The sequence below is a fragment of the Theobroma cacao genome, chromosome 2 (genome assembly GCF_053813885.1).
Source record: "Theobroma cacao isolate CCN51 chromosome 2, ASM5381388v1, whole genome shotgun sequence".
Taxonomy (NCBI): domain Eukaryota; kingdom Viridiplantae; phylum Streptophyta; class Magnoliopsida; order Malvales; family Malvaceae; genus Theobroma; species Theobroma cacao.
Genome location: NC_142640.1, coordinates 17,840,633 through 17,901,580, shown reverse-complemented (window position 1 = coordinate 17,901,580; position 60,948 = coordinate 17,840,633). Strand labels below are relative to the sequence as shown.

Here is a 60,948-nt window from a genome sequence, read left to right as displayed (position 1 = left end):
TAAAACCACAAATAAAGAATCTGCTCTGATACCAGTTGTTGGGAAAAGGTATAGATATAGTGAAAGCAACAATACAGAATAAAGCTTTTTTTACTTGAAAAAATCAGTGATGAGCAAATATTCAACCGACAAAAATATCCTAAACAATAGATATAATTATGAATGCACAAAATAAAATTATAAGAAAACACACGATTTTTAACATGAAAAACTCCTCAATATGAGAGGTAAAAACCATGAGACTGAATCCAAAAAATTAATTCACTATAAAAAATCAATGAATATAGCAAAGAATCATCCAATAATTTTAGAACTCACAGCAACCTTAACTGAATATCAATAAAGTGGAAATTACCAAGTAACAATACATAAAACGCAAAATAAATGGTACCACAACCTAACAAATAAAGAAGAGAAAAATGCAATTTGACCATATAGATTGAAGCTCACAATGTCCAGAACAACACATTGAAATTTTATCAAAATCAAACCACAAATCACTTTCCAATCAATACCACAAATTAAGCCAAAAAATTTTTCACTATTCTTCTTTATCAGTACTTTTTCTTCTCATTTTAAAAAATAAATCTCTAATCCTAAAATACAGAAACACCTTTTTTTATTAATTTAAGTTGTGGGCTCCACTTCAAGAGGACCTATGACAACATATTTAATCAAGTTGATTTAAGAGAAAGAAGAAAGTCATGTAAAAAAAAGAAAAAAAAACTTCTTTTATGAAAGCTAGTTACCCAATATATATAAAAGGTAGAAAAAATTATCTTTTTAACCCACAACACCATGTGTAAAATTTAAGGACTTTTTTTTAGTCTAAAAAAATAAGGTGCTTTTGAAAATAACTTTTTTTTTTTTAATTTTAACTGTTTGTAGCCAAGAGAAAAAAAAATTTTTGACAAAATTGTCTTTAATGAAACCTCCTCATATTCAAGTGCACGGGTTGAAAAAATATTGTGTGTTTTTTAGAAAAAAAAAAATCAACACCACCATTACTTAGGAATAATGATATAGAGTTGTAAAAACTAACAACTAAATATTTAAATTATAAGAAAAGAAAGATGGAAAAAGAAGAAATAAGGGCCATCATCATAATCATCCTCTCATACACATAAATGAACAAATGAGAAAAAAGAAAAAAAAAGTGTAGACAAAGCTATTTTGGTTTTCGATGAGTCTTTTTTTTTTTTTTACCTTTTAATTGGTGGGGATGCTACAGAAGAATCACAAATCCTTGATAGTTGCAGTCCTAAAGATGTACTAGTGGTATGCAGCTACTGTAAGTGCTCTAATGAAAGGACCAACCTAGAAAACTTAGCAAAAAATATTGTTACAAGCCATGTTAAAAAAAATTGTTTCACACCATGTTTAAGGTGTTTAATTCCAAGAGTTTATGTTCTAGTGAATACAAAGGTAGAGATCAAGTTACACGCCATGTTTAAAAAATAATATTGTTACACGTCATGTTCAAAAACGTATTGTTACACGTCATATTGGAAAAAAAATATTCTTACACGTCATATTTAAGGTGTTTAACTCTAAGAGTTTATGTATTAGTAAAATACAAATATAGAGACCAAATTACAAGCCATGTTGAAAAAAAAAAGTTATTACACGTGTTAAAAAAAAAGTTATTACATACCATGTTTAAGGTGTTTAACTTTAAGAATTTATATCAAAGTAAAATACAAAAATAAAGACCAAGTTATGTGTCATGTTGAAAAATAAAATTGTTACACGTTATATTTAAAGTGTTTAACTCTAACAGTTTATGTCTTAGTGAAATACAAAGATAGAGACTAAGTGACACGTCATTTTGAAAGAACAAGTTATTACACGCCATGTTGAAAAAAAAATATTACATGCCATTGTCATAATGTGTGGGTCCGGGAACCCGACCGCTAGACGTGGAGTGATTTATTGGAGTCGCCACCAATCTTTTTTTATCTAGGTGTGATTGGCCACCTAATAAATTTGTTTTATTCGACGAAATCTTAAATTAACTTAGGAATCATCGAAAGGACGATAAACCGGCCTACGTATCTTTTAGAGTTGGATTCAGGAGTACGGTTACTCACAGGGAAGGGTTAGCACCTCCGTGACACCCGTTCCACGAACGGTACCATTTAATCATATATTATCCTAACCCATTAATTTTATTTTTATGTTTCCTTAATTGTTATTTATTTATTTTTATCTTTTATTAGAATATTTTATTTCATTTTTTACGGGTTTAACATGCACATGATGCAATTGTGAAATGCGTGGCATAAAATCAGGATAATGCTAGACGAAAATCCTTTATTGAGTGTACTTTTCGAATCCGCCCATCGTACTGATGGGATCCGAAAGTATTCTCTCACCTAGGGAAATACTTTAGAAACTCGCCTTCGCAAGTTTACTTAGTAGATCCCATCATCGGGATAGTCATTTGTAAGTAAAAAACAGTGTTTTCATTAATGCAAATCCTAATACGGGTAAAAGCCTTTTATTAAAGATATTTCTCGGAACCCTCCCATCGTACTGGTGGAGTTCAGAGGTATCTTTTCACCTAAGGAGTTTACCGATGAAACTCATCTTCGCAAGCTTTCTCGAATCGAGGTTTAGACCCGTATACAGAATATACCTATATGCCATGACATTCTACAACGCAACTATGACACATGTCATGCTTATGAAATTCATTATTTTATTATTGATCCCTCATGTATCCTTTTTCATTTCCTTAAGACTTCCCTTTTCTATCATTTTTTCTTTATAAATATGTATATCATGGATTATAAATATGTTCATTTGTTATCTAAGTGTATTCTTAGTAAGACATCTTATTTCATAATTATATACAATTTTGATTCAATGTCACCCCTTTTATTATATATTTTGTTCACCTAGTGTTTATCATGAATGCACTCATTATTATGAATTTTCATTATTAAATGTCTTAATATTTAATTAGTATTATATTGTAGTTTTTTATATTTATCCTTTTGACAAGCATATGCTATTTGTTTTTTTATATTTATTATATTCATTTCTATATTTTGACTAACTTATTGTATAATAATTTTTTGCTTAAAAATTAGAAACACCGGGATTTTAGAATTAGGACCCTCCCATCGTACTAGTGGGGTCCTAATTTAATTCCCAAACCTAGGGAGAATGCCTTCCGAAATTGTAACTCCTCGTGTTCCGAAAGACAATCCCATCATCGGTATTGATCCCTAAACCAACCATTATATTTTATATGTTTATAATTTTTACTATATTATATCCTTTTATCTTCTACATGTACGTATATGTATATGAATTTGCATAATTAAGAACCTTATTGCTATCACATACTTTTTTTTATTTTTATAACTAACTGCGATTTTACTTATTTAGTTTTATTTTTCACTGCCAAATATTTATTTTATTTTATTTTCTCATATTTTTGTTTTTAACTTAGATATGCTATTATTATTTTACAAGTTAAACATTCATTATATATATATATATATATATATATATTTATACTAAATCTATTATTCTAAAATTAAATTTTTATTTATCTCTTTATTTACGATTTTACCTACTTTAAGACATCATATAATTTTTATAATATATTTTAATTTAAATCAAACAAAAATTTTAAACACTAAGTTTTTTTCTAGATTACAAGTGGGTAAGCCCCAATAAACACAATCGAACCCAACAACAAGGATAGGGCTTTACCTGATTTGGGCCTAGACTAGCCCAAAAGCGCCTTGGCTATGAAGGGCCACAGCAGCCCACCAAAGCCCCCAACGAGCTTCTTTCAAAACGCACAGCTTGGTGCTTCAAGAACCCCTCTAAACGACGTCGTTTTGATGCTTCTTCCTTCAAAATTTTTATCTATGAAACGACACCGTTTTGATGCCCCAAAACCTAGGTATTTAAACTCTTTTTCTCTCCTTTCCTCTTCACTTTCTCTCTCTAAAACCACTCTCTCTACTTTCTCTCTAAGAAACCCAAACACCCCTCTTTGTCTCTCTCCTCTATCGTCACTTCCACTGCTTCCCTTACCGCCGACCAACGAAACTTCAGCCCCTTCTCTCTCTTGAAGCCTTCTCTCCTTTTGATCAGTAGATCTAGCCCGGATCTCTCCCTTTTGTGCCGTCAGCCAACCAAAATCGGACCTTTCCTCTCTCTCCCTTTGGCGCCGCTCAGATCTGACCACCAGATCTGGGTTTGGTCGAATCAGGGCCTTTAACCCAAACCTCTCTTTTTTTTATTTTTGGTTGATTTTATTGCGGTTAGGATAGCTGGCTGCTATAACACTTAGGTTTTTTTTTTCTTTTGATTTTTGGTTGTTGCTGTTGGATTGGACCTGTTTTCTTCTTTCTGGAAAAAAAAATTTTGTTTTCGAATCGTTTTCTCTTTGGTTTTTCTCCCTGATTTTTTGGCTACCTTTTCTGGCTTTCAAAAAAAATCCATCCCCCTTTTGTTGAATCTGCCTACATTTTAAAAGATCTGGATTGTCCAAATTTTTGGACAATCTCAGGAGTGCAATCATGTGATTTCGCAAGGCTCCTAGCACAAGCAAGCCCGGGGCAAGTAACTGGAGGTGACTGGAGAGGGAAGCTGAACAAACGTTCAGTCTTTTCCATCTCTGTTCCCTTCTGTTTTTTTTTTTTAATTTTAATTTTTATTGTATTATTTGATTATTTTATTTATTTTTTGATTAATTTTTATTTTTTATTTTTTTAAAATGGGTGTTTATAGCCATGTTTAAGGTGTTTAATTCTAAGAGTTTATATCCTAATGAAATATAAAGATAAAGATCAAATTACATGCCATGTTTAAACCATGTCATATTCAATAGATTTGTTACACGTCAAGTGCATTAGAGTTGTTACATATAGGCATGGAGTGTAACAACTCTAGGCAATGTTCTAATTTACAGATTTCACTTCTATAACTTCAATCAATCAACTTTGGTGTTCTATGAATATAAATCAATAAACCCAAGAACATACATTGATATCATCTTTGCTTTTTAGTTTGTAAATCGACGACGATATGACGACAAATAGATAGAGAGATGACGATGGTTGCAAAATTAGAGAGAGCTAGACAATGGGAGAGAAAAATCAGGAGCACAGTAGACTAATGTGGGAGCAAAAAATCGATAAAATTAAAGAGAGCTGAATGGTGAGAGAAAGAAATCAAGAGCATAGTAAAAGGATGCCGGAGAGAGAAATTAGAAAATTGTAATAAATGGTTTAATTTATTTAAAATGGCTTCAAAAGAATTTTTATAAGTCATGGTGAAAATTAAATAAAAACAAATAATTTTATATTAAAGATTAAAATGTATAAGAACTAAAAAATAACACCCTAATTATTCTCGCATGCAAAACAAAAGTGAGATTGCAGCCACTTGCACTCGCTATATAAAGCTTTGCCTTGGTATTCAATCATGTAACCAGCCAAGTGCAAGTCATTACATAAAGTGTTACCATGGCAGTCTCGAGCTTGAAGTATAAGTCGCTCATTGTACACCGCCCCATTTTGGAGGTTATTTAAACAATTCTCTTTTTGTTTTTCTTCCTCTACTAGCTGTTGTTTTGGTTTATTAAAGGGCAAGTCTCCCTGTTATTAACAAAGAGTAACTAAGACTATTACTGTATTGCAGTACATCTTAGAAAAAAATGCCTATCCCAAAGAGCACGAGCAACTGAAGGAATTAAGAGAAGCCACTGCCGAGAAGTATGGAAAAAAGTATGTTCATCTTTCATTTAAAGTGGTTTTCTTCCAATCTAATTAATTACCTGCAGGCTGCAGCTCTTTTCTAACATTGCATATGTAATAAGCTTCTGTTAATTCGCCTTCTCCAATTAGAATTATAATGTGCTTTTTACAAATCTGATTTTGCTTGATCTATTGCAGAAGCATCATGAATGTGCCTGCTGATGAAGCACAGTTCCTATCTATGCTTCTAAAGGTCATGAATGCCAAGAAGACACTGGAAATCGGGGTTTTTACAGGTTATTCCCTGCTTGCTACTGCCCTTGCATTGCCTGACGATGGCCAGGTGAATTTCTGTTTTCTCAGCCACTCTATTTTTCCTCTGATAATCTGTAATTCATCATTTCAATGGCAGACTTCTGAGTGCCATATAAAATTTTCCTCTTGCTAGATAACAGCAATTGATCTGGACAAAGAAGCTTACGAGACTGGATTGCCATTCATAAAAAAAGCTGGAGTAGAGCATAAGATTAACTTCGTCCACTCAGATGCCTTTTTAGTTCTAAATGACCTTATTAATGGTGTAAGTATATCATCAACTTGATATAAATAGTGGTGAACTTGAAAGAAAAAAATTGGCACCTTGAAATTGCTTAGAAACAGGGTATACGTGTTAGGACACCCTAAAAAATTATAGGTTCAAAAAGTTAACAACTTGTTTAGCTTAAGCCAAGAGAAATGATTCATAAATTTGATACATTAAAGTATATGTTTATGCATTGTTACTCATAAATCTTAATTTGTAAGATTTTTGTAAATATTGATAAAGTAATGAGTTATAAACTGTTGAGATTAGTAACGATAAGTTCAATTGACAAACAGGAGAATGAAGAGACCCAGGATTTTATATTTGTGGATGCCGAGAAGAAGGATTATATGAAACTTCATGAGCAAGTGCTGAAATTGGTCAAGGTTGGAGGAATTATTGCTTACGATAACACCTTATGGTTTGGCTCGGTAGCATACGAGGAGGAGAAGGATGAGATGCCCGAATTTGTTTGGGGAACCAGGGAGTACGTAGTTCAATTTAATAGCTTCTTGGCAGCTGATCCTCGAATTGAATTGTCTCTTCTTTCCATTGGTGACGGTGTCACTCTCTGTAGGCGCCTCCACTAGTGAAACTTTTGCTGATATTTGCCTTCTTTAACAGTATCCAACAAGCCGTGGCCAAAAAATAAAGAACAAGAAAAACAGTATGTAACAACTAACAAGCTGAATAAAAGTACATTTCTATTGTCCTACTTCTATTTTTCTTGTTACAAACTTAGTATTACACAAGTAGAGACAAGACAATCGTTGCAGCAAAACGAAGAAAACGAGGACGAAGCTTAAATCAAAGTACAACGAGCAAAGAAAGTAAATAAAAGAGCAACTGTAGCCTAGCAACAAGCAAAAGCAATAGAAAAAAAACGTACAATTATGGGTTTGGGCACTAGTTTTGGTAACAGGACTCTACCCAGAGAATAATCATTATCAACATCTCCCTCATCATAAGACCACAAAGTTTGGCTGTTGGCTCTAACGTCACCACCAATAGCATAAAACATGAAATCTCTCTATGGGGAATATTTGCCATTGCCTCTTTTGAATTTCTTTCCTAATAGTAATTGGCAGATCCTTCAGCCATTGCTACTGAACAACTAGCCATGTGAGTAGAGAAGGCGGCTGAGGCGGAGGGCGCTTGGGGCACAGCGTGGGTGACATCCATGATTCGTGTTGGCATTTTGCCCTGCCTTTCAGGCTCACAAAAAGTCTCCTCCAAAGCTCTCTTTCATTTGGTTTGCCTTTCTCCATCCCGCCATATAGAGCCACGTGGCAGTCAGATCGAATCTCAAATTCAGAGCGCCCGTTGATAAAGACAGAGAGACAGACAGCAGAGAGTCCAGTGAGCTTAGCCAGCATACTTCCAAAGACACATAGCCTTTTTTTATCTAAGCTTTAGTCGTCAGGGTGTTTTTTTATAGCAAAATTTCATGATTAGTCCCACCTGACTCACGCGTTTTCCGGGCTCGTGAACGCACACCCTCACGAATAAACACGGATGTGTGCGGACCAGTCTCTTGAAGGAGAGTGGCGTTGGTGTAAACTCGAAAACTTATATATTGGGTTTTAGTGTTGAAAAAGTTTCGACGACTTTAATCAGTCGAGGGTCGGAAGTGCTCTGAAGACGGCCTGCCATGTGGAATGAAGCTAATAGACCGCTTTGGACTTCTTTCCACTGTCAAGGGATGCACTCTAAACTCTCTACACAGAGTTTGCATTCCTCTTTTTAAAAGTCTAAATTACCCTTACCTTTTTTCTTTCAATTATTAACTCCAGCGTGCATAATACGCCTTTATAAGTAGAAATCATCATGGGATGATGATATTTTGGATTTGTCACAAGAATAGCATGTTCGTATTTCTACCCTCTAACCAAAATGATGCTTGAGTATGTTAAAATCAATTGAGGGAAGGAAAAAGTGGTTTACCGCTCGGAAAAGTGAAGCATATTCCACAAGCAGACCAAAAAATTAGGGTAGTTTTGACTTTTGACGTTTAGGCCACTGCCTTACTTATCGTCACTCGCATAATAAGTCAGGGGCCTACAGGACCTTGGCCTTTCCCTGTTTTTCTTCTGTTCTATGCTCTTATCGTCTGAGACTGAGAGAGTGCTATAGCCAGCAGCAGGAATCGCAATAATAATAATAACATTGAGGTGATTAAAGGCGCTTCTGAGATTGGAAATGAGTGTAGTTAGGACTCAAGGAAGCTGTGTGGCGATCCGGTCTCTCTCTCCTTCCTCTTCCATCAACCGTTGCTCTCACGGTTCTGCGACTTCCGGTATTCTCTCTCTCTCAGCATCTTTCAATATCCACGTTGTTCAAGCAATTCGATGCTCATTTTGCAAATCGAAATATATATATATATATATATATATGTAGCTTTTCCTAATGCCCTGCAATGGTGTTGATTATTTAATAGTCGATTCGCTTAACATGTTCAATCAGTCTTTTTTGTTGGATTTAGGATTCTAATGACGTAGAACTGAAATTGTTTCTTTTTTTTATATACATACAAAATAAAACAAAAAAAAAAAGAAAAGAGAATGATAATGATGAATATATTTCAATCAGTGGGGACTGGGGAGAGGGGCACTATCTCGACGAATCTGGTGCTTTAATGGTGGACATATATAGATTCTGTCATTTCCACCAATCGGAACAGAACCCGTAAGTACGACTGAAACTCATTTCAAGTCCACAAATTTTAGTTTTTCTTTTCTGCCCTTATTTATCTCCATTTGGCGCGCGAGATATGGGATCGATTTCAGCATGATTCTAGCGAATTTTCATTGAAACCATTCTAGAATATCTTCCCCATTGTTCTCTCATCTCTCTGACTTTCATTATGCCGGATTTGGCGCAATTTAGGGTTTCTGTAGCGGTCCAACCATCTTCCTTGCTTCCATCTTTATCCGCCTATTTCTCCTCGGCCCCCACAAATGAACGGTCCATGATTAGACTAGACTTGTCCTCATCACAAACATTAAGATGTCACCCGCAGTTAAACACACCCGAGACCTACACAATCGACAACCCCCTACGTAATTAAAGTTTTGAGTAAACCCAACAGTATCTTTTGTTGTTGGATCCATTATTATTGTTTTTTATCAAAATATTTTAACGATTTTGCGTATTCACAAGATTGACCCTTTTCACGTACTTGATTTTGGTACGACGGTGGTGACCGTCTGATGTGAAGTTTGATTTAATCTTCTTTTTACAAATGATAGAAAAGTCTTATCTTAATAATAATGCCTTCTTTTCTTTTTTTATTTAGAAGAAATATTTCTTAGCCTTAGAATTTGCACTTTCGTCTGACGATTCTCTCACGCGTGATCGTGGAGCGTGTTGTACAGATTCCGACCACTTTGGATCGAGTGCTCACGTGGGAGGCCATTTCTGTCCACATGTGGTCGGGGAAGAGGTCCCTGGTTAACGGCTCATGCGCGTGTCCAAATTCTAAAACCACCCCATCTTTGTTATTCCTTGAGTTTGTCGGGTGAATTACGACAAAGGATGGCTTAAAATTTCCTACTAACTTTCTACACTGCCATACGCAAAATATTAATGTTGGGCTTGTCGAATAGATATATAGTTACGGAGCGCGTAGACGAGAACCTCGTCTCTCGGGTCTCGGTTAATGGTAGTAAGCCACTAGGCCAGTCATCTGATGGTGGCCCCTACCACTTATGTAGGAGTGCCACTGAGAAGAAGTGAGAACTGCTATATCCACTTTAATGGTTCGCTTCATAGTATCCAAAAATCATGGGCCAGTTCTTGCTGGCATGCAGCAAAATCAGTAGTGGAAAGAGGAAGTTTCTTGGACACCTGAACTTCTTCTCTCTTTTGTCAAGTGAAAATTTCGGAAGTTATGGTTGCTATGAAATGGTTTGGTGTAGCTCTGGGGCCAGGTTTGCTAAGCACTTGCTTCTGCTTGTTTTTTGGCATTTTTTTTCCTTCTCTTTTTTGGTTTCAGGCTGTGAGCCTGTGATTGTAAACTTGGATGGCTATGTAAAAACAAAAAAATCGCTCCAATGGTTGTATGCAGATGCTGCAACATGCGGGACGCCTGCTTGGATTGGTAAGGGCCTTACTTGTGTTTGCTTCAAGCGAAAGGGAGCTTATGAACGGATCTGCATTAACTTGACACCCCTACAGGCAAGTTCATAACGATGATGTTTTTTTCATTAACACGGGGAAAGAAAACAAACAAAAGTATATGCACTGTGAATGGTCACTTACGATTTGGACTAAAATTGAAAAGGTTATTTCTTTACTCATAATGCTCCAGAAAATATGTTTCTAGAGAGTTGGCTAGCTTGCCACCTAGTCTTGATCGTGCCTTGTTAGGTTCAAAACCGGAAACTGATCACATTGCAGGTTTAAATCGTTTTGAGAAAGATTGCAAGATGCTTAACATTAAGCTACTTTCCTTTGGAAAGTTCTTGACATTGTTACATTAGGCAACTTATTCAGGTAATTTCCCCGTATGTGATAGTTTCATTAGCAAATTGCAGGAAGAAAGATTGAAGAGATTGAAGCACCGGATGAAGGTTTACTTTGATGGCTCTAGGCCCGATCACCAGGTTTGCTTTTTACACAAATTTTATATTTGAAAGGTGCTTTACACTATAATATTGTCCATTGAGGACAGTAACTTGAATCGGAGGGCCCTTTGTTCTCTTGAGAACAACCAAATCTCCGTACAGACAAGCATACATATGCAATAGTTATGCCTAAAGATGATGTGATCTAATAATCAGTTCTATATGCATTTTCTCGTAAAATATTTTCTTTAACCCAAACTTACTGATTCAAATTTTTCATGATGACAGGAAGCCCTGAGAGCACTGTGGTCTGCTACATACCCTGGACAGGAGCTCCAAGGCTTGATATCTGATCAGTGGAAAGAAATGGGATGGCAGGGAAGGGATCCATCTACTGATTTCAGGTTGGCTTTACTTGCTTTTCTTTGGCTTATTCTTTCTTTTGTTCTGTGTCCCCTGACTTTTTTTCATGATCAAACAGAGGTGCTGGATTCATTTCTTTGGAGAACCTGTTATTCTTTGCAAAGACATTCTCGGTAAGTATATAAATTTAAGGTTTTCTAATTAGCTAGCCAAAATTCAGTTAAGCATTGTCAAGAGCATTGCTTGGATTAAGTGACAGTTCTTGGTTTCAAGTCATCTGTCCTTACCTCTGTTTGTGGCATCAGATAATACACAAAATCACTTTGCGGGAGGACCAACTATATAGTGTAGGAGCCTCAGCTGCCAATTAAATTACCACCACTATTTTGCATTGTGAAATCTGAACTTGTCACTTGTTATTGCAGACATCATTTCAACGTTTATTAAAAAAGCAGGGAGGAAAGCGAGCTGCATGGGAGTATCCATTTGCCGTTGCTGGTGTAAATATCACATTCATGATCATGCAAATGCTTGACCTTGACGCGTGTAAGTGGAAAATGAATACCTGAACTATGTTTATTTTCTACTTCTGAATATCATATCTGGTAATTAAACCTTGAAGTACGATATTTTAGTATAACTCCGTGTTCATTAGTTTATTTAACTTGAGGATGTAGCTAATGCCAGCTTATTCATTTTTGCAGCAAAACCTAGGACATTTATCAGATCAGTTTTCTTACAGATGTTATCAGGTAAGAGCTGCAACTAATCCTAGTAAACAAAGCATGAGGGTTGTTTCTGGTCTAGTATTGCCTTACCTACCGATGGTGAAATGGCTCAGATATAAACGTAGCAGTTAGCAGTCCTGCTTGGATTAAACTAATACATGCACTAATTGACTGGATTATTTCTCTGTATTTTTTCTTTTCTGCAATGAATGTTCAGAAAATGAATGGGCCTTTGACTTGCTTTACTGCGTGGCTTTCATGGTTATGGACAAGCAATGGCTGGAGAGAAATGCCACGTACATGGAGTTCAATGTGAGAATCCTAATATCCTTGCTCATAATATTACACCCATGAAAGCCCCTATTTTGCAAAAATTACTGGCATTGGCAATTCTGGCTAGTCCTCAATAATTTTACTGCCTGGTTGTAAGAGCTTGTCTGCATGTTTTTCTTCAGGATGTTTTGAAATCAACTCGGGCTCAGCTGGAGAGAGAACTTCTAATGGATGATGTCCTACGGATCGAAGACATGCCTTCTTATAGCCTTCTCTGTTAGCAATAACCAACTATAAAGTTCAAGCGGGAGTCCTCCAATACGAGTTCAGTCCCATGATATATTTATTTTAACTTTAAAAGTTGTACAATCCCTCTTCCTGTCCCTTTCTTCTGGTAATTGAATCCATAAGCTGGTCATATTGATACGGCTTAGTTCCCCTTTGATAAATTCCACCATTCCAACCGACTGTTATAAAATTGTTTGCGGTGGGTGGGAACAGGGAAAGAATCGAAATCGTTGATCTTGTTCTGAGTTTGTGAGGTTCATTCTAGACATTCAAAAGTTAGTCAAGGGTCTCTACTTAAGTTATTTGATTCTAGTGTAATTCAGATAGGGATACAAATTTCAAGTTTAGGTTTTGGAGATAGAAGAAACTTTCCTATAGGAAATTGGGAACTACAGTGCGGTAATCAGCACAAAACCTCAAAAAGCACAAACAATTTGGGTTAAGTACAATTGGATTTATAAACTTAAGAGAAAACGAGCTAAGTTCATTGTACTGCAAACATCAGTCATGGTATTAAGTTATAGAAAATATGAGCTGTTAAAAGAATTCATGGGGTGAGGAAATCTTGGGTAAAATTCCCATAAACTACAAGTGTAGATTATTGTCCCAGAGGTGGAGCAGATTAATTAAGGTTGTCAGTGTAAAGCTGTCACAAATCATCAACCATGCACAAATTAATTTATATTAGAACATTCTATCAAAAGAAAATTAAAAAGTTGTATCTTTTGAGCCCAACTGCCTATGATCCCTAATCTTAAGTTAGAAGCCTTTTGTGTATATACACAAGATGGGGGATCTCACTTTTGTCTTTTTCTGGACAGCTACTTCTAACAATAAAGTAAGCATAGAGAGCTTGGTTTGAAGATTACTTCTTGACAGGTAGGCCCTGATTTGGGCTTCCCTGGCACTCTTGGCATCTAATCCTCAAAATCACCGCACCTAAATTCATACCTTGAATGAGGGTCTCATGATAAGGAAGAGACACCTCAATTCCCATTATATGTTTGTTAAAAAGGTGAATGAGGTGGAATGTATTGGTTTGAAAATGATTCACTAACTATCCTCAACTGGCATGAATATTTGTTATGTTCCCTAATCAAATGGAATCTCTAAACTTATTGCCAATCGGAATATCTTTGACCTTCCCAAAAACATATAATCCATATTACTAGTTCAGCATCACTTCCTCCCGACTGAACCTTGGGATCAGATGGTCCAGATTCTCCAGTTACTGCCATTTTGCAGCTCAATCACGTTAAAAAGAAACAAAAAAAAAAAAAAAAAAGCACGACTGTTGTTGAGTCTGACATTCTAACACTGGATGCAAAACTATTCCATTTGGACACAGATTGCTTAGGAATCAAGTTGCTGTTAAATCTAATCCGAGACTTTACTTAAGCTGAATGTTCATATACTACATAAAATATTATACAATGCTTGATTAGTAATGCATACCTGAATGAGAAACGTCTCTTTATTCTATTAAAGAAGGAACCTCTGCTTAACGTCTTAATAAAACGGAGAGAGAGTCATATATAGTCTTTCTGCATAATTTAAATTCAAAATAATGAGGAGAGGGAAAGGCTGAACCTGGAAAATCCACAAAAATTGGATGACTCTTGAACCCAAAGCTTCAGGAGCACCTACCTCTGTCAGCCTTGTCTTTTAAGCAAAAACTCACAGCCCATTATTCTCTCTCTCAGCATGGTTTCATTGCTTATCAAACAACTCACTCAAACCAACAGCTTCCACCGTCTTGTAGTCCAAGTCTCCTAGCCGACGCGTCCAGCTTCCAGCAGTTTCAAGGGTCTCAGCAGCAGCTGTCACCGACGCAGGGATCATCAGATGGGATCATTTCAAGCGCCTACTGGGATGAGAAGCTCTGCATTGTTAGAAACTTCATGTGGATATTTACTTCAAGAATTGCAGGCAAGAGATTTTGCCCCTTTTTTCCCCCTTTGATTTTTTATATAAGCTAATGGTTATAATCTGCTCTATGCTTTCTGGTATTGTAATGGAATAGATGATATGGGATGAGGTTGGAGAAGATCAGTTAGAAAGAGAAAAGGTTCTGCTAGAATTGGAACAGGAGTGTCTGGAGGTCTACAGGAGAAAAGTTGACCGTGCAAATATATCAAGAGCTCGACTACATCAGGAATTGGCAGAATCTGAAGCTGAATTTACTCACCTTCTTTTGTCCCTTGGTGAACGATCTCTTCCCGGACGGGTACCTTATTTATCAATCTCTGCCCTGTTTTGAAGCTAGTGGTCATATTTAACTTACACACACATAAAATTCGAAAATGCATGGTATTGCTTATGGTTCGAAACATTAATTGCCCAAAATGATCTACATTTTATTGGTTTTTCTCATAATAAAGGACCAACTGACAAGAACTTTCCCCTATCACTTGAAAATTTGTGCAAAACTACATGACTTTGAATGATTGATCCAGTCAAAGATGAAGAGTAGGAGCATATGTTAAGTAGCAAAACTAATTCTTATTGTTTATTGCCTGGTTTCATGATCTTCTACTTAATGTCTCTGCAGCCAGAGAAAATGTCAGGAACACTAAAGCAACAACTAGATTCCATTACCCCAGCATTGCGTGATATGCGGTTAAGGAAAGAAGAGAGAGTGAATCAGTTCCAAGCTGTGCAAGGGCAAATTCAGAAAATATCTGCTGAAATTGCTGGTCAGTCAGAGTATGATGACTCAATAACAAATGTCATAGTGAACGAGAACGATCTTTCTTTGAAGAAACTTGAGGAATATCAGAATGAGCTACAAAGACTCCACAATGAGAAGGTACAATAATTTCTTGGAAATATGATTAAGGAAGTTGTGCAGAGGAATCATCCTAATTAACATCTACTTTTCTTTCCTGTTTCCTTCATTCTGAAGAACAACAGACTCCAGCAAGTGGAAAAATATATAGATGCTGTTCACAATTTGTCTGCAACCTTGGGGATGGAATCCTCCATGATTATTACAAAGGTTCACCCAAGCTTGAATGAATTGTGTGGGATTTCAAAAAACATAAGTGATGGTATTTTGGCCAAGCTCAACGGCACTGTGGATTCTCTCCAAGAAGAAAAGCAAAAGCGGCTTGAGAAGGTTCTGTCATGCTGGCATTCTTCTGAACAAATCTTATTAGAGGACATAGTTAATTGCTATCTAACCACATAAATGACAACATAAACATAAATCATGGTAAAAACAGAAGACTTTTATTACTCGAGTGATCAACCTTTCTTTCCTCTGTTTCCCATGAAAGATAATAAAAAGATTCTTCCATAATCATCTGTCTTCCTTTTCCTTGATAGTCTGCTCAGTCATAAGTTAAAATTTCTGACAAAATCTTTTGCCGAATTTGTCTACTTGCAGCTTCACCATCTTGGTAAAGCATTGACAAACTTGTGGAGTCTAATGGATACACCCTATGGAGATCGCTACTTGTTTTCCCACATCATTGATCTACTATCAGTCTCATCACCAGAAGTATCGGATCCTGGAAGCCTTACCCTGGATATAATCCAACAGGTTGGTGTTATTATCATCACTTCAAACTATCACAGCAAGTTTATGTTAACACTTTTTTCAATGTTCCAAGGCTGAAGCTGAAGTCAAGAGATTGGATCAGTTAAAGGCAAGCAAAATGAAAGAGCTATTTCTCAAAAAACAAAATGAGCTTGAAGAGATATGCAATAAATCACACATGGAGATTCCTTCAAGATCAGAGATGGAAAATATACTAAACCTTATAAACTCAGGTGGGATTGAGGAAATAACATCTTTTATCAAGATAATTCCCTTTGTACTTGTTTAAATGTAAAGTAATCCATGATCTAACTATAACATATAAAGGGGAGATTGACCATGCCGATCTCCTCATGAGCATGGATGAACAGATATCAAGAGCAATGGAAGAAGCCTTGAGCAGAAAATCAATAATGGAGAAGGTGGAAAAATGGATGCTAGCTCGTGATGAGGAGCGCTGGCTGGAAGAATATAGCATGGTTACTCATCTCAGAACAATTTTTCTGCAAAATTAGTTGGTTATCTCTATCGCTGAATCAGTTTCGTGAATATTTCCAGGATGAGAATAGATATTCAGTCAGCAGAGGTGCCCACAGGAACCTGAGACGTGCAGAACGGGCACGAGTAACAGTCAACAAAATCCCAGGTAAAATAGAAAAGTCCCTTCATATTAGAAAAATATATGCCCCATAAAAAGCTGATACTCATTAAAGCACTCGATGCATTGACCTACTTTTACCAGACCAGAGAAATTTATAAGAAGTGCATAGCTAATAGTACATGGAATTCATTAACTGGCCTGAGCGAAACAGTTAAATGAAAACCGTGTCACCTAAGTCACTGAACTATGGTACATAATTTAATTAGGTTGTGTGAAGCCTTCAGCACTCTACCTTGAAGCATGATTTTCAAGTGTCAACCCCGTGAGGCTTGTGTGCATGAATGTATGTATGTATGTGTTTTTGAAAATTCGAATTTTCACAAAATGGCTTCATGCAGCATTGGTGGATTCACTCATAGCAAAAACAAAGAGTTGGGAAGAAGAAAGAAAGAAAATTTTCTTGTATGATGAGGTACGATCATATATTTCATATGATTATAGATTGATAAAAACATATCTGCTTTGATTGTGTGACAATAACGGGCATGATGCTGAAAATGGAAAAGGAAGCACCATTCTTCACCTAAAGTTAGAAGTTAAAACGCAGACAGCAGTTCAAAAATAGTAAGATCAATATAAATCCAGCATATACGAAAAAGGTTAGCAACTATATCCGGCATAATTGATTCAGTTTCCAACAAAACTCATGATTAGTTATTTCAGAACTTTCACATGCTTTTACTTTTAGGTTCAATATGAAACACTCTAAGTACATAGTTGAAATCCAACTTCAGACACACCTTCCCTCTCAAGGCCTATAGAAGCCACTCAAAAATTGAACCGATTATTCTTCCTGAGAAACCCTTTTTCATAAGATCATTAACTAGCTTCCAGAAAAACTAAAAGCCAATTCATAGTTAGTACCTTGTAATAAACTTCATGTACTAATTTAACATTTAAATTAATTTTTTATTGCCTTGCAGCAGGAATGGGCTCTTAGGATCTATGTGCCGATACCCCTGAAACTATATCTTGCCCCAAATTTCTAATCTTATTCAATATTTTCATCTGGGGTTCACCTATATGTCATTAATCAGATATCCTCCGCAAGTACTAAAATAGATCATAAGATGTTAACATTCCAAAGAAAAGTTGTAGGTAATTCATTAGGGAAGGCATCAAGACATGGAACTCTTAACTCTTGAACTGATCACTTGAAATCCCTAGCTGTAAAAAATGCTCTATACACTAACTTGAAATTAAGTTTTTGGTATAATATCTCATGCACGATGTAATTAACCAAACAAGCTGCTATTTGGGAATTTGGGAAATGACATCCATGGCTATCTAGGTACCGCTTATGGGAATGTTGGAAGAGTACAACCAGTTTAGGCAAGAAAGAGAAGAAGAAAAGCAAAGGCAACGGGTCAGTATAATTCCACATTCAACCAAACTAGAATTCAACATTCATAATGGCTTGTTTATTACATACCTACTTTTCTAATAAGGAGCATCATTTTTTTCAGGACATAAAGAAGGTCCAAGGCCAGGTAGTCGTTGAGCAAGAAAATTTCATTGCATCGAGGCCAGCCACCAGCAATCGGCGCCTTTCAAACAGGAGTTTAAATGGAGGTTTTGGCAATGCAACCCCTTTAAACAGGAGGCTTTCTCTGAGTATCCAACACTTAGGATCAAACAGCATAAACTCAGCAACTCAAGGCATATCCTACATAAAAGAAGAAAAGAAGGTGCAAGGAAAAAGGATATTTCCTCGACCCAATTTCATACAGCAAAGAGATGAAACAGCTTCAGTGGTTTCAACATTTTCCGGGCCCTTATCACCTTGAAGTTATGAGATTCCATTCTGAATATAATCACAAGTAATTGTAATATGTTCTGCAGAAAATAAATTCAGTTTATTGAGTCAGTTTGAGCCTCGAGGATAAAAAAAATACTTATTATGTATTTATCTGTTGTGCTTTTGTTCCAATTCTTAGGTTAAACGAATTTTCATTGCAATGAAAAATAAAATGGAAAATATTTCAATTTTCTTGCTTTTTTGGTGCTTGATAATCAAATAGCTAGAGTGTTCCTTGCTCCTAATTTAATAACTATTACAGATTCGACTAGAAGGAAATTTGTCAAAACCAAACCAACATTTAATACAAATTTTGTTAATAAAAAAGAACTATGCATCGTTTATCTGAATCGGAGCTTCATTTCCTGGCTTACGAAAGAAATGGTCAATGCGGCGAGTTCCTGCCGCGGCGGTTTTATCAGCAACGGGCCGGGAAGGCTCTCGTTCGGTCACCGTGCGCGCAGCGGACTGAGTTGACTCGGCTGGCATAGGAAGCGAGTCGAGAAGGAAATCGCTCGTCGGTCTATGCCTTTTAACGGCGGTTCTGAGGTGGTCGAGCTTCACCGTCTTCTTTTTCTTCTCGGTAGCGACTTCGGCCGATCGCTCGGCGAGGAACCGGAGGAAAAGGTCGGTGGAACATGAGACGAGGAATAAGGCCTCTGAGTTGATCTTGTTGATGTCCTTGTCAAGTTTCATGATCCTTTTTACCCTTCCTGTCGGGAATTCGGGTCGGATCGGATCGATGGCCTCATCTTCTGCCATTGACGGAGCGTTAGGAATTGGCAGCGAAAAGAAAATTGAAGAGAGAATTTAGGGTTATGAATCGGCGGGAATTTTGTGGTGCCTTTTCCAAGGGTAAAATTATTCTCGTTTGACGCATTGAATTACATTGTTTTTCAACATTCTAGAATGTCTTTTTGAGCATTGTGGAGGGTGCTTTCGTCCAGTGAAAATTTACCGGCCATATCTTCTGCTATTTTCGCGCCAAAATGAAAGAATAGTTTTGATTTTTTAAAAACGTCTAATTTTGAAGTTCGCCAGCCTTTTTTTTTTTTTTTTTGTCTAATTTGTCTTTTTTTTACGGTGAATGCTTTACCTGACTTTCACTTTCATCCTTCCTATTGTTGGTTTATAAAAGGATGTTGTGAAAAAAAAATTTTAATATCTAAAATGTTGTTAAATTATATAAGATTATTTAAATAAATCTTTAATCTTTTATTACATTCAATTGAATCTTTAAAGTTTTATTTTAAATTAAATAAACCTTTGGAACTAATCAAAATGTAATTGTGTTATTTGTCTTAATGATAATTGTCATTTTTTATCCATATGCATCCAACATGACATGTTAATGTATCATCATGATGGATGAAGTTATCATATGACAAGTAAGCAGCACATTATCATATTTGATTTAAAATTTTATCACAAGAATGTCCTTCTCATGATCAATGGAAATGTGACTCTCATTGAAAATGGAAGAAATGTAACTTTCTCATTGCAAGGGGGAAGTTACATTTCTTCTCATTACAAAAAAATAAGCCTTTTTCAATGAACAATTCAGTTGGGAATAGATTAAATTTCGTTGGACATGCTTATTTTCAAAGGAATTCCGTTGGAAATGAAATTCCAACAGAATTCTTTTATATTCAAAAAAGTATTTGCAATAGAATTTTTAATTAGAAATGCTTTTCCAATGAAATTTATTTCACTAGATTACCAATTTTTCAAAAATAATACCAAAAATTGCTTTCCCAAAAAAAAAATCAATTTCCATTTTGATAATAAAACATCCGATCACATCGACATTTGAATTCCATATTATATAAAAGAAACACATATTAAACATTGAAATTCAAAATCAAATTCATACAATTCAAAATTACTCTAACACATAATATCTACAAAAAGTTTAACACAAATAGAGCTAAACCGTCAATCTGCTTTGGGATGCTTCATTCTTTTGCCATTAAACGATTTTGCTTTGTTTTTTTCGATTTGTCTTGCCATTCTTCTACACCCCATACCGTATCAATAAAGAGATCCTAGATTTCATTCGTGATCCATTCTCTTGACATGCCTTTACAATCCCTAATATTGTTTATTTTAACTTCTATCATTGCTCTATTCTTTTTTTCTGACAGCATGTTTCTTAATCAATCAAAACAAATTTTTATAATTTCTGATTCAATAATGTTTAAAAAAAAGTAAAAAATTAAGCAAAAGAAAACATAATTAAACTTTTAAATATTATAAACTTCACATATGAATATATTTGCTGTTAATAATATCAATTTTTTAATAACCATATTCCCACCACTTAGTCATTGCCTCTACCATGTCTTTAGAGCCAAAGTTATGCACCCACATTTCATTAACCGAAACATGTTCCATGTTGCTATTAATTGGAAACAATTCAAAAATAATTTTTTTTGAAAAGAATAGCAAACGACCCTTAAATGAGTTATATAATAGATGCAATATTGTAAATAAACAAAAGAAAATTGGCTTACAGATTGATGTATTTTACTTACTCTTTGGAATTCTTTGAAACATCTTGTTTTTGCCCCTGAACATAAAGAGAATTGAAATTCAATTCAGAATGCAAATAAATTAAAAAAAAAAAATCATTCAGAAGGAAATATACTACATAACCTACCTTCCCTACGAGTAAATTCAAAATGGATAGAAATCTTTAAAAGATTCAACTTTTCCCAAAAAAGAAATGAAAGAAGCAATTGTTTATTGTTTGTTTATATAGTACCACCCCCTGGTAGCGTTTTGGCCGGCGCCGTCTTGCCTCCTCGTCAGGGACCGGTTCGTCGATCAACCTGGCATCCTGCTCCTCGTCCTCATTATCTTTCACAGCTCGTCTGGTCACTTTCAACTTTGACGTCGTCGTTTGGCAGCCGCTCTCATCGCCGCCAAGGACCCCGACGTCTTCACTTTCCGATTTGAACGGCGAAGTTTTCGAGTCCAGTTCTTGTCGGCTTCGTTTAGACTTGGAAGCTCCAGAGGCAGAGTTATTTTTGCGCTTACCTCCACGAGAGACTTGAGTGCTCTCTTCTTCATGAGAGCCATCGGTGACTTCCTCATATTTGGGCCAGGCGTTGGAGATAGAGAGAGGAGAGTGGGAAGCTGAAACTCGGGGAATGGGGCGATTATTTGCACGAGGAGCAAAATGATGATGGGAAGGGGGGCGAGGGCCGCGCGGGGGGGGATGGGGGCCGCAGAGGAAGGGTTTGTTTTATTTAATTAATTAATTTCCAAAATGGAGAGGGAACGAAATTTTCGACCAAATGGGGATAGGCGGGAAATTGAAACAGTGATTTCGGGAATAGTGGGTTGAAGTCGTTTTCTTTATTTTGACTTGCGCTAATTATCTTCATATACCACAATTGGTATTTTCAACTCACTCTAATTACATTTACTTATTATATGTTTCATTAAGAATATCAATATTTTTTGTTTCTCTACAATATATATAAGAAAAATAATAATTAAATTTCTTTATCGTATTTTATTTCCACAAATGTTGATGTCTGTAGATTTTATGTGAATTTATTAAAAGTTTTGAGAGATAGAGAAATTGTCGCATAAGCACCAAACGATGCGTTTGGTGTAAAGCACACTGGGTTGAAGAGACAAGCCTGGGACGTTCTTACGTGGATCGATTTTCTTGGGTCACAATTTAAGTCCAAGTCAAGTAAAGGTTTTATTTTTTTTATATAAATCTGTTGTGGCTTGAGTTTGTCCATTTTGTTTGTTCTTAGGATTATTGTGTAATTGTATAAGATTGAATTCAAATTATGTTAGCATAATATTATAAAAAATCTCTAGGTAATATTTTTAGAGTTAGGAAATTAATGCAAACAAAAAAGTATGTAAATAATAATAGCAAAAAGATAATAAAGCAAAAATATATATTTTAAAAAAAATATTTAGTTATAGAAAGGATTTGAATTTAGGAGAATATTTATAAAAAATATATAAACCTTGGCAAATGAAACATACATATGAAACAAAATAAATAAATGTCTAAATAAAGTATAGTTGTATTAATGGATTTAGTTTATGTAGGATATTTAAATATCTCATATACATACATATATATATATATATATATATATTAACTTATAAAGTTATATCAGTTAAAGAATATAACTTGTAATTTAATATTAATACAATAAGGTTTTTTCTTTTAATAATGCAGGTTTATATCTATAGTTTAATATAGCTATCATTCTAATTTGTATACATAGATATAATAAACTAATATATTTTAAATATATTAAATGAATAAGTTCATTATATATCTATCTTCTTAATTTATATATATTAACTAATTAACTCTAAAACATACATAAAGCATTAGTATTTTTTTAAAATTTCTTATTAGATCTTATCATGTGTTTTTTAAAAAATTTAAATATTTATTTTCTTCTTTTCATCAATTTTTTAATGTTATAGAATCAATTAATTTGAAATTATTAATTTATAATTTCTTATTCAATAATGTTTAAAAAAAAGTAAAAAATTAAGCAAAAGAATACATAATTAAACTTTTAAATATTATAAACTTCACATATGAATATATTTTCTTTTAATAATATCAATTTTTTATAAAAGATTAATAAAATTTATAAAAAAATTTAAATATTTTAATAAAAAATAAAAAATTATTATTACCAACAGAATTTTTCAACGGAATTTCCGTTGGAAACTTCAACCGGATTTTAAATTTTTTTTACTCCTAGAACTTTCTAACAGATTTCCAACGAAAATTCCGTTGGAAATTCCGTTAGACATGGTGGTCTCCTATTTTTTTTTCTTGCCAAAAATTTTTCCAATGAAAAATTTTTCGTTGGAATTTTCCAACTAAAATTCTGTTGGAAATTCCATCAGAAATGATGGTTTCCTTTTTTTTTTTTGCTCGCCAAAAATTTTTCCAACAAAATTTTTTCGTTGGAAATCCGTTGAAAAAAATTGATCAAAAATTTTTTAAATTTCCGTTGGAATTCCATTGAAAATCCATTGGAAATTTCCAACGAAAATTTTTCGTCGGAAAAAACCAAATTTTTTATAATGTCATCTTCTCGTCACCTCTAGAAACCCTAGCCGCTCACATTGCACAAAGCCTCTTCTTCTTACTGAAATCCCATCATTGATCTCTACTTCTTCTTCTTAAATATTTATTCAATAAATCTTTATTTTTTTAGTTTAAATTCAAATCAATTTTAAAAATTTTTAATGTATAATTTCCAACCATATGATAATCTTTATGGGTTTTCTTTGTATTGTTGTGTACTTCAAGCTTTTCTTGTTCCAATATTATTGTGTATTTCATGAATATTTTCCACCTAATTTGTTCCAATATTTCTAGCTTTTTATGTTCCAATATTTAGATTTTAGTTATTGTTTTTCTATTTCAATGCATTATGTCTTTAGCTTGATTGAGAAAAAAAAAACAAAGATTAGGTAAGAAATGGGAGGAGTGGCGATGTTCTTATGTTGCAGTACCCGTATTTGTGTTTGTAATGTTTAAATTTGTGGTTGTTTGTGTTGTTAAGTGAGTTGACAGGGGATGTCTGATGATAGAGTGCTAGGATGGGTTGTATTGTGGCTGGGTGACTGTTCTAGGGGGAAACAAGGTTTGATATGTTGTGTGGCATGGGGAGAAATGGCTTTTGATTGTTGTCCAGGGTACAGGGTAGGAATAAGCTGAAGAATTTGGTAACATGATCATTTGTGCTAATAAGGACCCCATCGATCTAGTCTATAGTATTGCTTGTTGCTTTGCTTATTGATTTAGCTCCGAAATGAATTCTTAATGAATTCCCTAAAAGCAGTTTGATTGCTAGGAATCCATCTTAATTATTAAGGACATGCACCAATGTACCTTGTAAAAGTAACTCAGCCTCACCAAGGATTATAAAAGCAAGAAAACCTATGCAACAACATTGAATCAAAGACAGTAAACAACAAATAAAACACATGTGCAAAATTTTAGTAGGAAACTTAACACAAGACTGTTGGAAGACTCAATACCACAACACAACAAATAAAACACAACTCATCAAGCAGCAATCAACTCAATTTTGAATCCTTGATTTTGTTTCCTTAATTTGTTGTTACCGTTGGAAGACTTTATAGAACCTTTTCAACTTTGTGTATATAAACATTACAATCTTGATGTAAAATACACATAAAAAACCCAATAAAATTAGTCATTCCTTTTTCTTTTCTTCCTTTACTCCTCATCTTTTTCTCATCCTTATTCTACCCAAAATTCTTCAAAGTTTGTTAAAATTTCTTCATGGTATCAAAGTTATAATGCCATATTAGTAGTCCTCATTTTTCTTATGTCACAACTCCTCTCTTCTCTCACTCCACCACACTCTCTCTCTCTCAATTTTGTCACCGACGTCAATGTTCTCCTAAATGGTGTCCTCATTTTCTTCACCCTCTTTTCTTTTTCTCGCCTTTGTTGATATCTCTTTTTCTCCTTATATATATTTTTTAATTTCTTTCTCTTCTGTCAAATTTCAATCAATTGGCCTATTTCTATTTTATTACCTATAAAATAGCTTTTGGGATTAGTTGTTAGGAATATTAGCTCAATAATAATGAGGAAATATCCAAGAGCGGGATGAATTGGATTTATAAAAAAAATTCTTTTCCTTAAATTAAACTTTTAATGAAGGTAATCTAGAAACTTTTTAAATGAAGACAAGTTCAAAACAATTTTCTAAATTTGTGTTTTTCAACCAAATTGTGCTAACAATAAGTTAATGAATTAATGAATAAACAATACGAAAACTAATTTCACAAACTCTTCAAGGTAAAGTAGAATCCTCAAATGTTAAAGGTGTAGAGTAAGAGAAGCAAAAATAATTTGATTAACAAATTAATGCATAAACAAGTTAAAGATAAATTTTCAAAACTCTTCAAGGTAATGTAAAATGCACAAGTATAAATAATGAAGAGTAAATCAAAGAACAAACAAGTTAAGAACAAATTTTCAAAACTCTTCAAAGTAAAGTGAAATGCACAAATGTAAATAGTGAAGAATAAAGAGAAAATGCACAAGGTATATATTGAGGTTCAACCTTTCCTTGGTGCATACGTCCTTTCCCTTAGCAAGCTAAGGAGTTTAATCCACTATTGAATGAATTCAATACAATGCCTTTTAAATGTCCAAGCATAACTATTGCCTTTTCAAGGATCAAGCATAACCATTGTTTTTTTAAAGTTCAAGCACAACCTTTACACACTACTTTTTAAAGACTAAGGTATAACATTTATGCCTTTCAAGGATTAAGCACAACCTCTAAATACTAGGCTAAGGTATAACCTTTTTCTCTCTTACAAGATTGAAGCTAATATAGCTTTAGAAGGTGGGTTTTGCTAAGTAAGTACAAGGAAGATAGAGTATGATGAATACAAAGAATAAGAGTGGTAGCACAAAAAATTTGAAACTCAAAGATAGCTTAAAAGCTAAGTGGAAAAATGTGTTTTGCTTGCTTTAGTTTGGTTTCTCTTTCTTTTTCCTCATAAGATTTGATTATTGATCAGATGATGTTTTTATCCACTCTTTTAACCTAGTAAATGTATCGGAGAAGTCCTTTTTATAGTTGGAAAAGCTTTAAAGCCGTTTAAAAAGGTTTGGTCAAGAAACTAGCTGTTTTTCTTTTGATTTTCGTGTGTAATGGCTAATTCTAGACCAAATGTATTGATACATTTTGGAATGTATCAATATATTTATATATTGGAATGTATCAAAATGTATCAATATATTTTGAACTATATCGATACATTTTGAAAATGTATCTATACATTTTGGGTAGAACCATTTTATTTAAAATATATCAATACTTTTGACTAAAGTATCGATACTTGTAGCTTAAAATATAGAAAAAAAATTTTTTAAACCCAATGTTATGCTAAATACTTGGACATTTTAAATCTAAATGCTAGAGAGATTTATAACTAATTTAAACAAGTTTAAAAACTATTCAAACAAGTTCAAAAATTATTCAAGTAATTTCAAAACTTATTCAAGCAATTTTAAAACTTTTTACATGGAAACACTTAGGATCTTCAAAACTTATTTAAATAAGTTTAAAAACTATTCAAACAAGTTCAAAAACTCATTCAAACAACTTCAAAAATAAGTCAAAAAGGTTTAAAGATCATCCAAATAATCTTGATAATTTTTCACATGGAAACACTAGAGCACTTCAAAAGCAAATGTATGAAAGTTTTTAACATTCATAAAGTAAGTTCAAAAACACATTCAAACAAGTTCAAGGATCACCCAAACAAATGCAAAATCATTCAAACAAGTTCGAGGATCATTCAAACAAGTTGAAAGATCATTGAAGCAATTTTTATCATTTTTGTTATTTCAAAACTATAATCATTTCTTAAAGCTACTAAAGCTAACATTAGTCTAAAAGTCAAATTTGATTAACACTCTCTATTTTCCTAAGGCCATTCACCTTTTCGCAAGCAATCAACATTCTTTCGTGAAGACAAAACCTTCATTTCCTTTTCTTTTAGAAACCCACCAACAACTATTTCTTTTCATTAGAAAAAAAAAACTATCTTCTCTATTTGTTGTTTTTGTTATTTCTTATACCAAAATTACTTCTACATATCTCAATATTAAACCTTAACCTACATTAATATATATATTTCCAAAATAACTCTCTATCTGATTTTTCTTAATTCTTCCCATTCTACTTGCTTTCTAATCGTATTTATATTTTATTAAGTCTAATATTCTTATTTTCTTCAAACTTAATGGCATCCTTATGATACCTATACCTTTAACCCTTAATGTGTGAAATTTTGTCTCAATTCATCTGAATTAGACTAATTTTTTACTGTGGAAAACTCAAATCATAAGTTTTATTAAGAGTCGAGACATGCTAGGCTTCATTGATGGTTAAAACCCTATGCCTGATCAGACAATTTCCACTTCATCTCAAATTCTTAAGATAAACCCTACATATTTGGTTTGGAAGAAATCTAATGCTCTGTTTCGAGGATGGATCATTGGGACCTTAATAAAAGAGGTAATTAGATTGTTGTTGGGCTTGAAACTTCATCTAATGTTTGGAAAACACTCGTTGACACTTTTGCTCAAAGGTCTCAAGAGAAGAGTTTTATCTTCTACAAACTCTTTAAACTCATCGAAAGGACAATCTATCAATTTTTGAGTATATCTGGGAATTCAAAAGCATCTACCATGACCTTGCTACCATTGACAAATTTATAAAGTGATCAAACCAAAGTTTTTCACTTACTTCGAGACTTGGTTCTAAATATGAATCTTTTGTTACTATAATGATGAAACCACCAATTTCATCTTTTAGAAAACTTATACCCTTATTACAAGGACATGAAACAATTAAGGTAAGTTATAATTTTGAAAGTTTTAATTCATGGAACCAAAACATGACATTTGTCAATCAACATTTTCATCTTAGAGCTCGGGGGAATTAAGGGAACTAAAATAACAAGCTCAAATAAAGAAATCCCATAAAAGTCATGCCTCCTCATCATTGATAGGTGGTAGTTGTGGTGATGGAGCAATGGTTGCAGTCAGAGGCAGAGGGGAGAGGGGTTAGTAAGGCTTTTTATTAGCTTTAAAATTATTATACATAATCGAACCCACCTCATTAACACTTTTGATTTTCATTTCTTTTTTCCCTAAAACCGTTTCTTCTCTTTCAATGTCTCTCCCTTTCTAAAAGCACTTGTTTGCCACCTTTGGCTCTTCTTGTTCGTTGCTAGCGACAACAATGGTCGGTTGCTTGGCAAATTCCTTAGCCAAAGAAAGAGTAGGACGTGAGAAGACACTAAGACACACCCACTACACATCACACACTTAGTCAACTAGCGTGGTCCTTCCACCATTGAAGAGCCACATGTCCAAGGTTGACCACATCATCACTGTTTTATCAAGGTGTGGCTATGCTCTTTGTCAACAAAAGGTAGTTGGATCTTTGTTAATAGATTAGCAACCAAAAAGTGCTTCAATGCCACTAATGCTCAAGGTTCTTGAGTATGAACTATTCCACTTCTATCCAGTCAAGGAAAATATCACGGACATTTCCTTTGCACCAATAGGCTTACTTGACATGTTCAACAGTAGTGGTGTTGTGGAGCAGTTCGAAGTATAAATAACATCAGATAAGAAACCAGAGCTCTTTGATGGTGAGGTCTCCTCAAAGGTGACAACTTCTCTCAGCAACAACAGGTCTCCAACTGCAATAATCATCTTCAAAGCTAAGGTTTTGTATATTGTTGCAAAGTGTATTCAGCGCTGTTTGCAGACATTTATTACACATAGGAATTTCATTTCTATCCGAGTTGTCGTAATTGTACTACAAGCATGTTACAAAGGTCCTCTTTATGTTTGGACACCTAATTTTCTAATCTAATGATACATTTGATTCTCGAAATAAAATAAGTATTTTGTGAGAATTGATAAGGTAGGACTATAATGAAAATGTTATTATGTAATTTGGTTCACATAATGGAATAAGGTAGGAATTGCTATTGCGACTTATTACAATGTTTGATTGGTAAAAATAATTTTGGAATAACAAGAAAAAATAGGATAAAAAACAAAAATACTCTTTATTGTAATATATGATTATTTATTTTTATTTTTTAAAATATTAATAATTTATAATTAATTTAAAACATTAATAATTTATCGTTTAAATATTAATATTTTATTCATAATTTAATCATTAATATTTTCAAATATCAATATTTATTTATAATTTAAATTTATTATGTTTCAAATATTAATAATTTTAATTAATTTTTAAATTTTAGATATTTTTTTTATAATATATAATTAAAATTTATTTTTTTTATTTTTTAAATATTAATAATTTTTAATTAATTTAAAATATTAATAATTTGTTAAAAAAAATAAGTTAAAGTAAAACTACCAAGAGGGAAGGGGTGCATTGGTTGTTAAGTAAAAATTCCCTATTTTTGAAAAATCAATTCAACTATGATAGAATAAATATATAAAATAGAGCATAAACTAAATAAGCAAAGAGCATTAAAGAAAGAAAGGATTCAGTAAGATTTTTATAGATGTTCGGCCTTCCAATGCCCACGTCCTCTTCCTTGATAACACAAGGAGTTTAAATCCACTATCAGCTTACCTTTTCAATAAGATCAGGCGTAACCTTTACAACATGTCTTTTACAAGATCAAGCGTAATCTCTACAACATACCTTTTGTAGGATTAGGTGTCAAGCCCAGCTCTACAATATGTTTATTTTGCCATTCTTACATAAGAATGCATGTTTGCTTACTTGGGTACCTCGAAAATTGTTAAAGGACGGTAATGTACCAAATGGTACAATTAAGTTGAATTAAGCCTCAAATTAATCCAAATAGAGATTTTAAAATGAAATTGAGAAATTTAAAATCCCATAATGACTTAAAATAGTGATTTGGAGTTCGAGGACCGATTTAGAGTCAAATTAAAATTTTCATAACGTAGTGGCAAAATGGTCATTGTGCCACCTGAGGTTAAAATCGAAATGTTGGATGAAATTTTTGACTAAGATTGATCATTTGGAACATAATTTGAGTTTGAGAGGTGAAAAATTTTAATTTCGGTATTTTTTCGAGGATAAAGGTAAAATAGTCATTTTGCCACCTCATGAGCAAAATTGTAATTTTACACCACCCAACACTTATCCAGCACATGAATTTCACCCATTATTATTATGGATAATTGAAATATTTTATGTGGTGGAGAAAGAAAGCTTAATAGTTAAGAATTTAAAAAAGGACCAATGGTAAGGTGACAAGTGTCAAGCTTTTATTTCTTTATTATTTTCCTTATAAATTAGCACAAAACCAGCCCATTTCTCTTCATTATGGCCGGCCAAAGTAAGAACAAAGGAAGAAAAGAAAGAACAAAAACCCTAGAGTGAAAATTCAAGAGAAAATTGGTGGATTTCAAGTAATCAAGCAATCAAAGGTAAAATTTCTTGATTTTGACTTGTGATCTACCTTTGCCATACATTCTTTTGCATTTTCCATGGTTGAATCACATGATTTCATGATGGGTATCTGGCTGGTCGAACACTTAGAGAGAGATTTTGATGGTTGTTTTGGTTAGATTTTAAGATATCTAGTATTTTTAGTTGATTGGTGATGTGTAGCATGAAAATCAAGCAAGAAAAATTCATGTTCTTCCATAACCCTCATTGGCCGAATTCTCCATGTGGAATATTGATGATGATTTTGATTTTATTTCAAGTGATTTGGTTAGGAATTAGTGATTTATGGTGTGAGAATCAAGCTTGAAAAATTATATTGTTAGTGACCCCTCCATGGCCAAATTTTCCAAGAGAAAATGTGAGGATGATTTTGTCATATTTCAAGTTATTTAATTTGTGTTTGATGATTTGGAGTATTGGGAGAAAAATGGAATTATTTGGAGTTGAATTGGACGTATTGGCCAATTAATCGGGTGATAGATCGAATTAGGCCAATACCATTTTATTTAGGTACACAATTACTTATATTGAACACCGTATTTAGATAGTTACCTAAGCGTTTCACATCCCATTTCATGCATTAGTAAAGAGCCTGAAATAGATTTATAATGGTATGACACAGTATATTGAATTATGTGTCGTGTATTGTATATAGGTAGTGAGCCCTCTAACAAGGGTAAAGATGTTGTGTTAGAGGACTGAGAATAGAAATATTTCAAACTCCTGATACAGTGAGTAACCTTATCATCATCTTGATTATCTGAAGTGAATTTTTATTCGATTTTGTGATTTTATGGAAAATGAGTTTAAATGGTAAATCTTTATGTTTTATAAGCAAAATGTGATTAAATGAAATGATTTTATAAAATTGTCTTAAAATTGAATGATGGTTTTGAAAATGGAGTAATTGGAGACTAATTGTTGTGTTATAAATCATGGTTTGAGTTGAATGGCTTATGATAATATTGGCATGAATGGTTGAATTGGTAAATGTGCTGAAAATGTATGAACTGTTGATTTTTCTTGAGAGGCTGTAAAATAAAATAATTATCATCTCATGCTATTGCAAATTTTATTGTATGGTGGGTTTAACTTATTGCAGTGGGCGGGTTCTGTGGACCAGCCTTTTTGAGGGGCACGAAATCCTGTTATATTCTTACCTCGGTTGGATAGGCGTGTAGGGTAACTCTCGAGGTACAACTTTAGAGTTCACTTCACGCTGAACCACCACGTGAGGGTGAACTCAGTCAACGCCAAGGGATGGTTATGTTTTCAAAATAAAAACGTGATTTATGCGTACATGACTTTTTAACAGCCTTAACGGACTTGGTTGGGATAGCCCCAGGCCAAGGTATCCCTGATAACTGAGTATGAGAATGATTTTGGCACGAGCCAAGCTTTTCAGGAAATCATAAGCCTCGTTGTTTATTTGGGTGAAATGAATCTATTTTATCTTATTAAAATGAGTTCGAAATGCTGTGAATCATTTTTATGCTAATCTATTTTATCTGTCTCCATTTACTCGGCTTTAGATATTTTACATGATATTTGTTTACTCACTGGGATTATATAATCTCATCACCCTCCTTTCCATCCCTTTCAGGCTCAGAATAGTCAGTAGATAGCTCATTTTGTTGAGGGCTACAGTTGGACTTACATCCTAAAAAATTATAGGTTTATCGCTTTTGATACTTTTGGTCGTTCGTGGGTCCACGTGTCACTGTAAATTAAATCTTATACTTTGGTTATCTGTATTACAGTATGTATGAATTTATTTAGCTTTTACGCTACAAAAAAATTATTTACCGTAACTCTATAAATATTGTTTATAAGAAAATAAAATATTTTATTAAATATTTTTATTATATTCAAATAGGTATAGTTTCACTTTAAATGAATGTTTTAGACATCTAAACTTATTTTTTATTATGAAATATGTGTTTTCTACTTGCATACTACACTTTTAACTGGTTTCGAGATTTTTGAGAAAAAATGACCAAAATGCCCTTATGAGAAAAAAAATATTTTTCTATTGTTTTGATTTGGAAATAGTTTATAATCTCTCAAAACATGATACTTAACAACTATTGCTCATAGGGGAGGTGTGAAAACTGATATTAAAGCCTTGCGAGGTTCCGGTTGGCATTCCGGGCAATGAATGTCTATCGAGATGTCGCGACGGTTGTCACGAGCTCGAGAGGAGTACTGGGTTGTGACATTAGGCATAACCTCTGCCAAGATTCTATCTTTTCAAGATAAAGCCCAACGTGTACATAAGAGAAAGCCTTTTAAAGGATTAGGCAAAACCCCTTTACCTTTTGCTTAGAGGTATAACCAATAGAATAGTGGATTTAAGTGAACCACAAACTAAAACCTTCTAAAAGGTAGATAACAAAGTTTAGGTTCAGAAAGGTATAAGCTTTCACCAAGATAAGAATGATCAAGGAAGGTCTAAGCTCAAGAAAGATCAGTTGAAGAGTAGAGATATGAACTTTAGGCTCTTTCCTTGCTCAAAGGTAGAAACTTTTCTGCTCACAGTTGCTGTTCTTGGTTTTTCATTTTTTTTTCTCTTGAAGGATGATTCAAAATCTTTCAACATCCTCTTCTTTTCTTGCTTTAATGTCCTTAAGATGTATATTTATAGCCTTTGAGATTTCCTACCTGTTAGAGTAAGGTTCGAATCATTTTTTGTACGTTCACACCAACTTGCACAAATTTATTCCTTTTATAGAATTGATTCTTTGTAGTTAAGTTGTTGGTTCTTTGCAAAGCTTGTAGCTTGTTGTCTTTGAAGAGTCGATTCTTCTATTCAGAAGTCTCTGTTCTTCTACAACTGGACGTAAAGATGACACCTTTGCAATCTTGTAAAATCGATTCTTTTACCTCATGGTGTTGGCTCTTCACTGTGGACTGGGCCAAAATTTGAATTTAAGCTTGAATTTTGCCACTCCACTTTTCTCTAGTTGTGCCATGCCTTTATTGGTCACTAAATTTCTAATTTGTACTTGTGGTGCTTTAAGAACCATTTTTTTTTTCTTGTAGAATCGATTCTTTCTTCATTGCTTTTCTCCTTCTGCCTTCTATCTCTCCAGAATCGATTCTTTGTCTCTTAGGTGTCAGTTCTTCACAAGGCCTGTAGTTTCTATCATCCAAGAACTGACTTCTCTTTATCTCAGAATTGATTCTTCACTATTGATCTTTGTTTGAGAACTGACTTCTTCGTCTCTAGAATTAATTCTTCTTGTAATTAAAGAAATACATTTTGCTTCCTTTTCATTTAAGAATCAAGTCATTTCTTTTGAAAACTTAATCTTTGGGCTGGCATATATAATTTTAAAAGCAAGAGACTTTTGAGAAAATCAAAAGTATAATCATCCATATTGAAAATATGTTCAAACAATTAAAGCATTTTAATATATTTTTCTATTAAATTCAACTTTAACAATCCTTTGAGATTGTTTTTCATACTTCAAAAATATCTTTCTTTTTCAAAACTCATTGAGTTCAATAAATTTTGTCATGTCAAAATAAGAATAAAGCTAAAAATCTCTCCCTTTTTGATATGACAAAATTAAGAGTTAAATTTGCTCATTGAAGAAAAACTCCTCCTGAAAATATGCTCAATATTTCAAAGTATTTTTGAAAAATCCAACCATATGAATGAACATTTAAGCGTAAATTTACTCACTATATTTGTCCCACTTTTTGTTATATCCAAAAGGATAAGAAAATGGAATTCAAGAATAAAGAAAGAAAAACTCATAAAAAGATAGAGCATCAGTAACACAAGTTATAAATAATTATCAAACAACATTTATGAATAATATCATAGAGGCATTCATAGCAAATAACTTCAATCAATCATATCAATAATCATAAAAAACAAAGAAGATATTTCATTAAGTTCATTCATATATAGAGGATAATTTGCAATAAAACTATGTTGGGACAAAATAAAAATGTATGCAAATGTTATGCATGCAACTTTCTAAGATTCAAATTCAAAGTTAGTGCTAAAGTTAAAGTTAAAGTCTGTGTTTTGCCATTCATCCTTTTTCATCTAGCTATTGAATTCAACATTGTACTCATATCCCATATTTTCAAGAGCATATTTGTTTAACCTTTTGGTTACCTTCTGACTCTTGAGTTTCTTATTCCAAGTATCAATCTTCAACTTATGGATGAGTTTTGATATCACCATTCCATATGCCAAATCATTTTGTGTTCCTCTGACTAGGGTTGTCATATCTTTAGAAATGAATAAGGCAAAATCAATCAATGTTTTCATTTTTATGTGGTGCATGAACCACATTTCCTCACTTGTTAAAGTCTTAAGCTTGATTCCCAAGACTCTGATGTTATGGGCAACCATAAAGTGTAAGAATTTGTCATGAAGACTTAGTCTTGAGACATGATAACTCTGGATTAGTGATTGGTCCAACTAGGAATTTTGCAGCTAATTGATCTTTAGATGTCATGACCCAAACTCGAGGTTTGTGACCAGAGTATGAGCCCAACAAGTAAAGCCCATGAGACTTAAGCAAGCTTCAGAATCCAAAATCAAATAACATAAAAGCTAAGGGACTTCATAACCAAATATTCGTAAATGACATTTAAATTCAGCACAATACGTTATCCTAGTCACATAGTTCATACAAAATCCATAAGGTCATACATTGACCATCCAAGACAAGTTCGTACATAACAACCCTTAGTACATAATATTACATGACACTTAGTACCGACAATATCCAGAATAAAATGGTTTCTAAACTTAAAATTTCAAGTGCGAAAGCTAATGTGGACCTGACCCAGCAAAGTGACCAAAATGGGGGGCCCATAGGATGCCAAAATCGATTGTCAATAGATGACTCTTGCCACTCTCTGTTTAGTGGCATATTTATTTGCACATGGTACAAAAATATGTGAAAACTATAATACTCAATGAGTAGTGCACATAATCAAATTTATATACATATATTAAACACATACTAAACATGGTACTCTCAGTGTATTTGTATGATCAAACAAACATCTCCCAATATGAGGCATATCATTATCCCTAAGTTTTTAATATGCAGTATTCGCAACTTCAACCCAAAAGTATTTTGGCAAGTTATTTTCATAACGCATTGTTCTTGCCATTTCTTTTAAAGTCTTATTTTTCTTTCAACAACTCCATGTTGTTGTGGAGTTCTAGGAATTGAAAAATTATGGTCAAAACCATTTTTATTGTGAAATATTTCAAAATTATCACTTTTAAATTCACCATCATGGTCACTTCTAACACTAACAATGATAAGACCTTTTTCATTTTACACTCTTTTACAATGTTTAACAAAAGTGGGTAATGCGTCATCTTTGTGAGCAAGAAAATATACCCATGTATATCAAGAGTATTCATCTAAAATAACAAAGCCATATGACTTGCTTTCGATACTAATAACAATGATTGGTCCAAACAAGTCAACATGTAATAGTTCAAGTGGTCTAGAAGTTGATATGATTTTCTTAGATTTATATGAGCTTTTAACTTGTTTTCCAAATTAACATGCATTACAAACTTTATCATTTTCAAAGGATGTCTTTGGAAGTCCAATGACTATGTCATTTCTTAAGAGTTCTAAAATAGTGTGCATGTTAGTATGTAAATGAATAACATCATTAAAAACACTTGAATGTAATGTGTTTATTTGTTCATGAAATGCATGTTGTTTGCTAAGGAATGGTTTAATGCAAACACTCTCCCTATGGTTTGTCCCCTTTCGTGTTTACCCATTGAGTTTTATAGCTCACCCCTCATATGTTGTTGATTTCATATTAGTAGCTTGCTTGACTCACCACTTAAGGAGGAGTAGTTCAATTTGTGCTTAGTAGGTGTGCTAGTGCCTTCCTTCTAACCTACCTCGGTGTTATACACTTCGTAGTGTGTCAAGCAGAGTCTTAAGTTTATTTTATGTTATATCATAACTGAATTGTGTAATAATTGAGAATACTTTGTTTTATGCTACTCATGATGTAAATATTGATGTTGAACATCTTGATGGATGGTTAAATATGTATAGCTTCTGGTGATGAGACCACAAATGAATTATGAGCACTAGAAAGAGTGCAAATTATATTTACATGAATTGCTTATGAAATGTTAATATACTTCATGATGTTGTATTGCCATGAGAATTGATGATATTATGAGATAGTTGAAAAGACTTGCTTGAGCCTAATAGGCTATACCCATATAGGTCCTTGCACCTGTCAAGATCCTCCGAAAATGGGATGTTACAGTTTCTCCACAAAGCTTTGCTATCATGATAGAAAAGGCTTTTTACATGGTGAATTTCTTATTCTTTTGAGAACATCTTGGTGTAGTTTCAATTCCTACGAAGTTTTTTGTCTTAATTTGTTTTTTCTTTTTATAAATCAATAGAGATCTAGCCTTTTTAAAATTTTATTTTGGGGTTCTTCTTTATGGCAATATTAACATAATGTTGAATTTTATCTTGGTTCAACCAAGGATGTTGAAATCTTTTTCTTCTTTAATGTGTTCTATGATTTATATATGTTTAGACAAAGAAAAAAAACAACTACCAATTTTTTTGAAACCATTGTTTGTGTTTTTTATAATCACATGAAACATATAAATAAAGTTGTCAATGGAATTGAAAGAAAATGACAATTATTGTCTACTATTTTTTAGACAACATCATGTTGATAGCTTACTACTAATCATTTGTTGTACATTTTGTATCAATCTTTGTATATTTTTTAAGAAATTATTTTAGATGATTTTTTTTAACTCTCAAAGACAATGTGCTTTTGAAATAACCTTCTTTTGAATTTTAACTATTTTTAGCTAATAGAGAAGATTTTTAGACAAAATTATCCTTACTGAAACCTTCTCACATTTAAACACACATGTTGAAAAAAATATTGTTACATGCCATGTTGAAAAGAAAAGTTGTTACACACTATTTTTTTTATGATTACAAGAAATGTAACAGATAAAATAACCCTTAAAGGTAATTATCCAAATTTGGAGACTTTGGATAATATCTTTTTATCCAAATCCATTTCATCCCAAAAGTAACGTTGACGTTGAATAATTTTTCAAAACATCTTTTTTTCCATGTCGAATTCCTTTTTTATTATAAACTTTATCTCTATTGTAAAAGGGTTTAACTTCAAGAGTTTCTATCCTAATGAAATACAAAGATGGAGACAAATTACACACCATGTTTAAAAAATGTTGTTATTACACGCCATATTTAAAAAAATATTATTACATATCATTTGAAAAAAAAGTTATTACACACCATGTTTAAGGTATTTGACTCCAAAAGTTAATATTCCAATAAAATACAAAGGAGAAAGTTACACACTATGTTTTAAAAATGTTGTTGTTACATATCATTTTCGAAAAACTTTTGTTACACGCTATTTTGAAAAAAAATGTTGTTACACGCTTACATGTACAAAAACATATTGTTACATACCATAGCATATTCAATAGATTTGTTACATGCCAAGTGCATTAGAGTTGTTACACACAGATATGACATGTAACAATTCTGGGTAATGTTATAACTTGTAGATTTCATTTCACTTATAACTTTAACCCATCAACTTTTGAGCTTTTTGAATGTAAACCAATAGTTGATTTTTCAAGAAAATTTTGTAAAAAAAACAAGAACTTTAAAAAATTTTAGAAAAAGAAGAAGATGAACAAAGTAAGGGATTAACAACTTTGGAGGAAAAATCTTTCTCACTTTCATTCAGATTTTTTTAGATAGATAGATATATATATATATATATATATAACTGCAAAATATCAAAAACTACTAATCTGTAGATATAGCCTGAAAAAATAAAAAATCTCAAAACGTTAGTGGAGTGTGTTAGCTTTAAAATTATTATAGTTTTGATTATGACAAAATGATCAAATTTGCTTGAACATTATTTGACTATTCCGTGAAAATTTATAGAAATGATTTAACTCTCATACATTTGTTCTTACATAGACACAAGCTTGACTTTTGAAGTTATTGAAATATCTATAAGCTTGTACGACTTAGGTATATGAGTGCTTATGATTCTCATTCATTAAAGTTTGATTTAAAGATTAAAGGAAAATCTTGATGCAGTCATTAAGGGGGAGTTTTAAATATCTTGTTTAATGATGAAAAAGAAAAAGGAGAAATGGAAGACTAAGTCAAATAGAGTTAAATAGGTCTTCATATTTAATCTATGTGTGTGATGCTCAGTTTTGGATTGTTGAATATTATGTAAAGAAAACTAGATGCATTGACTAGGGGGGAGCAACTCATTACACACAAAGATTTGAAGCATTCATATTGAACATAGACATTGCACTCTTAATTTATGAGTGTTTTGTCATCATCAAAAACAAGAGATAGAGAATGTTGACTCTATATGTTTTTTATGATAGCAAAATATTCTCATTCATTGATGTCTAATTATATTGTTTTAGTGTGCAGAAGAAAGCTTAAATTCATTAATGTATTTAGTATATGAAAGCAAGTCAAGATGCTTGTTCAGTTGCAAAATGGGTTAATTGGTTAAACAAGCAAAGAAGAAAGAGCTTTAATGAAGACAGATTAGTCTTAACTGGTTAACACAAGATTTAATCAGTTAAGTGGGAGCTGGATACAAATAGAAGCCACTTAGTCAAATAATCAAGGGAGTTAGCCAACTGAAACTCAAAAATAGAAATGGCCAGTTCAAAAACAGAGAAGACTTAGTCGACTAAGAAGTATCGTTAGTCAATTAAGAGTTTACTACCAGAAATCTGGATTACGAGATAAAAAGAACTTAATCTACTAAGAAACATTGTTAGTCAAACAAGAGCTTACTGTCAAAAACTAGGTTCAAAGACAGAGATGACTTAATCGACTAAGAAGTATTGTTATGTGAGACCTCGATCTTTATATACTCATAGCTAGAAGTAGACGCGATATCACGGAATAGGGGTAATTTCGTCATTTCCTTAGTGAGTCCCTAGAAGTATGCTTTCAAATATTATTAAGGCCTAAGTAGGCCTAAGGTATAAATGAATGATGAAAATAAGGATAAAATGATGAAAGAAATAAAAATAATGATGATTTTCAAGGTAGGGGCAAAATGGTCATTTTTTATCTCGGATCGAAATTTTTAAGTTTTCGTGAACCTGAGTATTTCTAGACTATTATGGACTTTGTCTCATTGTCAAAAGAGTAAAAAGATTGCACAAAAGATTGAAAGAAGACAAAGCCAACTTGTTAAGGGCATTTTTGTAATTTAAGTGGAGTTTGGATAAGCTTTAGATATAAATATCATTTTCTAGCAGCTTCTTCTCATTTTTCCAGCAGCTTCTTCTTCTTCTTCCTCCCATCTCACATTTTTTTCATCTTTTTATGGAAGCTTGTTTTGAAACCTCCATAACTTCTCTCAAGTTAACTCTAATTTTCATGCTTTATGCACTTTTTCATAAAACCTTTTGTGCTCTTTCACTCTCTCACTTTAAAACCCTTAAAAAAGTCTTACTTTCATACTTCCTCTTACTAGCTAGGTTTTTAGAGAGAGAAAGAGGGAGCTTCTATAATAGCTTAAAAATTTTTGGAAAATAATTCAATTACAAAGCTACCCAGGTGAGTAGTGAATTAGAGTCAATTTTTAAGTTGTTGAAAATGGCTAGTGGATAGATTTGTGAATGTTTTGTAGTTGAGGATTATTTATTCATTTTTAGTGTGAGTAGAATAGTGAAAGTAAATAGCCGCTTAATAGCAATTGGAAGCTAGTTAGGAATAACAAGTACAACATGATTTAAGAGATAGCTTTTAGAATTATGGTTATGTGAATTGAGTTGATTTGTGATGTTATTCTGTGTGATAGGTTCCAACGAGACCCCACATCTCCATTCAGAGCATTAGTGGAAGTTGGAGTCGATCTAAGATTTAACAAATACCGGTGAGTGAACTTGCATTTCAAAATGTTTTGGGAAGTGCCTACATGTTTAAATAAATCATTTGAAAGTTTCATTTGTTTTTGCTTTAAAAAATATACTTGGGGAACAAGCCATTGATGAAATGTACAATATGAATAGTTCATGGGTTCTCACATTATATTGATATGTATATTATGCTTTGGATGCTTCTTTTGTGTGATAATGAGGACCCAACTATGTGCGGTGTGGTAGTGCACATGAGTTGATGATGACCCAACTATGTACGGTGTGGGAGTGCACAAGAGCTGATGATGATGATATTGCATTGTGCATGTAGGGAGTGCACATGAGCTGATGATGATGATATTGCATTGTGCATGTAGGGAGTGCACATGAGCTGAGTGTGGCGGGATGGTATGCATGATGATGTATGTATATATATATGTTATAGAAAGTTTATGAAAATAATTGTGATTGTGTTGTATGTTGGCATTGTTAATTGCGCCCAAATTACTTTTCATTTCAGTAAGAAAATGGCTTTTTGATGTAACAATACATTTTTAACTAAATTGCTCTGTTTCTCGCTGCAGTGAGAAACTCTCAGGTTGGGGGGGTTACACTGGCCTGGTTCTCGTTGCAACGAGAAATTTCTTGAAGCTTTTCGCTGCAGCTAGAAACTCTCGAGTGGTTCTAAAATTTTAGTGCAGTGCTTTCATTTTGACAAAGATTTTGACCATTATTTGATTAGAACTAGGTAAAGTGGTAAACATCAAAGTTGTAGCTCAACCTCTTAGCTTTCTAATGACCTAAAAATCATGTTAATTGGACTTCTGTAGTGGGAGATATGCTTGAAAAATCGAAGTATATGCAAACTAAGAATGCCTTTTCGCTACAGCGAGAAAACCCTCTGTTTGTTTGTCTTGTTTGGTCATTGGTGAAATTTTCATTCTATTCAACTTTATGGTTCATCATGGGTTTTGTTAAATTAAGGGATTAAGCATTCAAAATTTGAAATGAGGGGTTTTAACCAAAAATTTAGACTAAATTGCATGGTTTATCGTAAGTGCATCATGTTTTCTAAAACATTCCTTGTCATTGCTTGTTCCATTCTTATGTTCACTCACTGAGTTTATACTCACCCTTTTAAATTACATCTTTTTAGATTTGTAGATAGTTGGGACCGAGACTAAGGCGTCCACTTGCATTCACTCTTGGTAGAAATCATGGCATTCGATAGTCGTACCCTCACCAAAGTCACTCCGCTGGTCGTCAGAAGTCTTTTATATGAGTACATGAACATTAAATGTAAATGGCTAGGAATCACTTTACTAACGATGCATGTATAGTTTGAAATGATGGTGCCATTATGAGATGGCTATGAATAACCTTATTTTAAGATCATAAGAAAATGTAAATTTTTTGTATCTAAGTTGTATTATGAAAATACGTCTAGTTGCAAATTATAAATAATGGTCTAGTAATGGTGATGAAAAATTGATGGGATAGTGAACAAAAAACGTAAAGAGGCTTGCTTGGGCTTAGTGGGCTATGTCCACTAGGCCCATGCACCGGTCATGGCCCAAAATTTGGGTCGTGCATGTTAGTCGACTAAGAGCTCACTGCCAGAAACTGGGTTCAAAGACAAAGACGACTTAATTGATTAAGAAGCATAGTTAGTCGACTAAGAGCATTTTGTCTGAATATATGAATTTGAATACTAGAAGACAAAATACAACTAGAAACGGCTAGTTTCTATCTCCAACGGCTAGAATTGATTTTACAAGTATTTAAAGCCTATCCAACAGTCAAAAACAAAAGAGATAAGCCATCCATAGTGATTTTGGCTTAGAAGACCAAAAACTTTCTCTTTACACTTTTATTTTCACTCCCATCCTTTGAAAAGTGTTTGAGCTTAACTTTGTACATCTTAGATTAGCTAAGTGATCAATTGTACTTCATCTTTTCTCTATTTTCTGTTTACTTAGAGTGTGAGAGACTCTAAAGGGTTAATCTAGCTTGGGTTAGCTTGGTTGTTGTGGTAGGTTCTAACTTAGCCTTTGAAAAGTTAGTTTTGGGTTTTGGTTGATCCCGTGAAAAACCATTGTTAAAGGTTACGATTGAGCCTTTGAAAAGCCAGTTTGGATTTTGGTTGATCTCGTGAAAAACTATTGTGAAAGGTTATGGTTGAACCTGTGAAAAGCCATTGTAAAAGCTTGGTGGAAGCTTGGGAATTCCATTGATTTTAGTGAATTGGTTTAAAAATCCTTGATTAGGAGATCAAGGTAGTGGATGTAGGTCAAGGGGACCGAACCACTATAAATCATTGTGTTTTATCTACTTTCTTTTATTTTCTTCTTACTTTTAGCACTTAAATCATTCCTCCAGCAAGCTTTAAACTTCCATTTTCAAATTCGTTTAATCAGCTCTTTATTTGGAAAGAATTTTAGTGTTATTCCAAAAGTGTTATTCACCCCCTTTCTAGCACATTCTTTGGGACCAACAGAGTGCACAACCAAAACTTAGTTTACTATGCTCTACAACAACTAAAAATAACAAAAAAGAAAAACAAAACGATACTGCAAACTTAAGCAGATGTTACACACTTCAGCAAAAGATGTTACATATTAAAGCTTTAGCAGTAGATGTTAAATGCCAAAGATAAAGCTTCGGCACTAGATGTTGCACTCCAAGGCCAAGGTTCAGCTAGGGGTGAGCATCGATTAGTTTTGGTTTCGAGAAAAATCAAAATCAACCAAAACCGATTTCCTTTATAATCGACTAAGATCGATCGATCATGAGGAAATATTGATCAACTGAAATCGACCTAGGTTTCGACCGATTTCGGTTGGTTGAAGTATGGATTAGGCTTGACTTGAGCTTGGGCTTAAATGGTCCAAAAATGTTAAAATCGTGGAAAATTTTATATTGGGTTTGGGCTTAAATTTATGTCAAGTCCATTTTTATAATTGAAATCAAGCCCATATTATTTTAATAAGTAATCAAACACATTTGATTTATTTTTAATTATATAATTAAACACTATATTATTTTTTTAGTAAAAATCTATAAACACCATATTATTTATTTATAAGAATGCCAAATCAATAACTTATTTTTTTAAAAGAAGCAATAAATACCATATATTAAGTTGGCTAACTAGAATATTAAATAAAATAGAAAAGATAAGGAAAAAAAATTTCATAGATTGTATATAATATGCAATGCAATTTAGTAATTTATGCTATGCAATTAATTTAAATCTGAGAAATACAACATAAATTAATAAATTGTACATACTACAAAATCATAAAAGTTAAAAGTTACACAACCAAAAGTGAGACAACATAAATTTCTAAAATTCAAAATATAGATTTTATGGACCTCAGAGGCTCGGACCTCCAACTCCAATACAGAGATTTTCCAAAACATGTTCCTAAAAATATTAAAATATAAAATAATTAATATAAACAATTTTGTTAAGACAATCTAAATAAATTATATATGTAAATATGCATAGCACTTATGGATAATATTACCTGAAAAGTGAAAATAGTCAATAGAAATAACACATTACTTAGAGTTAGAGTCAGACCCAACGTCAGTCTCTAAAGTGATCTTTGTTAAATCTAAAAAATAAAATAACAAATATGGTAAAATCTTTAAACAAAAAACTAAAGAAACAAAGAAATAAATTGAGAAAAAATATGATACTATATTATGATAAATTAAACAAAGAACCAAAGAAACAAAGAAAAAATTATTGAAATCAAGTTTATCAAGCTCGTCCAAATCATCCTCAAGTTGCTCTGAATCACCACGTGCTTTCCCATATAGCCAATCTTGAGCACAAATAAGTGCTTACATGATCTTAGAAGTCAAAGAACTCCTATATGCATCAAGCACACGTCCATCGGTACTAAAAGCGGATTTTGAAGCAACTGTTGATATGAAAACCGCCAATACATCACAAGCAATAGCAGCAAGTATAAGAAACCTATACTGATTGAGTTTCCACCACATGAGAACATCAAAGTCAGTATCTTCATTAGCATTATCATCCAATGGCTTATATAAATATTTATCCAATTTCGATTTCTACTCCTCTAAGCCACTATTTAACGAATGCCTGTTAAAAGCACCCAATCTTTTCTTAGTAGTTATTGGGTCCTTGCCACTTGAAACAATAACACTACCATGCTCACTTTCACAACCGATAACTTGTCTTATTGACATTTGAGACTCTTGACCACTTTCACAAACATGAGATTAAGGTTGGGATTGCAACATATTCTTATAACATTGAAAGACCTCATCCATTGTTTTCTCACCAAAGAAAACATCAACAAAGCTTTCTTGAGAGAATACATATCTTGCAAAGTAAATTCAACATAAGCAAGTTTTTTTCTCAGATCAAGAATCGAGGTAATGTACAACACCAAATTCATTTTTTCCACATTCCCCTAATACTTATCAAATTTAGCTTTCATTCTCATTGCCATAGACTTCAAATCAACATCATCACTTTCTTGCCATTTAATCAGAGTGCCATACGCATCAAAAATAGAATCAAGAAAAGAATTGGCAGTGACATAAGATATACCTAAAACATTCACAATCATATCATAAAACTCTTTCAAGAAAAGATAAATCCTCTTAACAGTTGCCCAATCGTTATCATCATGCACCCCATCTCCATTTCTCACTAGTTCACTTTTGTAACTACTATCACAATACTCAAATGATGCAAAGCCCTCTCAAATTTCATTTGGTGTACACATCCAAACTCAATAAGCACTTACTATCTACTCTTGCACTAGTAGCACACTTCTTAAACTTAGCTAATCTAGAAGGAAATTGTTTAATATATCTCATTGCTGATCTAACACTAGTAATTGAGTCATTGATTCTTTCAATCCATCAGTCACAATAAGATCAACAATATGTGCAACGCATCTCATATGAAACAATTTACCTCCTAAAAAACTGGTTCCAGTAATATTAAATTTTTTTCTTCAAATATCCTATTGCAACATCATTAGAACTAGCATTATCAACAGTACTAAAAAAATTCTTTTGAATCCCCCAATCAACAAAACATCTATCAATTGCCTTCTCAATAGCGTGACATTTGTGACTAGTAATGGGATAAAATTTTAAAATCTTTTTTTGCAACTTTCAATTTTTATCAATAAAATAAGCAGTTAGACACAAATAATTAATTTTTTGTACTGAAGTCCGTGTGTCTATGGTGAGACATATTCTACCAAGACATGATCTCAAAAATTTTCTCATATAAGTTTTTTCATCAGTATAAACCTTATAACAATCCCTAGCAATGGTCCATCGTGACAGTGTACGAAATCTAGGACAAGTTTCCTTCATGTGTTTCTTATACCCTTTCGCTTCCACAAATTTAAAAGGTAACTCATCTATAATGATCATCTAAGCTAAACTCCTCATAATTGCATCTTGATCAAACTTCCAACTATCCAAAGACCCATCTCCTCCTAATGAAAAAACTAATTCCATTTGATTACTCTCCTTATTAGCACAGAGTATTTTCAACTTTGGACAAACCTTAACATGATTATTTACAGAAGATGTTCCATTTTTTCGTATCAACACATAAAACCTTATCACAATGACTACATCTAGCCTTATGATTACATTTGTCATCAACAAATTTTGTGCAGTGATCCCACACAAGCGATGACGTCTTTGATAGTTCCTTTTGCTTCTGCGATTTAGAGCTTACTATTTCACTTCTTGCATTGCCTTAAGTAACACTTGCATCAACTGGAGGTGTAGATGTTGAGTCATTAATTGCCAAATTTATATTCTCCTCAATTTCATTTGACATCTACAAAAAATAAATAATCATCATATAAGTAAATCTGATATGCCAAAGTGAAGAAGAATAATAGTATTATGCATAAACAAAAAAAAAAAGCAAAAAACATATTGAAAAAATGTATATTTCATTATTAATATTAATATTGTAAATATTAATCGTGAAGTTTAAAAATGTCTTTCTCAGTTCTAACCCAAACCATGTCATTTTCTAATTTGTCATACTTTAATGGAGCATAATATGAATTATTTAAAGCCTTACATTTTCTAAATTAATTTTGATTTATGAATATGGAAACAAAAAAGTTAATATAATGGTTGATATCCCTTTTTTTGTTTTTGGATTAACATCTTCAATTTGTTCTTTGATTGATGTGCCCTTTATATGACTCATGTCTCCTTTCTATTATAAGAGGTTGAACATGTGATTTTTTTGTCATATTAATTAGCAAAAAAATTGACTCTTATAAACATGTTAATTTTTGGATATATAGAACTTAACTTAATAAAGGTGTGACATGAATTTATTTGCCAAAACTTAAACATTTCTATGATTTATTGATTAAGTTTTTTAGGAACTCGCAAATAAAACAAAGTTTCTTGGAAAAAAAATATTAATGCAAGCATCAATTTGGCCAATGATAGTATGCTATGAATTTAATTTGGTCAATGATAGTATGTTATGAATTATATAAAGACTTAGACATGAATAAAATTTTTTATTATTTATGTTCTAATTAATAAAATAAAAAAATAATAGTTACTAAAAGAGTTTAAAATGGAATAATAATATAAAATCCAAATTAATTTCTAAATCCTAGCTTTATATTTCTTTACATAAAGAAATTAAAAAATGTATATTTCATTATCTAAAAATCAGATTCAATTTTGTCTAATTCATGTTGTAAGTATTAATGTAAAAAATATTCAATTAAGAAAAATAAATTGAATAACTAAAAATCAGGTTCAATTTTCTCTAATTCATGTTGTAAGTACTAATGTAAAAAATATTTAATAAAAAATAAACTAAATAACTAAAAATCAGGTTCAATTTTCTCTAATTCATGTTGTAATAGACATGAGACAAGAATCGATTTTCTCTAATTTAACTTTCTCTAAATAAGCTAGACTGCTGGAGTGGAGGCTGGAGCACAACTGGGGAGACCGAGACAGGGAAGACCAACTTTCATTGTTCAATCATCAATGTTCACAATTCACATACACAAAAACAAAAATCACAACAAAAGCCCCACAAATAACAAAACCCATGAAAATACAAAAATCTAAATCTGTCAACTACTCAATTCTTCAACATTGAATATACCTTGAGGCTTGAACAAAAGGAAGATGACAGCAAGTCAACAACTACAAGAGACGACTAGCGACTAGCGATGAGGACAACAACAACAACAAGGGGTCGATGACGGCAATTGGTGAGGACCAAGGAAGAAGCTAAAAAGGTTTTTAAGGTTTCAAAGAGAAAAAAAGGGGTTAATTTGATGATTGAATACAAAAATCGGGGAAGGGAAAAAAAGTTAAAGAAGACAAAAGGGGATTAAATAGGTTAAAAATGAAATTTCACCCTTCCCCCTTGATTTTTCGGTCGACTAGGGTGAAGAGGAAGTATGGCCGGCGATCAAATCGTCAAGCACTCAAAATCGATGGTTAAAATCGACCTTCAAAACCAACATCAAATAATTGAGCCAACTGTGACCACCGACGTCGGTTCTAATCGATTCCATGGTTGCAACTAACTAATGCTCTCTCCTAGTTTCAGCACTAAATATTACACGCTAAAACTTCCTTATTCCTACTGATATTACTGTAGTACCTCGTATTTTGATACGGTGGCTAATAAAGTTTACGGATGCCAATTGAGGTTAAGTACCGAGTTAAAAAAGGTAATTCAAAAGTGAACCTATGAAATCTCAATCTCCATAGACACATAACTAGAAGTAGATGCGATAATGTAGATCAGGGGTAATTTCGTAATTTCTCTTAGTGAGCTCCTACGAGTGGGTTTTCTTAGTGCTATTAAGGTCTAAATAGGCCTAAGGAAGGAATAAATGATGTTTAAGATGGTAAATAAATGAGGAAGATAAAAATAATGATAATTTTCACGATTTGGGTAAAATGGTCATTTTGCATCTCGAGTCTAAATTTTTAAGTTTCATGAACCCGAGTACCTTTAGACTATTATGGAATTTGTTTCGGTGTCAAAAGAGCAAAAAGGTTGCACAAAGGATGGGAGGAAGACAAAGTCACCATGTTTAGGGCATTTTGGTAATTTCGATGGAAATTTGGATTAACTTGAAGCATAAATATCTGAGCTCCAGCAGCTCCTTCTTCTTCTTCTTCTTCTTTTTCCTCCCATTTCACGTTTCTTCATCCTCCATGGAAGCCTCCCTTAAAGCTTCCATAACTTTCTCTCTCTAGCTTCAGTTTTTATGCTTTTGAGCACTTTTTCATAGAACTTTTTATGCTCTTTCACTCTCCCATCTTAAAACCCTTAAAAAGTCTTTGTTCTACACTTCCTCTCACTAGTTGGAAATTTTAGAGAGAGAATTTCCATGATAGCTTGAGTATTCTTGAGAAGGAATTCAACTACAAATCCACCAAGGTGAGTGATGAATGAGGATTGATTTTAGGTTGTTGATAATGGCTAGTAATTGAAGTTATGAGTTGTTTTATTATTGAGGTTTGTTTATTTATTTCTAAAGTTACTAGAGTAGAAAGAATAGATAGCCATTTAATGGCAATTGGAAGCTAGTTAGGAATAACTAGTGGAACTTGATTTAAGAAAGAGCTTTTGGAATTATATTAATGCCAATTTGGGTTGGTTTGTGATGTTGTGTGTGTATAGGTTCCAACAAGGCCTCACCTGCCCATTTGAACCATTAGTGGAGGTTAGAGTTAATTAAAGGTTCAATAATATCGGTGAGTGAACTTGCATCTCAAAATTGTTTTGGAAAATAAAATTGTGTTGACATGAATTATTTGCATGATTTTATCCAACTTTTCATTAAAAATGGGTGCTTGGGAACAAGCCCTTGATAAATGCTTTGATGTTGTAAAAGGTGTGAAATGTGTAAAGAGGATGAATTCATGTGCTCCTATATTGTGTTGGTATACATATTTGAATGTATGTTGTGCAATGATAAATAATGTTGTATGATGATAATGAGGTGTGCGAGTAGGGAGTGCACACATGATGACATTGAAATATGTGAGTAAGGAGTGCACATATGGTGGTATTGCATTGTGCGTGTAGGGAGTGCACAAGAGCTGAGGAAGGCAAGGTGGTGTAGGTGTTATATATGATTATATCTATAGATATGTGATAGAATGTGTGTGATTGTAAAATGTGATTGTATGGCATGTTGAAATTGGCATGGTGAATCTTGAGAATTTTCTATTTTCTTTAAAAATTGATTTTATTGCAGTACCAAATGGATTTTTAGTGCAAAAGAGGTCCTTTTTGCATTTAGGTGCCCTACTTTTCGCTGTAGTGAGAAAACATTCTTGCTACAGTGAGCAACATTCTGTTTTGGCAACCAGCAACTCGCTGCAGTGAGAATAAATCTCGCTGCAGCTAGAAACTCTCGGGTTCTAGTGCAATGCTTTCACTTTGACGAAGATTTTACCACTTTCCCATCTGAACTGGGAAAAGTGGTAAACATCAAAGTTGTAGCCCTGCCTCTTACCTTTCTAATGGTCAAAAATCAGATCAATTGGACTTCTATAACGGGAGATATGCTAGAAAAATTGATATACATGCAAATTGACACTATTTCTCGTTGTAGTGAGAAACTTTCTGTTTTAGCCGCCTGAAACTCGCTGCAACGAGAAACTTGCTGCCATGCTTGCTACCTTGCTTGATTTTGACATATTTTTCACCCATTTAACTTCATGGCTAAATCTTGGGTTTTTGCAACACTAGGAGATTATTAATCAAAGTTTGAAATGAGGGGTTTTTAGTAAGAAACTAAATCAATTGCATTGTTTTTGAAAGAAGTGCATCATGATTTTCAAATTCTTCCTATTGATTGCTTGTTCCCTTCTTATGTTCACTCACTGAGTTTTATACTCATGTTTTTAAACTTCATGTTTTTAAACTTCATGTTTTCATATTCGAAGATAGTTGGGACCTAGATTGAGTGTCCACGTATGCTCATCCTCTTAGTAGGTACTATGGCATCTCAATAGCTGTACCTTCACCTATGGTCACTCCATTGACAGTCAAAGGTCTATTACTTGTGAACGCGTACATGTAATGTAATCCGCTAGGATCCATGTTATAAGTCAATTATATATATTTGATTACCGATGCCACTATGAGTTGGCAAACAGATGATATTATTTTGACATAATAAAATTGTGAGTTTTGGGTCACTATAGAATATTACTGAAATATTTTAATTCAGAATTTTAATATGTGGTTTTAGAAATGATGGTTTGGAATGATGATCGGGTTTGCATAAAAAGGCTTGCTTAGGCTTAGTGGGCTATGCCTATTGAGCCCATGATCCGATCATGGCCCGGCATTTGGGCTGTGACAATTACATGCCAAAACATGAATTACTTTGTTACATGCCCAGACATGTCTTGACTATATTTGAATCATTGAAAAACTCAATACCAATAAACTTAAGAATATGTTGTTACTCGTCATGCCATACTCTTGGATTTATAGATCGATGATGATATGGTGAGATGTGAGAAATAGACAGAGAGAGGGTTTTGTAAATGTAAACCAATAAACTCCAAAACATGTTGTTACCTGCTATGTCTTGCTTTTTCGTCTAAAGATCAACGACGATATGATGAGATAGAGAGAAATAGGCAAAAAGAGACATATGATGGTGGTAAAATTAGATAGAGCTGAATAATGAGAGGGAAAAATGGGGAAATATTAGGAGCATTTAATTTATCCAAAATGGTTTTAAGGGCATTATTGTCATGTTATAGTAAAAGTTGGGTAAAAATAGTTAAATTTATATTGAAGGTTATTTTTGAAATAAGCTTATCAGGTTGGCTATTTATCACAATTTACTCAATTTTTCTGTACGTATTCGAAATATTAATAAAAAAATGTACTTCACTTAAAAAAAAACAACAACATATTTTGCTTCATTATTAACAACTAGATATGTTTCGCCAATGAATGAATACAAACATGTACTTACTATTTTTATTTAGTGAGTAAAGATAAGTTTTACAACAACTTCCAGTGCACAATTACCGCATTTTGTCTTCTTTTTATTTTTCATAAATTGATTTTTATTAAAATATGCTAATGTAAATAATAGTTTTCTTATAAATAATATTAATAAAGAGAACATTAGATAGTTTTTTATTTTAATTTTGATCACTTTTATTAGAAAATAGTTTGGTGGGTTAAATTCAAGATTATGTATACGGATATTTTTCATAAAATGATATTTTTTGTTGATTTTTTTGGCACTATTGGTAAACCATTATTTATGATAATTTTTTTATTTAATAAACTTAAATTATTAAATTTTATATAATTTATTACATAAGTAAAAGGAAACCTCAAGAAAGCTTTCTCATTTAACCACGTGAAAGTCGTAGAAAAAAGAAAAAAAATGAATTGAAGAGAAAGAGAGCTACAAAGAGGGTCGTGTGCAACGTATAAGCCATAGTCTAGTGTATAAAAATAATAATATTATTATGTGTATACAGAAAATTAATTGAATATAAAATCACCGCATTAAAAAAGTTTCAAATCCAATATAAAAAAAATCAAAATAAGATTTAATAACTACAACGTCGGTCCGGGACGCGTGGAATGTCCCAAGCTTAAAACCGGGCCAAGCTGTCCGCGACGTGGAAGTTTAAGTTAGTAGACGAAAGTGAGAAACAGGAAAGAAAAGAAAGGGGAAAGGAGCGCCAAATTTCAAGGGCCACCACGGGTTTTTTAAAAACCCTAGCTAGCAGCTGCGCTCAGACGGTTGGAAACTGAGAAGAAGAAATGGAGTTTTCTCAGTCCGACTTCGATCGCCTATTAGTCGCCGAACACACTCGAAAAACCTCTGAACTTAACTACGCCAAGGACCCTCTTGACGCGGAGGTTTCTATTTGTTCATTTCTTTTCTTTTTCTAGTAAAGCATTGCAAAATACGTACTCAACTGTATTATACGGTTAACTTTTCTCGTTGGTTGCTTTAGTGTTTTTTCTTTTTGAATCTTCTTAGTATTTTCTTTGTTTACGGTTACCTTCCTCTGTTGATCAGTTTTTAAATGAAATTTTGTTATCCTAGTGTTAATTTTGGTTCGACACTTGTCTTCTTGTTATTTATTTTCTTTAAATTTCATCTTGTATCTTTGCATAAAATGGTTGCAGAATTTAACCAAATGGGGAGGAGCATTGCTCGAATTAGCTCAATTTCAGACTGTTTCCGAAGCAAAGAAGATTATAAATGGTATTCTATCTTTTTCTTGAATTATTCCTATGTTAGTTTCTCTCTCTCTCTCTCTCTCTCGGCTAATGCAATGAATATTGGCCACATAGATGCAATTTCGAAATTGGATGAGGCTTTGATGATAAGTCCCTCCAAGCATGAAACTTTGTGGTGCATGGGAAATGCTTACTCCACTTCCGCATTTATGACTACCAATCTTGATGAGGCAAAGGTTTCCTTTGATAAGGCAGCTCAGTTTTTCCAAAGAGCAGTGGATGCGGTACCTTCTTTAAAATTTCAAGTATTTTTTTGTAAATTTCATATTCGAATGTTCTAGAAGCTAACTTTGGGGATTTTTTTTTTTGGTAGGATCCGGGCAATGAGCTATATCAAAAGTCTTTAGAAGTTGCAGCTAAGGTATATACTTGCTTTTTCTTGTTTTACTTCTAGTTGAGAATTTTCGCTTTCATTTATCCAAAAAGAATGAATTTTTTCATTCACAGGAGCAAGATTTATGCTAGTGTGTAAGTAAACCTCAGAAAATTTTCCCTATAAAACTTCAGGTCATTTATGTTTTAGCATTGTAGCTGCTAATCATTTTGAAATAAACTTAGATGATGTGGTAATCTAGTCTTAACTTTTTAGAAGCAAGTTGGTTCATCATTGATAAGGTTGTGGCTAGTGTGGAATTACGTAGTATGATTTTTTTAAGTTGCTATAGCAGGTAATAGCATCCTGTGCTTGATAAGTTTAGCACAGATTGGTTTTGTCCTTTTGTTTTACCTACATTAGTTTGGTTTTAATTTTTAATTCCCTTTTATGTGGAATGGCTGTGTTAATTTTCTTGGGAAAGAGAAGAAAGATTCTCTAAATCAGTGTGTGGGCTGAGAAGTGTGTTCATGCTGATGCCACAGGCTTGGAGAGAACCATTCATGATATATGCTGTGAATTGTCTAAGCTTTTAAGGATATCTTTTTTATTTGATGACTGATATTTGCCAATGAATTTGTTTGTCTTCTTAGGCTCCAGAGCTGCATATGGAGTTCCAGAAGGCTGCAGCTGGTCAACAGACTATGGCTGGGTCACCTTCTGCTTCTTCAACTGCAAATGTGAGATTTCTTTTGTCATTTTTGTCTTTGACGCCCAAACCTTCCCTTCCTTGCTTATTCATCCAATTCCTTTCTGTTTGTTTCCATACTTAATTTTTCCGTGGAAGTGCTTGTATTCAATATCCTTTCTTATTACATGATCTGAGTTTGTTATATGTTTGTCTTTTAGACATTCCTTATTCCAAAAATTATTTTATGCTTCTTCTTTATATTTCTTAGTTTCCATCATTTTGTTTCCCAGGTGAGTGGTTCCTTTCAATGATCTAGTTAGATTGTTGTGCATGTACTGCATTATATGCATAAGTTCATGTATGTATCAGTTAGATGAAGATAGTAAAATGATTCAGATATTGATATGTAAGCCTTAATTATTATTTTAATGGATTCAAACTGTTTATTTATGTTCTCCTATCATGGACTCAAATAAATAGTTCCACATGAGTGTGAGAAGGCATCCAATTCATGTGTGCAATGGACATATTCTGCATCGTAACTGATCCATGTGCCATGATTGCCTTTCATCATGGGACCATATCTATAATAGGATGTGATTTATCTTCTCGACTGTTAAATTTCCTGAGAATTGTCCTTGTCTTAGACTGTATATCAAATAGAGTCTCTTTTTCTCTCTGAAATCTTTACTTTGTTTGCTAAAACAATCCTCTCGTTGGGGTTTCTTTTTTCCTTTTATTGTGATGGAAGTTTAAAGGCCTGGCTTTGCATGGGGCTGTTCCATCCAGGGGCAGGCAATATTTTCCTGTGAAGATAAACTGTCATTTTGTTGACATAGATGTTCATTAGGATTTGATCATGGCTTTGTGAGGTTTAGGTAATGAAAATGGGGCTGCTTAGCAGGTCTGGATTCTACTTCAAGAAACTGTAGTTGACAAAAGAAAAAAAAAAGGTTTTCTAGGCTTCATTCAGTTTTTTCAGACATCACGATCAAGATTGATTGATTTGTGAATCAATTAGAAAGATATAATAGCTGGAAGTTGTTCTAATTGTTTCTTCAATTAATGAATGCAATAAAATACTTATCGATGGGTTCCCTATAGTTCTAAGCCCAAAAGAACTTTACTTGCATTAAATAAAGCCCCCTACTGCCTGGCTTAAATATGCATAAGATTCAATATGGTTTATTATGATTCCTTAGGCTCCCAACCAAGCCTCCCGTTATTTAGATACGCAAATAAGGCGTAGTCATTACAACCACTCTTAGCACATAAATGCTGTTGGAGTTTGGAGGCTGCTCATGAATGCTGTGCTCTTCCCATCAACTAATAAATACCAGTCGATCACTGATGTGATGTACAACCACACTGCTATCTGCAAAGTCAGCAATTATCTTTTCAACTTCAGATTTCAAACATTAAAAGAAAAAATAATTTATGCTGTAATAAATTAGCTTTGTGAGCTTTGTTTTGGTTAAATTTCTTTAACAAAGTGGGACTGAAAATGAACTGAATCTGAGTATTTCAAAAGTCTAACTCTGCCTCCCTCCCCCTTCTCACACCTTAGGGTGAACCATGTAACATTATCCTGACATTAGCCATTAATATGGAGGAACCTCCGGTGCAACATAGATTTTTAATTGATACCTAAATTGTCTGTGAACACTTCACTCTAAGTGCAGAAGATCCTTGCTGATTTATTTGTTTATATTCAGGCTGTGAAGAAGAAGAAGAGCAGTGATTTAAAGTATGACATATTTGGATGGATAATCCTTGCTGTTGGAATTGTTGCATGGGTGGGAATGGCGAAATCCCATGTTCCTCCACCTCCTCCAAGATAAAATGCTTGCTTCAATAATTCTTGAGGTAACCATTCTGGTAATTTTGGTGGAAGTTTCATATTTGTTCTTTAGAAGGTTCACCTGGTGCAATGTAGTAAATTGGAGCAAGTGGTTTGTTGTCACATTTTGATTTTGTTAGTATTTTCTTTTCCCTTGCTATTATTACAAATTGATTAGGATGGTTATCTTGGATATAATTTTGAATTTAATAATTGAATAGATATAATAAGGATTTTGTTTTGACTTTGGCCTTTCCTTGTTAACATGTTTCTGTAGTCAGTTTAGCATGCTTCTTTCTTGACCTTTGATCATTTCATTAATGGAGAGATCTACTGTGTTTGTAAAATATTTCAGTATCTGTGCTGGGCTGCTGCTAGACACAGTGCAAATATCTTTTCTATCATTTGATTGTTTCTATTCTCTGTTACTCCAGTGTGAATATTACAGAAATTGGTGACCACTGGATGATTTTGCCAAGAATGATGGATCATTGTATAAAAAGTTGACCCATATAGAAAGAGCACATATCTTTTGACCCTTCCTCTGTATGTACATGGACATCCTTTCTTTATGAATGAACTCTAACTTTCAAAAAAAAAAGAAAGATCACGTATCTTTAACTATTGAAGAGAGTTAATAGTGCAAAAGTGAATTGGTCCAAGGCCATTGTCTTGAAAATAAAGTGTTTCTTTTATGGAAATTTTCTTTTGATCTTTTCTTGTATTTGTCATGGGCTTTCAGTTTCATTCTTCCAGCTTATAGTTTAGGCTAGTTTTAAGAAATTAGTACATAAGGTAAACTGGTCAAGTCTCTTGGGCAGTTGCTGGGTCCCAATGAGTTCAGCCAGCAGCAGTAATGGTTATTTTAATGATTTATTTAAATATATTTTAATGCTTTGACTCTTTTAGCTTGTATGAAAAAGGGTAAGATTCATCTTACATTCAAGAATTTTTAACTTTTAATTAGACTTTAAATTTTAGATCAAGTGAATCCAGACCACTCCGACCCGGTACAACTGTGACTTCGATTGGATTGGGTTTGACTGGTTTTTACCATCTCTAAAAATGAATTTGTACTGGCATGGTCAGTTACAGGGATTTCAAGTTTTCTTGTCCTGTTTTCATTGCTTCAATTAGCAACAGAAACATTTTCTGCTGAGTTTTTGGTGGAAGCTGCAGCTTGGGCATCCTGAATCCTGCAATTTCTTGTTGGGATTGATACATGCAATAATGTTTAGAAGATCATAGCCTTTTATCGTATGGTAACTATTATTTGTCAGAAAAGGTAAGGCAAAACCACAACAATAACAAAATAGTCTATATGGATCATATTGCACAATTATGCTCTATAATGTGATTAATATTTTTAATGTTGATTGTGATTTGTAAGTGAAACATCCTGTATTTTCTGTCCCAAGTAAATACTTGAACTTCAAATGAGCCAGGAAGAACTTAAGGATCCAAATTGGCCAGCACCAATCTCTTCATTTTCTGGAATACCTAACAATGATATCAAATATTTTTTGAAGAAAAAGAAAGAAATTCTATGGGTGAATATATGTGAGAAATATAGCTGATTTTTTTATTCTATTAAATTAAATTTAAACTACCTTATAATATAAATTCTCTCTCCCTCTTGCCTATATTTGTGAATACCACTTCGATCCTTTCTAACCGTCTGCATTGTTGAAAGGAGGAAGCCTCATGGTCATCTCAAAATGTGCATATTGGTGTTTTTGGTTTTCTAATGTTTGGTTTTATGGTCCTTTATATCTGATAATTGTGATTGTCAATGGGAAAAGAGTCCTTTGATTTGCCGGGCTATACTTCTATTGTGAGTATGTTTCGTTTTGCTTCTTCTCAAAATGGCTTGAACCATATCTCATTAAATGTTGATTAAAGCATTTTGCTTCATGAATATTAAATTGATTTCTTTCTGACTGCATGCATTCTGAACATGAGAAAAACATCGTTGGCAAACTTTGCTTCATATTGTTTTACCGACAAAATTTGCTTCATATAGTTTTGCAAAATCATTGATAATGGTCCTCTTTATAAAACCTTGTACGTGTCCCTTCTTGACTGAACTGACTTTCTTTGGTCTGCAAACTTGTAAACAGTTTGAATCAGAAGCAGCTAAGCCTGTCGCTTAATTCCATTTTTGTTTGACTCTTTCTTTGTTTCCTAACAGAGTTCCGTTGACCATATGATTTTCTCTGTATTGACTAACATGATTATCGTTGTTAGCTCTTGTAGTTTTCTAGTTTTACTAGTTTCTTTAGCCCATATCTAGTATTTGCTCCGCCAAAATAAGTGGAGTTGTCAATCTTTATCAGCATTCACTGTTGGAGGATACCTTTTTGTGGTCCTTGCCCAGCCTCTAGCCTCCCTTCTGGTGGCATCCAGCCTATGTCTTTCCTTGTTAGGAATGACACGTAGTTCCCTCATGCATTTGATATTATATTACAATCATTAAGTGACTCTAGGCATCTCTGAACCCTTGGGACCATTTCTCATCCTACATGTTGTCTTACCTTCAAAGATGCACATTTTTTGTCCTCTGTTTATTATGCCTTTGTGACCCAAGAAAAATGAATGTGCTTTATTTTGACCTTCAGGAGCATTGGAAGGGTTATGAACCATGTCCTTTGAAGCCCTTGGGGTATCTGAATGCCGACATTTTGAATGAACTTTGCTAATTATTCATGTAGGTTACAGGCTTTCTATGATGTGCAGGCTAAATGTCTACAGCTGTTTCTAGTTTTATTTGAGCGTTGATGTTGTCATTGGTACAAAGAGGGATTTGACTTGTCCAGCTATGATGTTGGTTTGGCCATCAGCAGGTTCTAAGGTTCTGACCTGTGACGCCCTCTAAATTTGGGAGGTGGTTGTTTATTGTGTTGTTAGTATGTGCAACTTGGGTCTAATTAAAGAAGTTTTCAGTTGGATATAGAGTTTATCCTTTGCTAAATTTGGTCCCCACCACTTTCTCCTGGCCAATTTGTGCTGTACACCTTGCTATTAGAGGAAACAAATCTTACCAGGCAAATTTGTGGGAGTGGCTTGATGTGTGGAAGTTGGGAGGTACCATGATAATATTAAAGTAGTAAAAGCTAACAAAGCATTCCACTTTGTTTAGCGTCCCACTTTGGTTAGCTTTTTGGGCTCAATGATGCGCCCAGAAGGGTCTGCTATTAGAATATTTTTATCTGCCGCAAAGATATCTTGATTGTTTATTTGTTCCAAATAAATCATCTTTAATTGGATCTTTGCTAAAATCAGGATTTTGGTTAATGGCTTTTCGTCAAAGATTTGTTTTAGGTTTGTGCGCTTCTTTTCTCGAATCGATACTAAGCTATTCTAATTTTGCAAGGGGTGAGTGGCTGTTTCACATTTTTTGTAGCCAATCAGTTAGCAAAGCAGCATATTCTTAGAATACTTAGCATTAGTAGATGCTGTGCCTGGGAAGCCCATTACTAGTGGTGTTGAATTAAATATTTGCAGAACCCCAATCCCAGTATTGCTGATTGGTTGGGGAGACAGCATCATGGAAAACTGTTGAATATTTGCAAATTCCGTAATGTTGGTTATGGCTGAGATTCTAGGATTAGTGGGATTAAAGAATTTGATTCATCATCTCTTTTGGTGTACGTGGATGGTGTACCACCAAGTATATATTGGATGGCAGCTGCAGTTTGTGTGCAAAGCCAGGGTTGCTTAGGAGTTAAATTCCATTCTCTTGGAGCCTGTAAGGGTGATGGGTGTTGTGAAGCGTACACATCCCTTGCGTTTTAGATGGAACAACGGGGTGCTGTCGCTCTGAGTGAGACAGAGAGCATTAAAAGTACCCTAGGAGAATTTAAATAGAAATAACAATGTTTGGTGCTTAGATCAGCTCATAAATTATAGGGATTCTGGTGTATTGTCAGCGTTAAAAGGCTATGCAATCTATCAAACTTCAATAGGTAACTGTTAAAAATTGAATTAATCAAATTCATTTAATAAATTGATCGAATCATTTCAATTACACTGTTGAAAATTGAAATACTACAGTTCCATTATACTTTTGAACCTCTTAAAAATCGAAATACTACGATTGGTTGGTTGATTTTTCAAAATCAATTGTTTTTAAACATATTCTGACGTATATATAAATTATTAAAGTATTTTCTGAACGTTGTGATGAGAAATTGTTATTTCGTGGATAATGTTTGAAATATTATACGAAAATCTTGTCATTATTATCAATAGAAGTTTAATTTTTTTGTTTGATGTTATTAGAAGAATATAGTTAAATAAATTGTTCACTTTAATTATGTAATTGATGTTGTCAAAACAACACAACTAACTAAATTATTAACATTATAGTATGTGTTGATGGTCAAGAAGAGTGTAACATTCAGTGTGCATGGTAAATGATATAGGATGCTATTAATTATGGGAAAAAAAGAGAGTAAAGTATGCTATATTGAAAATAGTAAATATTTAAATAATTGGAAACTATTGTATTGTGTAAGGAAAAATTATTTACCTGTACTTGAACAACTTGAAAGTCATAGTGTGGAAATATTTTTAAAAATCCAAACCGATTTATTCTAACGAAAGAAAAAAACCTGTCATAAACATAAAAGCTAAAAAATTTGTTGAAATTAAAAAGTAAAAAAAAATACAAAACCAAAGCATAAAATCAAATTAAACATCACAGAAAAAAAGAAATAACACAACATTAAATGAAAAAAAAAAAAACCTATGAAACCCATTTCAAAAGAAACTAAATTTCAAAGATGAAAACAACAACCCAAACAATAATAAAAATAACAAAGCAAAAAAACAAACCAAACCAAATCTAGAACATTGAGTAAACAATCAAGCCAAAACAAATAACAAACCAAACCAATTTGCAAAGCAAAAATCAAGGTCAAAATCACAAAAGTTAAGAACAACACAAACGGTAGAAAAATAAATTGCAAATCAAAATAAAAAAAAAACTAAGAAATTAAGAAGAGCAGCACCTAAACAAATCAAAGAGCAAAGAAAATGAACAAAAAAGCACCAAATAAAAGAAAGAAAAGAGCAGTGGAAAAAGAGAAGAAAAAGATGAAAAGAATGGAGAAAGTTAGAACTGAGAAAGGGCTGCGAAATCTAGAAGGGAAAGGGAAAAATCTAGAAGCGTAGCAATGAAAAATATGAAAATAACATATGAACATATTAAAAACTTGAACTCGATTGAGTAACACTTGTCATTTAATTGGAACTTTAATTT

General features: G+C 33.2%; 5 protein-coding genes across 11 annotated transcripts; 4 read left to right on the top strand and 1 right to left on the bottom strand.

Moving 5' to 3' along the window:
* The first annotated feature begins 5,460 nt into the window (after positions 1–5,460).
* On the top strand, positions 5,461–7,021 carry LOC18609021 (flavonoid 3',5'-methyltransferase-like). Its single transcript, XM_007043984.3, has 5 exons — positions 5,461–5,549; positions 5,668–5,753; positions 5,922–6,066; positions 6,172–6,303; positions 6,603–7,021. Exons 1-5 carry the CDS (start codon positions 5,493–5,495, stop codon positions 6,894–6,896), a joined length of 714 nt encoding a protein of 237 aa, XP_007044046.2. The 5' UTR covers positions 5,461–5,492; the 3' UTR covers positions 6,897–7,021.
* A 1,158-nt stretch (positions 7,022–8,179) lies between these two features.
* LOC18609020 (ELMO/CED-12 family protein) lies at positions 8,180–12,698 on the top strand. Of its 2 annotated transcripts, none has more exons than XM_007043981.3 (9): positions 8,180–8,602; positions 10,373–10,482; positions 10,842–10,910; positions 11,160–11,275; positions 11,353–11,407; positions 11,660–11,780; positions 11,939–11,986; positions 12,180–12,274; positions 12,418–12,698. In XM_007043981.3, exons 1-9 carry the CDS (start codon positions 8,506–8,508, stop codon positions 12,514–12,516), a joined length of 810 nt encoding a protein of 269 aa, XP_007044043.1. In that variant the 5' UTR covers positions 8,180–8,505; the 3' UTR covers positions 12,517–12,698. The 2 variants fall into 2 exon arrangements, with proteins under 2 accessions (XP_007044043.1, XP_017970141.1); XM_018114652.2 differs by lacking the exon at positions 8,180–8,602 and adding an exon at positions 9,656–10,235.
* A 1,367-nt stretch (positions 12,699–14,065) lies between these two features.
* MAP65-8 (microtubule-associated protein 65-8) lies at positions 14,066–18,711 on the top strand. Its single transcript, XM_007043978.3, has 11 exons — positions 14,066–14,452; positions 14,547–14,750; positions 15,075–15,332; positions 15,429–15,641; positions 15,912–16,067; positions 16,138–16,297; positions 16,392–16,543; positions 16,623–16,710; positions 17,064–17,137; positions 18,017–18,091; positions 18,192–18,711. Exons 1-11 carry the CDS (start codon positions 14,369–14,371, stop codon positions 18,510–18,512), a joined length of 1,785 nt encoding a protein of 594 aa, XP_007044040.2. The 5' UTR covers positions 14,066–14,368; the 3' UTR covers positions 18,513–18,711.
* Positions 18,673–19,378, bottom strand: NF-YC13 (nuclear factor Y, subunit C13). The gene has a single exon (XM_018116528.2). The coding sequence runs from the start codon at positions 19,283–19,285 to the stop codon at positions 18,854–18,856; it is 432 nt and encodes a 143-aa protein (XP_017972017.1). The 5' UTR covers positions 19,286–19,378; the 3' UTR covers positions 18,673–18,853.
* A 32,835-nt stretch (positions 19,379–52,213) lies between these two features.
* TOM20-2 (translocase outer membrane 20-2) lies at positions 52,214–58,656 on the top strand. Of its 6 annotated transcripts, none has more exons than XM_088804021.1 (7): positions 52,214–52,454; positions 52,728–52,806; positions 52,896–53,065; positions 53,155–53,202; positions 53,808–53,894; positions 55,561–55,711; positions 58,397–58,656. In XM_088804021.1, exons 1-6 carry the CDS (start codon positions 52,356–52,358, stop codon positions 55,684–55,686), a joined length of 609 nt encoding a protein of 202 aa, XP_088660147.1. In that variant the 5' UTR covers positions 52,214–52,355; the 3' UTR covers positions 55,687–55,711; positions 58,397–58,656. The 6 variants fall into 6 exon arrangements, with proteins under 6 accessions (XP_088660147.1, XP_007044034.1, XP_017972023.1 ...); XM_007043972.3 differs by having other exon boundaries at positions 58,304–58,656; XM_018116534.2 differs by lacking the exon at positions 58,397–58,656 and adding an exon at positions 56,775–57,202.
* The last annotated feature ends 2,292 nt before the right edge of the window (positions 58,657–60,948 follow it).

Bases quoted from the DNA above. Each gene is read 5' to 3' on its own strand.
- LOC18609021 (XM_007043984.3), top strand. From the start codon at position 5,493: ATGGCAGTCTCGAGCTTGAAGTATAAGTCGCTCATTGTACACCGCCCC. The intron at 5,550-5,667 runs GTTATTTAAACA...ACTGTATTGCAG, and splicing joins TACACCGCCCCATTTTGGAG to TACATCTTAGAAAAAAATGC. The intron at 5,754-5,921 runs GTATGTTCATCT...GATCTATTGCAG, and splicing joins GCCGAGAAGTATGGAAAAAA to AAGCATCATGAATGTGCCTG.
- TOM20-2 (XM_088804021.1), top strand. From the start codon at position 52,356: ATGGAGTTTTCTCAGTCCGACTTCGATCGCCTATTAGTCGCCGAACAC. The intron at 52,455-52,727 runs GTTTCTATTTGT...AAATGGTTGCAG, and splicing joins AGGACCCTCTTGACGCGGAG to AATTTAACCAAATGGGGAGG. The intron at 52,807-52,895 runs GTATTCTATCTT...TTGGCCACATAG, and splicing joins AGCAAAGAAGATTATAAATG to ATGCAATTTCGAAATTGGAT.
- MAP65-8 (XM_007043978.3), top strand. From the start codon at position 14,369: ATGGGATCATTTCAAGCGCCTACTGGGATGAGAAGCTCTGCATTGTTA. The intron at 16,298-16,391 runs GTGGGATTGAGG...TAACATATAAAG, and splicing joins ACTAAACCTTATAAACTCAG to GGGAGATTGACCATGCCGAT. The intron at 16,544-16,622 runs GTTACTCATCTC...GAATATTTCCAG, and splicing joins GGCTGGAAGAATATAGCATG to GATGAGAATAGATATTCAGT.
- NF-YC13 (XM_018116528.2), bottom strand. From the start codon at position 19,285: ATGGCAGAAGATGAGGCCATCGATCCGATCCGACCCGAATTCCCGACA.
- LOC18609020 (XM_007043981.3), top strand. From the start codon at position 8,506: ATGAGTGTAGTTAGGACTCAAGGAAGCTGTGTGGCGATCCGGTCTCTC. The intron at 8,603-10,372 runs GTATTCTCTCTC...GGTTGTATGCAG, and splicing joins TCACGGTTCTGCGACTTCCG to ATGCTGCAACATGCGGGACG. The intron at 11,781-11,938 runs GTAAGTGGAAAA...TCATTTTTGCAG, and splicing joins AATGCTTGACCTTGACGCGT to CAAAACCTAGGACATTTATC.